The 72,089-nt window shown below is 38.5% G+C and overlaps 2 pseudogenes; both read left to right on the top strand.

Annotated features, from left to right (window-relative positions):
* Positions 1-33,787: 33,787 nt before the first annotated feature.
* LOC123842437 (small nucleolar RNA SNORA62/SNORA6 family) lies at positions 33,788-33,921 on the top strand (annotated as a pseudogene).
* Positions 33,922-47,363: 13,442 nt separating this feature from the next.
* LOC135362170 (glyceraldehyde-3-phosphate dehydrogenase-like) lies at positions 47,364-48,365 on the top strand (annotated as a pseudogene).
* Positions 48,366-72,089: the final 23,724 nt, after the last annotated feature.

The following is a 72,089-nucleotide window of genomic DNA, read 5'->3' as shown; positions in this document are numbered from 1 at the left end:
TTATTTATTTATTTGAGAGCATGCAAGCCCAAGAGTGGGGAGGGGCAGAGGGAGAGAATCTCCAAGCAGACTCCCGACTGAGTGCAGAGCCCTCCCTGGAGGTCAATCTGAAGACTCTTGAGATCATGACCTGAGCCCAAACCAAGAGTCGGACACTCAACCCACTGAGCCACCCAGGCACCTCTCCTTTATCACAATTGAATCTTCTATTTCTATTTTATTGAGAATACTTGTTATGAAAAGGTTTGGATTTTGTCAAAGCTTATCCTACAACAATTGACATGATCGTGTTTCTTCTGGATGTGGTCTAGGACACTGATTAGCTACGTTGAACAGCCTTTGCATTCCCGGTGTAAATCACACTTGGTCATGATGTATAGTCCTGTCAATATGCTGCTAGATTCTGTCTGCTAGAATTCTGTTGAGGATTTTTGCCTCGCTCTTCATAATGGATTTTGGCCTGCAACTGTCTTTTCTTCTAAGGTCTTTGTCAGTCTTTGGAATCGGGACAATGCTGGCATTCTAGGGTGACGTGGGAAGTGTTCCCTCCTCTTGTACTTTTTTCAGACTTTCAGAAGGATTGGTATCATGTCTTCTTTAAACGTGTGGGACAAATCACCAGGGAAAGCATCAGGTTCTGGACTTTTCATTCTTGGGAAGTTCTCATGACTGCTTCAGTCTATTTACTTATTATAGGTCTGCTCAGGGTTTCCATTTCTTCTGGAGTCACTTTGGTAGTTTGTGTGCTTCTCAGAATGATCTGCTTCATCTCAGGGAGCCAATTGGTTGGTATAAAGTGGTTCCATTTTTGTCTCTTTGTCAATTTTGGTAAACCTGCAAAAGAAAGAACTGTTGTTTTCACTGATTTTTCTCACGTGCTCTTCTCTTCCATTTATCTCTGCCCTAATCTTCATAGTTTCCTTTGCTCTACTAACTTTGATCTTCTCCTTCAACTGAACCAGAGGAACATTCTAACTCTTCCAGATGCCAGCCAGCCAGAGGGCCATTGTCTAGGTCTGGGTTGTTGGGTAGAGAAGCAATACAGACTGGAGTGGATCAGGCTACCTGGGCAATTTCTACCTCACCTGGCATTCCAGGTCACCCCCAGACCGTCATTTCAGGCTGAAGCTCTCCTCCTGCCAGGCATGATGCCCAGCAACAGACTGACCTGACTTCCCATGAACCACTCACGACCTTAGGGGCCTTCTGTGCTCTAGGCACAAGCAGACTAGCTGAGTTTTGCCAAGGAGCACTGCCCATGAGCAGAAAACCTGCATAGCTCAGGGAACTGTCTTCTGTGTGCTTCCTTCACACCTTCCCATGTGTGGATCACAGCCACCTGTGCCCATGGACACCCTAGAGCACCCATTCACCCAGGGTGTCGGATCAATGCAAAGTCAGCCCTTCAATTCTGCCACCACACCCACAACACAACACCCAAGACCAAAAGGAGCGCTCACTCCAAGTCCTGGGACCAGCTCAGATGCAGCCCCTACCTGCGCAGCAGGGACATCGCCTACCCGCTCTGCATGCTCCTCCAGCCCGATGGAGATGTGGACGACATTAGTGTGGGTTTTGTCCCAGGATCCCTGATGGCCAGGAAAAGGAGGTGACTGTCCCACCCTTTCTCCCTGACAGACATCCCTTCCTGGAGCCTGGGTCCCCACTCCACAGCCACAAGGGGCCAAGAAGACTCAGTCTCTAGAAGCTTCTGGGCTAGATGCTGACTGGGGTTTCCTTACACAGTCTGGTGTTTCTGCTGGCCTTGCCATTCCTCAAGTTCCGGAGCTGACCTCCCAGTCGTCGCTGGAGACCTCAGGCATCATCTCAGCCTCTGTCAGCACCTCCCCCTCCTCAGCCTCCATCACATCTGTGGCAGCCTCGGACTCACACGAGCGCCGTGCCTCGGGGTCTGCAACCACAGCTCCTCGCTGCCGCTCTCCATGCAGCAGGTGGGCGCTGCTGCCTCAACCCCATCAGCCTGGACGCGAAGATTGGCACCATGTCCAAGAGCATCCTTGGTGCTACCGCTTTACAGGTTAAATTCCATTACAACAAATGTCACATTACAGAAACCAAATATTTCCCAAATATTACTCACATCGCTCAAATACCACAACAAAATGATAAACATCAGCAGCCTTTGAGAGTTTGTTGCAAGGAGATCACAATTTTTTTTTGCCATTTTTACTGAAGAAATGTTTTTCTCCTTCCCATACTTTCATTTTGCCACTGTGAAGGTCTACAGAAGCAAAACTTTTATTCAGAGACCAAAATCAACATCTACCTGAAAAACTCTATTGTATCCATATCAGATTTACTTATAACGTCATTATCATATATGCTCAAATATCAGGCAAAGGTTGGCAATTAGGGCACTGACCCAAAATTACTAGATGTCAGAATTCATTACAGTATGAAAATTCCTTTCTTACTTGTTCCTCAAATTTTACGTTTTAGCATTATGCTTTGCCATCTTTCATATGCTGGAGGTAATTCTGTGTTTGGCATTTGCATCTGTGGCTTAAGAAAGCTATAGGAGTACAAATGTTTTGTGCACCATCATTAAGCAGACCACTCAGAAGAGGACAGCGAAGACGGCAGGTTTTAAAAGTTTTAAACATTGTGGGGCGTCTGGGTAGCTCAGTGGGTTAGGTCTTGATTTCAACTCTTGATTTCAGTTCTGGTCATGATCTCTGGGTTATGAGATCAAGCCCCGCGTTGGGCTCTGTGCTGGGCATTGAACATGCTTAAGATTCTCTCTCTCCCTCCCTCTCTCTTGCTCCCTCTCCAAAAAAAAAAAAATTAATAAGTAAATAAATAAAAGTTTTAAACATTATTTCCCCAAAGCTTATTTTCATTCCTCTTCCTTATAGATGTAACAAACATAATTTTCTAAGGAAACACAATAAAAGGAACACAGAGAGCTATGGATAGCTCTGTAGAGAGCAATTCTCTCCCTAATTTTCAAACAGAACATTCAAAATTATTTACATCTTTAAATGTTTGCTGCAGTAATAGAGTTAATTATGCTCTCTTCAAGGCCTGCAATTTACAATTAAAGCCAAATAAAGAAAGATCTTAACATTTCATTTTTAAGTCTTTTAGTTTTCAGAATAGAAGATTAATGTGCTTAAACATCTGCAAAATAGGACTTTGATTTAAAAATCTAACACTTGACATATAGGAAGATGATTTTTAAGATGAATCCCTAATCCCAAAAAGATATACAAATCATTTTTACCCAATCTGTCTTGCCCTAAGAATAGTTATTTTATTGATCTTAAATGTGCAGTGTTTTGGGGTTTTTTTGCCATTTAAGTATTTTCAAATGAAAGTTTATAATTTAAAACTTAAAGTTTTAAATGTACTTAAAGTACAAAATGACTTCCAACTTTAAAGAGAAATAAAGAAGACTAAAGGGGAAACTTTGTTATTTTTTAAAATTTATCATGCATATAGAACAAGGCCAGGAAATTCGAGCCAGGAACTTCAGCCTCTCCTACGGTTACATGAGGGGGCTTGGGAGGGTGTAATGGACATAATTATTTGCAATGATGCTACTGATGCTACCGTAACTTTGAAAATCATGCCTTCCCCATTCACCGCAACTTTTCCCATACATTCCAAATAGTTAAATCTTCCACACTTGTAACTGATTATTTCTAACTAACAAGTAAGAAAGTAGTTTATACTTGACTATAATTGTACTGCTTTTACGGTTCCAATTTGCTGCCCCCTGAGAGCAATGCTCCTGAAAGGTGGCTTCTTCCTCAATTAATTCAAATTCCATTGGGTCAAAACCAATTAAATTATAGTCGAATATCAGCTTCATTAAATATCCTTATTAATTTTCATAAAACTAGCCACTTATAACCCCCCAATAAGAATTCTTTCAGATTCCTGAGTCAATCCTTTCATTGTATTGTACAAAGAAACTGAGGCACAGAAAAAATGAAGGACTTATGCAAGGTTGCCTAGACATTGAATACCTAACTTTCTTTTTTTTAATCTTTAATTTTATGTCATTATGTTATGTTAATCACTATACATCATTAGTTTTTTTTTAAAGATTTTATTTATTTATTTATTTATTTATTTATTTATTTGAGAGAGAGAGACTGAGAGAGAGAGAGCATGAAAGGGGGGGGGTCGGAGGGAGAAGCAGACTCCCCGCCGAGCAGGGAGCCCGATACGGGACTCAATCCAGGGACTCCAGGATCATGACCTGAGCCGAAGGCAGTCACCCAACCAACTGAGCCACCCAGGCGCCCCATCATTAGTTTTTGATATGGTGATCCACGATTCATTGTTTTCAAATACCTAACTTTCTTACAAAATTATCTCCTTTCCACTTCCTATTAATTACTACCTAATACAATTATAAATTGTAATACTGGGCTTTAGGGGCCTAAAGCCGCAAGAAAATATTGAGAACAAAACAACAACAACAACGAAACAAATAAAACCATCCTAACTTGACTTCAGGTAAGAGAACATCCCTACAGTTTAGCAAAAACTAGGGAGGTGGTAGGTGGGGATGGTACTACCAATTTTGCTATTAAAATAATCTAAACTCTCAGCCGTCCATTCATTGAAACGCATACTGAGTGCCCCGCTTGTGCCAAGCCTTGTGATACGTGATCAAGACAACTGGTGGTCATGTCTCCGGTAACAGGGTAAAGCTATCCCTCGGAGCTCTTCAGCAGTTGACCTTCAGGCTGTATGCTAGGAGGTGGCTTCCTTTTTTCCTTCAATACTATTTGTGACGTTCAACTTAACTTGATTCTACTTAAGTAAAGATGTTTGGGTCTTTTTTTTGTGGGTGGGAGGTGAATACTAGTATAAATATTCGCCTGATGAATGTAATTATTCAATGTAGTCCTATGCCAAATTTTTATGCAGTGATAAGCAAATTTTTATGCAGATAGAATGTAAAAATGTAATCAACCTATAATTACCTCATGGAGGCAGGGAAGACATCTGCCATTTCATGAAGCAGAATCTTCTAAACTAATCACCTAGAGACATAAAAGTGAAAAGTACACACCTAGAACATTTGCACAGCAAATACTTAAGTTCAGTCATACTTATGTCTAAATTTGAAACTGATTTGCTGCTGAAAGAAAGGAAACAACAAATCAGATGATATAAGGCAAAACTGATTTTTTTTTCCCCCTTGAGGCAAGGACACACTAAGCTTCAACTGACTGGCTTCCAAGTAATCAACACTTGGTACTCCAAACTCAACTATTTTCTAGTCAAGCAAAAACAAAACACACAAATAACTCAAGGAAGGACAACTTTATAACTTAAGAGTTCATCTGCTTAAAAATAACTATCCCTTCATTCTTTCCCAGGTTGTGCTCACATATGATCACTCTCCTGTAAAAATTACCAGGTAAATTTTAACAAGGTTTTATAGATCATATTTTTAAGGATGCCTCTCCTCACCCACAACTAAAATAACAGAATATTCTGAACAGGTGCAACTTTGGAAGAATGTGATCAAAGAGGACACTATATTCCTTAGGCATTTTTACAGCTGAAACAAATGCTTTGGGGAGTGAAAAAGTGTTTAAACCATATACATGCACTCAATTCAACATTCAAAGGCATATGGAACACCTACTATATGTCAGGCACCGCAACTTACACAGGAGGGAGAATTTACAAAAATAATGATTAGTCCATATCTTTAAAGAGTCCCTAATCTAGTGAGAAAGATAGACGCAATCATAAGGTAATGTATTAATGTTATAACAGAGATTTGGACACGTGTTATAAGGATACCGAGTCCTAGAGAAATCAAAGGTCATTTGAATAGCAAAATGAGAGAATGACACTCAGGGAAAACAGTGCCCGTGAAGGTGGACTCATTGAGGTAAGTTTAGAGAAGCTGTTCAATATGGCTTTAATATGATGTGATGGGGGAAGGGGAAGATCACAGGGCAGATGATGAAACCAGTAAATTAGGCTGAGGCCAGAAAGTTGAGGGACTTCCATGTGAATCTAGAGCTTAGAATTTCTCCCCTACACAATTTAAGATGTTGGAGGTCTTCAGCATGAGTGTGGCATGACCAAGACCTAGGATTTGGCAAAATAATCTGGCAACAGCTTGAAAGAGAAACAGCTGAAGGATGGAAAAAACTTCACGGAGAGATCCCAATTACAGTTTATTTTTTGCCTTGGTGAAAGATGAAGTTATTGGCAGAAGGGGCAGACTCAAGAGTCATACTGAAAAGACCAAACAGATATTTGGTGATTTGAGTCATGTGCACATTTACACACTTGAAATGTCACGGGGGTAGATAATAGTCTCCCGAATGAAAAAGAAAACAAGTTCAGTCAAGGTCTAGGATTAACTTTGTATGACACCTCTGTTTATCTTAGAAGCTTATTGTTCTTCTGTGTCATGTCTAGAAACATCTTAACAAATACTGACTCAGTTCCTATTACTTAAGTAGCAGTTACGATATCAACAATATTCAACAGATTATGGTTTGCAAATATCTGGTTAAAAGAACTTAATAATTGCAGAAAAAATGGGGCCATAACTGATGAACAACAATACAGAAAATGCTCTTCACAGGCAACCTTTGAGACTTATTTGTATGAATTATGGAATAATCATCTCACGTCACAGAGACTGCATGTGTACAACCATGACATAATTTACTTGAAAAGATCACTGAGGAGCATTCATTAGTGATGACTGAAATTGAAACTTTCTCCTAATTTCAGCTGAGAGAATCCATAGTAAGGCAAAAGTAACCACAGAGTCACTTGCTGTAGGATTGAGAAATAGGTTTTTTAAATAATAGGGTTTTTTTTCCTTTTTCCTTTTCTTTTGGTGGGGGGCTGGCTTTGTTGTTTTGCATTGGGAAAAAATTTCTAGATCTCAAAATGGTAATTTAAGAACAAACAAACCCCTCTCTATCAAAGAGTTTTGGTATATATGTAAACATAACAGCGAAGTCTTCACAAAGCCCCTCTTGCTTAACATTACAGTTGCCTGAGTGAAAATGGAATGGTTTATAAATGATACCATAATTTACTCACTTTGTGTAATTTCCTCCCACTCATTGTTAGGAGGGGGAAAAAATCAAGAAAAATATTTTCTCCCCATCATTTATGCATAATTGTTTTCCTGTTTTGAAAGAGCAATGGCAACATCCAACAAAGGCTCCTGAAGGTTTTTTAAAACATCAATCCCTTTCACAGTGGGGAGGAGTGCTGTAGGATAAGCAAAGATCAATAAAGCTTAGATGTTTCCTCCTGCTCTGACTGCGCTCTCCCATTAGGGAATGCTTCCTGCACATGGCAAAGTATGACACGGGTCCATTTAGAGCAACAAGGAGAAGCACACCCTTTGTCAGAGGGGAGAGCAGATCAGCACTCACACTCTCCCATCTCCCAAATGGTTCCCTGTCTGCTTCTCTTCTGTCTTTCTCACACCTTCTCCACAGTTAACACAAACAAGCTTGGCTGACCGGGAACTGTGATAATTGCCCCTGAGCCAAGTTCAGCCAACAAGGTGAGTTGTGATAGCCTCCAGCCTGTGAGGAAAACAGTGGAAAATGAGCCAAGGCCTGCAAACCCAGCCCCAACTCCAGACCTCTGCCCAGAGAGGTTAAGACTGGCATAAGGAAACCTGAAAAGAGAGGTTTTCACCTTTAAGATTCCCATCTTTCAATCACTCTACAGAGTCCACCTTCTGTCTCTCTTTTTCCCCTTAAAAAAAAAAAAAATACTTCCATGTACACTTCCCAGTGTTTATGTTTATGTTGTTTATGTACCATGTTTCCTTCTTTTTAAAATCTTTGTCTTCACACTTCTTCAGGAATTAGCAGGGATTAAGAAAGAGACTTGCTTGGAAAATCTCTCTTTGTTTGGCCATACTGACAGTCCCAAGAGTCCGGGATGCTCAATAAGGCTGACAGGTAAATACTGGGAGATTGGACCTCTCTCTGTCCACTAGGGTGGCTAAATGGGAACAGTCAGTAGTTGTATTTTCCTGTCTCCTAACAAACCTGCCTTTCTTTAGAAGATAAAGATGATACCACGTTACAAAGAAATTGGTCTCTGCATTTAGTCATTCAGTTAACATTTGCTGAATATGTGCTCTGTGCTAAGTGTTGTGCTGGGCAGTGTGGACATGAAAGCAAAGCAGTATGATGATTCTATTTTGTGAATAAAAAAATCAAGACCTTATCAGTTCAAAGATTTTTGTGTAACTCCTGGATGTAAAGAGGTCATCTGAGGGACACTGTTTTTATATAAGCTGGCTGGAGTGGAAAATATTATAAAACCTATTGCTGAGCTCTTGCAAAGGCAAAGCAGATAGTGGTCAAATATATGGCAGAAAATAGAGATAAATGCTAAGAGGTCAGCAGCCATGGTTTTTGTCAGCATCTAATATTACCGCCATAATAGGCTCTCAAATTTAGATTTGGAATCTTGACTTGCCCCTTGAGTTCCGTTCTCACGTCTAATTGCCTGGTAATGCACATTCCTCTCTCCTCTTCCTACTCCTGCCACCTTACTATCAGTCCCCAAAACATGTTACCCCTCTAGTAATGCATTCTTCTACATTGTCACATGCTAATACATTCATATGAAGGTAGACATACACACATAAACCCACTTTTTTTTGTTCTACAAAAGAATAGGATATTAATACATATTTCTGTACATATTTCCTTCCTCATTCAATAATACCTCACAGAAAGTTCCTCTAAGTTAGCTCATATAATGCTGTTTTTGATGGCAATATAATATTTTACATTGTGATATACTATAATTTATTTACCCATTCCACTAACAGGAATTGTTTGTAACTTTCCAAATTATAATAGGGCTGAAATAAACATTCTTATACATACCAGTGCTTTTTTCCTTAGAGGCACATTTCCTGAAGCAGAATTAGTAGGGCTTAGAATATGTGTATTTTCAATTTAATAGAGATCGCCAGATTGCCTTCCTAGAAAGGCAATAACGACTCACATTTCCAACAGCAATGTATGCAAATAACTTCCCACAGCCCCATCCCAAGTAACAGGTGTTTTGGATCATTTTAATTTTTGCCAATCTTATGGATATAACATAATAGTTTGGTATTATTTTAATCTGCATTTCACTGACTGCTCATAAGTCTGCCCATCTTTTGAAATTCTTGACCATCTCAATTTGCTTTCCTAAAATTCATATCCTTTCCCTATTTTCCTACTTGATTATCTTATCAAGCTGTAAGAGCTCTTTGCACATTATACATACAAACCCTTTTATCTGACATCCCTATAGCAAATATTTTCCAAATTTGGAAGTATTAATTTTATGTTCTATTTGCAATATAAGTTTTAACTTTTATATTGCCAAAATTATTTTTTCTTCTTGTCTAACATCTAGATTTCCTGTTTAATTAAGGAGGTTCTCTAAGGGATGAATTCTACTTAAATATCAAAGTTCCTTCCTTTCCACATAAAATATGAGAAATCCTCCTTAAACTGTACTTTAAGAACTATACCCTTTGCTCTTTTTACATCTAGTTCTTTGGACTCTCTAGCATGCTGTAAAATCTGACTTTCTAATTACTAAAGTAAATAGACTTTTCACAGAAATGTGAAGATAAAAAACTTACTAGATGTCACCTTAAACTTTCTATCCATTACAGGGACTCGCTTCAACATCATTGTCAAAGAATAATCTAATCTCTGCTTGCTCATTTCCAGTGAGGAGACACTTATCACTTCTCTAGACCTTACCATTCCACTAACAGGAATTGTTGAACTTTCCAGAAGTTTCTATTCATTTCTTTCGGAGTGATATCTGTACTTTTCATATTTCTACTGAAATAACCTAACTAAGTAAATATAGAAGAGAATGGAAATTGGACTCAGTAATTTAATGGTGATGTTCTCAGTACCTGAAGATTATTCAATTTCTTCTTCCCTTCCTTCCAATGAGTAGCTACTTTATGCCAAATATTAGAAATACAAAGATAAAGGGGAGCCTGGGTGGCTCAGTTGGTTAAGTGCCCAACCCTGTATTTCAGCTCAGTTCTCAACGTCAGGGTCGTGAGTTCAAGCCCTGCGTTGGGTGTGGAGCCTATTAAAAAAAAAAAGGAAAGGAAAGAAAGAAAGACAAAGATAACAAAAATACAGCTTCTGACCTTAAAGTCATGGAAAAGTAATATGTAGTTAATGTATATATGCATATATCTGAATATATATATTGTATATGAAGGGAAAATACTGTACAATGAAAATGCCTCTCAAGACATGTTTTAAGGAATTCTAGCGCATATATTAGGTAGTAACTGGAATAATTGCAAATTATAGAAGTTAACCAAGCTGAAGATTGAAAAGGACATTTACAGTATTGAGAAAATTAAAATATAGCACGGTTTTCTTGAATTTGATTCAATCAATTAAGCTCTAATTAAACTGTATTACCTAGATGATATTATATTTTGGTCAGGCAATATAATGCATTTTATAAGAAAGCTAAGAAGCCTCAGGCAATAAATCACGTGTCTTGAAGAGTAATCTGGCCTAGATAAAAATTAATTTAAAAAAATGTTTCCAGCCTGCAAATTTGCTTGCTTATTAAGGGCCAGGTTTTCTTTGCTAATCAGTACTGAGCAAAAAATTGGAAAAATATAAATACAAACATTTACACATCTTGAAAATTTAAACAACTGAAGATTGGTTCAATGTCATAAAAAAAAATAGGGAAAATATTTCCCAATAAAAGGCAATCCTGATAAATACTAAGAAATTAATAAATCAATAAACAGATAAAATAAACAAAGTGCTAGGAAAATACACAAGCAGCTGATTATCAGTGCTTATTCGGTCAAGGCAGCGGTTTGCTCCTTCTGTGAAATTCCAAGGAACTTTGCAGATCCTTACCTGGGTTTGGAGAGTAATTTGCTTCCTGATTTACTCAATACTGACAGCCACATTAAACAGACATATGTAGGACTTCAGAGGCAATGAGCTATTGCAAGCATTTATCCATCGTTGCAACCATCCATCCATCCAACCATCCATCCATCCATCCATCCTTCCATCCAACTGGCACACCCAATTCCTAATTCTAACATCAAACTTAGAAACATGCAACCTCTTCTAGAACAAAAACACAAGAGAATTCTATTTATATTGACCAGAACTATTATTCTTGGCAAAGACAAATTCCAACAAATTTTATATTGAAGTAGTAATCAATTCAAGTATAATATCTACCTGAAAATTGTCTAAAGTCAAAATATTTGAAAATCATAAATAGCACTAATAACAGGCAAAAAAGTAGCAAGTTAAAACACAATTCCTTTATCAGACTATGAGCCTAAAATAGTATCAGATAAAGGTAAACACAAAGCTGAAAAAAAGATTTTAAAAGATTTTTAAGAGATTTAAATTTCAATTTTAGAATATTTAAAAGCTTCAAAGCCATTTATCTGGTCAATCTGGTCTATTAAAGACGACCCAGGAATACATTAGAGGATAGCACAAGTAGTTGCCAAGGCCAAGACCTCTGTGAATCACTGCAGGTCTGATGATGTCAGCTGTTTTGATTGACATAGTCATAATACAGCTCTGTTTTAATATGGCAGAGTTAGCTGAGCTCTCTGCTGTGTTTCCATATCTTCTACGATGATTATATATACTTTAAGTATTTGTTTACACCTCTGTCTCTGTTAGTCTGTAAGCTCCTAGAGGTAAGACTTTATATTCCTAATAACAAACACAAACTTTAGTCTTAAATGATAATTCAGTTTGTTTTATTAATGATATTGCATAAACAGGATCTTAATCAGTTTAGTTCCTACTATGTTTATCTTACCTTCATAGAATTATAACGTTACAAGTTCAAATATGATTATAAACCATCATTAAAAGAAAGGGACAGTATCCTCAAGAACTAAATCAAATCACAACGTCACATTCTTTGGAAATCTACAAGCTAAGTATCTTCTTGAATTCTAAAAAAGCTTGTGGAACTTTCTCTATCAAGTGTTACATTTATAGGAGAGCCTGGCAAATGGGTTTTAAAAATCTTTAGATACTCTATGACTTCCTTAAATCCATGTATTTAGTACTGTTTCTAATCAATTAGCAGTTATACTAGCTCCAAATGTTTTTGCATCTCTTGAAGTAAACGGAGCATCTGCCTGCAGACAATATAGTCTAAGAGGCATTTTATAAAAATTGAGTCCTATGAAAACCTAGAAAAAATCAAGTACAACAAAAGACTATAAAGAGTCTTTCTAACATACATGGGATTTTTTAAAATTGTTTTTGTTTTAATGTATGGTCTTATTTTGAGGATCTATTTAAGCTAGCATAGCAGATCTTGAATCAGGATTTCTTACAAATAACAAAACATGTAAACACAACCTAGCTCGTTTAAACCATTATTAACAAAACTCATTAATTTGTATTAAGTATATAAAAGTACTCACATCACCACTCACTAAAGAGCCTTCAGCCGAGCAATCGAAATTCAAAAGGGAAAAGACCCCTAACTAAAACAGAGTTGTTTGTGGACATGTTAACTGAGTTGTCAGTGAGTCAGGCATAAAATGTGAACAGTACTTAAGACTCCTTCGACTTGAAATACTCTAGTACTGGAAATGATCTAAGGTTTCTGCCAAGTTTCCTACTCTAGGGAAAGAGATACTTTGATACATCATTTAACATGTATGAACCATTACTAATTTAGAGATTGTGATTTTTTATAAGCATTTTCACCTTCGTCATAAATGATCAAACTTAACACCACCAATAATGAGACAAACTGACCATGATCTTCTGATGTATTCTTGTCAAAAATGTTTAATCCAAGACTAATCATGAAGAGACAATGAGATGAATCCAAATTGGAGAAACTTCTGCAAAACAACCAGCCTAGAACCTAAAGATGTGGATGCCAAGGAAGACCGAAAAAAGGCTGGGAAATGATTTCAATTTAAAGGAGACCAAATAGGACAACTAAATGCCATATGTGACCCTTGTTCAGGGGGTGGGTCAGCTATAAAGGATTTTACTGGGACATTTGGGAAAAATTAAATATAGACTCTGTATTACATATTACTCTATATTACATACATTACATATGTATTAAATTCTCTAGTGTATTATATTCTCTATAATAATTATATAATACTTATATAGAAGTCTTCGTTCTTGGGAAATACATGTCAAAGTTTTTTGGGGAAAAAAACGTAATGAAATATTTAAGGAAGAAGAGTCATGATGTCTGAACCTGTTCTCAAATGGTTGGGGGTGGGGACAAAAGGATTTATATACAGAGATAAAGCAAATGTGGCAAAATGTATTCAAATGATAAATTCAGAGTATATGAGTCTTGATTGTTCTTTAAAATTTGAAATTTTCAAATTGTGAAAACTTTTCACAATAGACAGGGGGAAAATCAAATGCAAATTTTACAACTGAAAAAGACAATAACTGAAATTAAGAACTTAATAGAAGGGGTTCACAAGCATGTTTGACAGAACAGGGGAACAAATTAGTGACCTGGAGGGTAAGTCAGAAAAAATTATCCAGACTAAAAATACAGAAAAAAGATAAGAAAGTATGGCAATGAGTGTATGAGCATGAGACATGGTGAAAAGGTCTCATAGATGTAACTGTAGTCCCAGAGGAGAAAGAGGCTGTAGCAGAAGTAATATATGAAGAAACAGCAGCCAAGAATTTCCCCAAATTGACCTTAGACACCAAACCATAGATTCAAAGCAATACGGACACTTAACAGGATAATCAACACAACAGAAACCATACTTAGCATATCATGGTACAAACTGTTAAAACGAGGAGGAGAAACTCTGAAAAGCAGCAGGGTGGTACCTTCAAAAGAGCAACTCCCACTTCTCAATGGAAAATATAAATCAGAAGAAAATCGAATAAAATATTTTAAGAGCTGGGAAAAAATAATGCCCTACCTAAATTCTATACCTAGTAAAAATACTCTTCAGAAAAAGAGGTGGAATAAAGACATTTCTGAACAAATACAAATCAAGGGAATTTATCATTAGCAGAATTGTACTAAAGGGAATAATAATGAGAGGAGTACTTCCAGCAAACAAAGAATAATCCCAGAGAGAAGGAATGATATATGATAATAATGCAGATCAATGGAAAGGGTGAAAATGTGGGTAAATCTCAATGATTATATAAAACAACAAAAATCATATCTTCAGTTTAAAATATACAGAGAATCTAAATTCACTACAAGAACAGCCTAAAGGCAAAATGGTAATAAATGGAGTTGAAGTGTTCCAAAGTCCTCACTTTGTCAGAAAGTGATAATCAGACTTAAAAAAAAAAAATGCAAGTTTTAACCTCTAGGAAATTACTAAAGGAATAGTAAAAAAAGATACAACTAACAAGTTAATAGGATAAAATGAAATGATAAAAAATAATTCAAAAGAAGGCAAGAAAGGAGACCGAATGGCACAGACCAGGTGGAATAAAAAATAACAAAAAGATTCAACCAAAATGTTATTATATTAAATGCAAATGGACTAAATATTCCATTAAAAGAAAGATTATTTTACTGGATCAAAACCAAAAGTATAAGCTACTAACAGAAGAGCACCTTAAATATAAGGATGCAGAGAAGCTGAAAACTACAGGATGAGAAACATACCATGCAACATCATCATAATGAATTGGATCTTTATGCTTCTACGCATTCAACCAAATATTTCATCTACTACAATAATAGTAAAACTTGTATATCACTTATTAAGGTCACCACACCCCAAAGTGGCCTCCAATGATTACTGCCGCCTCCTATTCACCTTGTGAAGCATGCCCCAAACCTACATTAAGTTGGGCTGGCCTGTGTGACCACTAGAATATTGTAACAGGGACGGTGTGTGGCTTCTAAAACTAAATCGTAACAGACATTGTGGCTTCTACCTTGCTCTCTCTGGCATCACTTGCTCTGGGGAAAGCCGGAGGAATATTCAACAGCCCAATGAAGAGAACCATGTGGTGTGAAGAACTGAGGCCTCCTGCCAACAACAGCTCAGGCACCAATGTGCTGGCCATGAGAGCAAGTGAGCCATCGTGAATGCATATCCTCCAACCCCAATAAAGTCTTCACATGACTGCAGCCCTGACCTATATCTTGATTGTCACCTCATGACTCTGAGCCAGCAAGCTACTCCTAAATTCTTCACATACAGAAACATTAGGAGATAAAAACGTTTATTGTTTTCTTATGCCACTTTATTTTGGGGTAATATATTATGCTGCAATAGATAACTTATACATTTACTATGTGACAGGAACTGGCACTTCAACTTTGATTAATTCATTTTATGTAGAATAATCCATAGAGGCAGAGACTGTTATCATCAGTTCACAGACGAGAACACCGAGGCACACAATAGTTCAGCAACCTGCTCAAGATCACAGTAGTGGAAATGGCATTTGAACCCAAGCAATCTTCCACCAGAGCTGTTTTTTTGTTTTTTGTTTTTTGTTTTGTTTTGTTTTTAATATTACACTCTACTTTTCACAAACCAGGTCCTGGTCCAGGTAGTGAACTTTTCACAAACCAGACATTGCTCTAGGTAGTGAACAGACACAAAGCCTACTGGGGGAAACAGACTAAAATAAATTAATGTAAATCATGATGTCAGGGAGATAAGTGCTACGAATTACAACAGAGCAAGTTAAGGAAATACGCATGATGGGAGAGAATGGGGTAACTGGGTAGATAAGGTAGCCAAGTAAGATCTGAAGAGATGACATCTGAGTTGGTATCTGAATGAACTGAGGGAAGCGTTCTGTGGATGATTATGTGGCTATCTGGGGGTGTATCAGGGGAGGGTAACTAAGAGGGGAGACCCTAAGGCTAGAGTGTTCTTGGTAATATTCATGGAAACTAATGCTGGAACTCAGAAAACATGGAAGAATGTGGTACAAGCTACGGTCAGCGAGGTAGCCAGGCCAGACCATGTAGGGATTTGTAAGCCATGGTAGGAACTGTGTTACTTTATCCAAAGTGCTGTGAGTGGTCATTGAAGAATTCTAAATGGGGAAGTGCAACAATTGGTTAATGTTTTCAAAAGAAAGAATTTTAAAATCTCTGTAAGAACTGACTTTTAAGAGGCAAGAGTGGACCCGGGGAAAACCATCAGGCCAGCAGAAGTCCAACTCTAGCGGAAAGGTAAGTCAGTTTGACTAGGGTAGGCAGAGGTGGTAAAAAGCTGTCAGATGTGAGATATTCTGAAGTCAGGACCTGCAGAATTTGCTGGTATTAGATATGGAATGTGCGAGAAAGAAAGAAGCTGAAGACAACTCCAAAAGTGTGGGCCTGAATAACTCAACAAATGGAGTTGCCATTTACAATAGAGGGAAACACGTGGAAAGTAACAGGTTGGGTAGAAAGATGGTAACCAGGAGTTCTGTTTTAGACGTGTGATAGTGAGATGCCCATGAAACAACCAGGCAGAGATGGCAAGTAGGTGGTTTAAGAAAGTTGAACCTAGAGACAGATATCTGAGAATCATGAAAGAAGCCCCAAAGGTATTAAATTTTTTACATTTTCTTTAAAGATTTCATTTACTTATTTGTTTGAGAGAGAGTGCGTGCATTTACACCTATGTGCTAGCAGGTGGAGGGGCAGTGGGAGAGGAAGAGGGTAAGAATCCCAGCGCAGAGCCAGACTCAGAGCTGGATCTCATGACCCTGAGATCATGACCTGAGCTGAAACCAAGAGTCAGCCGCTTAACCGACTGAGCCACCCAGGTGCCCTTGCACACTGTACTTCTATGTTTAATTTTTTAAGGAACTGCCTGCCATCACTGATTTCAATAGCTGCTGCACCATTTTACATTTCCACGAACAGTGCACAAAGGTTCCAATTTCCCCAATCCTCACCAATACTTGTTATTTTCTGTTTTGTTTTTTTTTAATAGTAGCCATCCGAATGGGTGTGAGGTGGCTACTGTAATAAGTTGAATAATATGTTCATATGTGAATGTGGGTGAACATGTGTTTATATATGCACCAAACATCCTATAAAGAAACACAAGAACAGCATAACAGTAACTGCCCCCTAGAAGGGGAACTGGGGAATGATGGGGGGGTAAGAGAAAGAGTTTTTTCTGTTCGTATTGTATGTCTGAATTACCAATTAAATAGTACACAAAATTCTAATTTTTCTAGATTTTTACTGGTTGTAATGAAATTCTTTTAATTTTCCCAGTGTGCCAACCACATTTCTTTTTCACTTGCTTCTTACGCCTTTCCCCCTTTTAATAAGTTATTTTATAAAAGTAAAACTATATACAGAACACTCCTTCCCAATAGTCAACAAAACACTGAATTTGCTAGACTCGATCCAATGGAAGGTTTAAATAATTTAGTAATGGTCTGTTAAAATGTTAGCCACAGATTAGCAAGAGAAATACAATGAAACGTCTGGTGTGGTGAACTGTCAGGGTAAAAAAATGAAGGTAGATCTTTTCAAGGAGAGAAGTCTGTTCTCTCATCAGCACTTAACCATTTCTGTGATTGTTTTCTCTTTACAAAGACTGAATTCTTTTGTTTGACAATAGGAGATGGTTTTAATAAATCAGGCCACAAGCACTCAATGTTATGTTCCTTTTAAAAATGGTGTTTACAAGGGACGCCTGGGTGGCTCAGTCGGTTAAACGTCTGCCTTCGGCTTGGGTTGTGATCCCAGGGTCCTGGGATGGAGTCCGCTTCGGGCTCCTTGCTCAGCGGGGAGCCTGCTTCTCCCTCCGCCTGCCGCTCCCCCTGCTTGTGCGCTCTCTCTGCCAAATAAATAAATAAAATCTATTAAAATAAATAAATAAAAATGGTGTTTACCAAAATGTGATACTAAAATGAAAAAAACTGGGGCACCTGGGTGGCTCAACTGGTTAAGAGTCTGACTCTTGATTTCAGCTCAGGTCATGAACTCAGTGTCCTGGGATTGATCCCTAAGTCTGTGCTCAGCAGGGAAACTGCTTGAGATTCTTTCCCTCTGCCCCTCACCTCTCTCTCTTGCTCTCATATAAATAAATCTTAAAAAATAAAATGAAAACATTGATGATTTTATAATTTGAAACAGAATATAATTTACATTTGGCAAGATCTAATGTAAATACACAGACAAGACAGAAGAGATGATGGAAAGAAAATCGAGTGACATATCGGCAGGTATTAGCTTTCAGTGGGATGGCTATAGATATTTTTCTTGTTAATTTCTACTTCTCTACACTTAAATTTAGTTAAATATATTCTTTTCATTAAAAACTGTAATGGTTATTCGTATTTGCACTATATCACTTACAGGAGCTTCTATTTTTGTTCAGTTAACCTAATAGAGTTACACAAGCCTTACGCTTATTAATGCAGTTCATTCCAGTTAAAATTTTTACATAAAGAGGTAAACTGCAGTAGAAACCCTGGATTTCTGTTAACAAATATTTACAACCCAGTAAAGCCTATCTGTTCTCTTCTTACCACCCAGCCCACTTTCTTCTATTTTTGAATTTCCGTTGTATTTTGTTAATATATAGATATCTTTTTACTTTCTTCATTTACACTTTTACTTTCATTCATTGCTTCGTTACTTCTCTCTCCCTTAGAATTCTTAGAGATCGAAGATTATCTCCATATTTCCTAGAGCACCCAGCACAATGTTACATATTTAATAGATAGTTAATATCTGTTAAATTATTGAAACCATAGAATTTTAGAGTTCAAAGAGAACCTGACAAGAAACCTTCCACTCCATTCCCATCTCAAGACTTTGGAGACTCCATGTTATTATCTTCACAAAAAAGTATGTAAATTATAAGAAAACATCAACAGCACACAGAGTTTAGGACTTCACATGATTTGCTGATAGTATTGATGCCTAAAACTATACTGAAAATTCACAGCTTGAATTCTCTCTGGCTTTGAACTGTACTCTAGGGCATTCATTTAGAATTTGCCATGGTTTTCACATATAAATATTTAAAATTCTTTTCAAAGTGATTTTCCTATTTTCAAAGTAATAAATGCCCTTTCAAAATCATTTGCTATTTCAGAATCTGAAAAGTGGGGAAATTTGAATATGAACTACATAATACATAATAGTATTGTATCACTGTTAAATTTCCTGAGGGGGATACATGCTAAAATATTTCTAAGTGAAATGTCTGCAACCAACTGTCAAATGATTCGGGGAGAAAAAAATCTGTACTTGTATCTACACACACACACACACACACACACGTTAGTTAATATTTTGCTACATTTATGCATATACTATCAGTGAATATGGGTGAAAGGATACACAAGGGTTTGTTGTACTCTTCTTGCAACTATGCTGAGGCTTGATATTTTTCAAAATAAAAAGGTGGGAGAAAAATATGTACGTTCAAATCCCACCCCACCCCCAACAATATTCATTTCAGGCCTTTAGATCTCTTAAATATCCTTCAAATAACAGGGCTTTGAGGCACTGGCACTTTTATTTAGTAGCAGACTTGAATTTATCTAAACATCACTAAGAAGAAATAGCTTCAGGAGTCAGTTACCTAAGTATAGATCTTATATGTAAATATCAGTACCAGCCTGCTTTTGTACCAAAATGGCATTCACATGTTAAAATATGAGGCACATTTAAATTTTCCAATAATCTTTTAAGAGGTAGGGAAAGTATAAGAAAAGTATACTAGACATTCTTATTTCTGATATTGACAAAGCAATTCAAAAAAAGCCTTCACGTTTATAAACATGCTGTCACTTCACAAATACGTTTTCTTTTCCATATGAATTATAAGCTTCAAGTCAGAGTAAGATCCCCAGGTACAATTAAAAAATGGGTTGAACAATCTGAACCAAACACAACACTCTCAGACATCTTAACAATTAGAAGATAATTTTCAAAAGACAACAAGAGAGCTTTCGTGTGTATGAAAAGGAAACTGAACCCTCAAAGGTTCAGCATCATAATCACAAATCACCATCACTATCACTGTCAATATTAAAGCCTTTCTCTCCTGTCTCCTGAGCATCACAATTAAATAGAGAGTTGGAATACTGTGACTTAGATAAAACCAGTTATACTGAAGTTTTAGTCACAGAGATTAATTTTATCTCTTCTCAAACTCTAAACTAAATTCCCTGGGATTGCAATCGTATTAAAAGGGATGAGGGGAGCAAAAAGGAATGAGAATTTGTCTAAATTATTTTTTTATTGCTAAAGCCAAGTTGTACTTTATATTCTCTTTAGAAATATATATACATGAGAAATGCTGTAAGCGGCAGAATGCACTCCCAAAGATGTCCCTGCCCTAGGCTGTACTCCTCCATCAACCTGGGAATATGCTACTTTACATATGACAAAAGGGATTTTGCAGATGTGATGAAGAGTATGAACCCTGAGATGCTGAGATTACCCTTGAAAATCCCAATGGGCCCTACTAATCACGAGTCCGTAAAAGGAATTTAACTTGCTAGCCTGAGAGAAATGAGACGGAAGGAGGAGGAGAATTTCTGAGCCTGAGGATGACTCAACCTGCTGTCGATGCCTTTGAAAATGAAAGACGGGGCCACAAGCCAAGGGATGCAGGGGGGTCTCTGGAAGCTGAGAACAGTTCTCAGTTGACACCCAGCAAGAAAACGGGGTCTCAGTCCCACAGGCAACTGAATTCTGACAACACCTGAATAAGCAAGGAAGCAGGTTTCCTGCTAGAGTCTCCAGAAAGGAAGGCAGCCCAAGACACTTTGATTTTGGTCCAGTGAGATCCGTGCTGGACTTCGGAACTTCCAAACTGAAAGATAATAAATGTTTGTGGCTTATAATAAAGATAATAAAAGATAATAAAAAAGCCACTAAATTTGTGGTGATTTGCTACAGGAACAGCTCAAAACTTAATATAAACAAAGAATTAAGTTTATTGTACAGGTGACTGATGGGATTCTAAGGAAAATACCAGATTTGATCTGGGAAAGAAAACACGAATGAGAGATTTGGGTTATATGTCAGACTGAGGAATCTGCCAATCACAGTAACAAAATGCATGCTACCAGCTCCAGTTTCCTGAATGTAAAGATCAAGATAGAAGCTTATTCTCCTTTTCAAAAATCTAAAGCTAAAAAATATTCTTCATTAGTTCAAAGCTGCAAGTTCTGTAAAATGATTTGAATTGATTTTAATTGCTAGCATAATTGAACTTAACTGTTGTGAAATTCATCCACTTGTTTCTTTCAATGTGTGGTGTTCATTATTCTGGAAAAATACCTCTACCTGAACAATTCAGATATATGGGAACAGATTCAGATGGTGAACTATGGAGGCAGACCTAACGAGGCTTATAAGCTTTGGGGGATAAAGTAAGTAGAGATCTTTTATAAAGTACCTCTAAATCCTTGTGTATTCTTTGCTGAAATGCACATTCTAGAAAGTAATACTCATTATTAACCAGAAAACTGCTGCAGGAAACTCAGAAAATTAAAAACAAAACAAAAACAAGCAAGCGATTAGAAAGACTACTGCCAGAAAAGGAAAGAAAAGAGACGTGTAGTATTACTTAAGTAATATGGGGGTAGTGATAATACCAAACCAGGTCTCAATTTGCTTTCAGATTCCCATTTTATTAAAAAGTAGCATATTGGGAATCAAGTCTCTTGTTCCTGGCTTCCTTGGCCTAGGTACTTCTGGCTATACTTCCCACTTCAAAGACACCATCTATGATTCTTAGGATGATAAAAGGTTTGCTACTGGTGGATTCAGAAGCAGTAAAGAGTGGGACATTCTGCTTCTGTGTGTGAGAGACAGAAACACACTGAGAAAGTTGAGGAGAGGAATAAAAGCTCATTTATGAAAGCAGTCTTTTCTAATCCCTATTCATCTCCCAGATCTTTTAAGGTTGGAATATCCAGTCTTGGACCTATTCTCTTTATCTACACTTCTTCTCTTGTTTTAAATGCCATTTGTAAACTAGAAGCTACCAAATTAATGTCTTTAGCCAAATCATTTATCCTGAACTCAAAGTTCACATATACAACTGCCTACTCCACATCTTCACTTGGATTAAACAGGTATCTTAAATTTAAAATACCTTGAGGCAAATCCCTGATCATCTCACTCAACATTGTCCAACTTTTTTGTCTTTGTTAATGACAGCACTATCTTTCCAGTTGCTTGGGTCAAAAATCTTGATCCCTTCTTCTAATTATTAAACTCCAAGGCATGTGTGGTGGGAACACCATGATCTTTGGGAGTCGAACAGACCTTGAGCTCAAATTCCAGCTCTTCTACTTCTGGATCACCTAACCTGAGCCATTAAAACTCTCTGCATCCCAGCCATGAGGACCCAAGGAGAAAACAGAAAAAGCACTTAAGCATAATGTCTAACACACAGTAGATGCTGAATAAATGAGAATTATTCACAGGGCAGAGACTGACAACCTTCCAACGCTCATTCTTCTTTTTCTTTTAAAAACATAACACCTGGGGCGCCTGGGTGGCTCAGTCGTTCAGCGTCTGCCTTCAGCTCAGATCTCAATCCTGGGGCCGTGGGATGGAGCCCCGCGTCAGGCTCCCTGCTCAGCAAGGAGCCTTCTTCTCCCTCTCCCTCTGCCACTCCCCCTGCTCTCTCAAATAAATAAATAAAATTAAAACAAAAACAAAAACTAAAACCCCCTACATTTCCAGGCTTCAGAAGCAGATAGATGTGTCCACATGACCACGTCCTAGCCAACGGGATAGGAGGCCGAAATGGGGTATTTAACTTCCAGGTCGCATATTTTTTAAAAGCTGCTTGCCGTCCACCTGTTTTTGCCCTCGTCACACAGACTAGAACGTGATTGTGGTGGTGGTGATTCGCATTCATCTCTGCTGGCAAGGGAAACACCTTGCTTAGGGGACAATGGGACAAGATGAAAGATCAAGGTCCCCAGATGGCAGCGTGGAGCAGAACTGCCAACCCAAGTGCCCACCAACAGAGACACATACAAGCAAAAGAAAAAACCAATTTTCCCCCTGCAAAATGATGATGCCTACAAGTAAATTCATCTTCACTACCTAGAATCCATCTGACTCCTTCGACATATTTTTCAAGCTAAATTTTCCAGAATACCCTTACAAGTGTATGAATCCTCAAAAGGTATGTCACTACTGAAAAGAATAATGTGAATGGGGGGAAAAACAGCATATATGGGAATTTGCGGCAGCCTGTTAAAAATGAAAAGGAATGTATCTTTTCCCTTGAATATTATACCCTGCTGCTTCATGACTATTCATTTGACAACATTTATTCCGTATAATAGCATACTGGATTTTCAATTAGATATGAAATAAAACTCTCAGTGGGAAATGTTAATAGAAAGCTGAGGAGAAATAAACTTACATCCTTGCCTTTTCACTTCCCTCCAAAAGTAAAGTATTACAGGTCTTGTCACTGAGAAGAAATTTTCCTTATTCATACAAGAAGGAAGGTGATTCCTGGGACCAGTATATAAGCAACCGTCTCGTTTTCTTGTTTTGCCAGAAGCCAAATGACAATTTTCACTTATACCTTACCAGTGACAACACTTTCTTTATACTTTTCTATGAGCCAGAAAAAAAATGTCACTAAAAACACAAATATAAGAGCTCACTGAGTGGACAGAAATAGACTTTGATTGCTGAACTTTAATAAATCTTAAAGTAATTGCAAACAGATTGCAAGTTCTCAGTAAATTTCCTTCATTCCAGGAAAGCAAAGAAATCTAAACACCAAAAGTCCTCCAAGTCTAAGTGTTCCCAAGATTCACTCACACAAATCCTTTCATACCTTCAAAGTAATGGAATAACCATGGGTAACCAAAATTATCTACTTTATACATCCTTAGCATAGTGGTTAAAAGTACAAACTGTGAAGCCAGATTGCCTGAATTCAAGTCATGGGTCAGCCAGTTAATATTTTTGTGTTTTAGGGCAAGTTACTTAATTTCTCTGCCTCAGTTTCCTGTAAATGGAGATTATTAATAAAACCTGCCTCACTGATTAGCCATAGATGCTGTTTCAGGGACTTCATGATTTCATTCTAGAAAGTGCTCTGGAAAAGTGCTAAGACTACTGTGTTTCTAGTGTTTCTTCCTTCTATGTGCAGGTGTGTGTGTTTATCTATGTATAATGTGTCAAAATATACTATGAAATAGACACACACCTAAAGACCTGCAAAGTCACTTTCTTTAATTATCTAAAGTTTCAGTTCTTCAAAAGTCTTCTGGTTACAATTTCTAGAGACAATTTATTTCACTCATTCAACAACTGGTTATTGGGCACCTACAACGGCAGGTGCCATGACGGTTGTGATAAAATGAAAAGATAAGGTCCTTGCCTACATAGGAGCTAATTGTCAGAGCAGCACCGTCCAGCAGAAATGTAATGTGAGCCCCAAATGTGTGCCAAATGTAGAATTCTAAATTGTATCATTTCAATAGCTTATATTTAAAATTATTAATGGCATTCCTTTTTTGGTACTGTCTTCAAAATTCAGAGCATATTTTATATTTACAAGCACACTTCAATTCAGATGCTGAACTTTTATTAGAAATACTGATCCTTACCCACGTCTTTCCATATTCATTCTACTAGCACACTACGAAGGCTATGAACTATGCTAACTATGCTGTCTAACTACTAGCCACAGGTGGCTATTCACATTTAATTTATAGTAAGTAAAGTTAAAAATTCAGTTCTTCAGTTGCAGTAGCCACATTTTAAGTGCTCACTTGCTACTTATGGTTAGCTACTCTATTAGACACTGCAGATCTAGGGAGAAGACAAATGTGCATCAACTATACTTAAATAGTTTCTACAGCAGAGGTATCCGCAGAGTATACCAGTAATATTTAAGAAGTAGCACCAAAGAAACACATTGAGAGAGGGGAAGTGTCAGCAGAAATGTAAAGAATAAGCAGGAACTTGCTAGAGAGGCAAGTTAGGAGACAATACTACAGGTAAAAGGTACCAAAAAAAAAAAAAAAAAAGAGAGGGAGAGAGAGAAAAGGCCCACAAGTTTCAAAGCGTTTATTAGCAAGACTTTAAATACATCAAGTTACCGAAGACATGAAAACTGGCCAGGTCTTGAGCAGGGACCAAATCTGAAGTATTTTACAGCCCATAATATAATGCTGCAGGATACTAAAGATTTGTTGAAGGAAGCCTTTTCTCCCTAAATTTGCAGTGAAATTTAAAAAGAAAGAACTGTGTGTTGAAATGAGAGGAAAAGGGGGAGAATCAAAGAAGCTAAATACATGTTAAAATACAAAATTTATGAGCATTAACATGTAAAATAATACTTTGGCAAACATAACACCCCAAATAAGTTTAACTAACCATCTTATCATTAACACCAAAGAATTTTTATATAGTCAACTTTAGAAAATTTTGAGATCTTGCTTCTTTGCAGAGTTTTAGAAACTAGGTTTGGAAATTAGTCTGAAGGGACTTTTGAGAAAGATGCTAAATAATTTCTACATCCAACACTCTCACTTAGTGAAAGCCAACCATGAAAATTTAAAAAGCCAAAAGACATCTGTATTGTTTAACTGCCACTGAGTTCCCAGAATATCACTTATAACTGTTCCAGAAAGTCTTATTGTCTAAGTAGGCTTACAATATTGAGCTATCACATATAACACAAAGGATTAAGATTTTAACACAAAATAAGTAAAATAAAGATTTAAAGTTATAAAGAAGATGTTTCGATTCCTGTAAATCATAAAATAATGAAGCTGGCACCACTACATACCACAAACAACCCAACATTTTCTAAAAATCATATGCCAAATCGAAGGCAGCTAAGAAAATCTGGGACATGATCAGAGCCAATTTCACTGGGTATAACCCTTACACACTCTGGAGAAATATTATTTTTTAAGGAAACAGAACAGTATCCAAAATAGTTTAAGTTCTGACTGCTTCAAACTGGCCCATTCAATAGATATTTAGTAAATTAGTTTCTACAGTAAAGGTTTTCAAGACTTTTCCTCAATTTTATTTATAACTGAAAACATAAAATACATTTCAGAACCTTTGTTCTTCATAATCCTAAGCAACATTCATACAAGAAAACAATAGCTAAATTCAAATTTTAGACTAGTCTAAACTAAATGCTATTTCAGTTCATCTTATCATTTAGACAGTAATTATTATAGTTCATACAAGCCCCAAATGATAAGGAAATCTTGCTACCAGTACATTTCACTTCAAGTATTAAATATAGCCCAGAAAAATGGTATTTGCTTAAGATTCATTTTTTTCCCTGTTGATTTACATCAAAAAAAAAAAAAAATCAGACAAGGCAAGCCAGTGCTTAGTATTTTGTCTCTAACACACAAAAAAGCAAGTAAAAATCCTACAGAGTTTTTTAACATCAAAAAAAGGAAAAGAGAGAGGGGAGGGAGAAACTGAGCAGGGACTATTCTGTTCTTTCCTAGAGAATATTAATATAGAACCGTATAATATGTTAAAAGGTACCAACATCTCCCTGGCTCACACACCCAGTTCTAGGTACTCTACCCACTCCTCTCAATCCCCTAACGTGGATTAAAGGAAACCTCCACCAACTACCTACCATTTCTCTGCTTCCTCTTCACAGCAAAACCTACTGAAAGTTGCCTCTACTTTTTATCTCTACTTCCTCACTTCAATCCATTATAAATGTGCTTTTTATCACACCACTTCAATGAAACAGCTCTTCTCAAGGTCATCAATGACCCCCCCCCCCCATTTCTTTTTAAGTCAACGGTTAAACTTCTCTGACCTCACTTTTTTTTTTAATTATGTCTCAGCATCCTTTGACCCAATTGATTACTTCCTCCTTAAAACACTCTTCTCTAAATATCACAGGGTCCTAACCTCACTGATTATACCTTCTCAGAAGCTTTTTTTCCTTCACCAAACTTCTAAAAAGTCTTGTATGCACATATCCTCCCAATGGCTGGTATGTGCTATGGTGAGCGCTGTGAATTGTGTAAGACTGTTGAATCACAGACCTGTACCTCTGAAACAAATAATACATTATATGTTTAAAAAGAAGGAAGAAGAAGAAGAAGAAGATAGCAGGAAGGGAAAAATGAAGGGAGGGAAATCAGAGGGGGAGACGAACCATGAGAGACTATGGACTCCGAGAAACAAACCGAGGGTTCTAGAGGGGAGAGGGGTGGGGAGATGGGTTAGCCTGGTGATGGGTATTGAGGGCAAGTTCTGCATGGAGCACTGGGTGTTATACGCAAACAATGAATCATGGAACACTATATCAAAAACTAATGATGTAATGTATGGTGATTAACATAACATTAAAAAAAAAAAAAACCTTGTATGCCATGGGTCTATTCCTGCCTCTTTCCTCTTTCCAATCTATACTCTCTTCCCAGGTGACCCCATATAGACTCAAGGTTTCAAATGCCAAAAATGTGTTGATGACTCTCAGACGAAATCCCTAGCCTGGATCTCCCTAGAGCTCGAGCCTCACAGAGACAACAACTACTCCACATTACCACTAGGACATCTAATATGCATTTCAAACTTAGCTCTTGGTAATACCATCAGGGCCTACTGGATCCAAGTTTCGTTGCTTAATTCTTTTTGAGCAGTTCTATTTGTAAGGATTCGTATTTCATGACTTTATTTTTTCCTAGCGGTCTTCCAAAGAACAAAGAGAAAATTTACTTTAATAAATAAATAAATAAATAAATAAATAAATAAATAAATAAATAAATAAATAATAAAATAAAAGTCATGTTTTCCTGGCAATTACCATATAGCTACGTTGGACCCTTTTATAAATCCAAAATATATTATGGGACCTCAGTGTTCTTCCTATATCTTAAAATCTTTTCTAATTCATCATCCTGGCAATTACTTCATCATTACTCATCAGTTATTTCCAACTATACTTAAAAATTTAAATAACAAGGAAGAATAATGGAATTGCCTAGAAGGAGGATGCACTACTGTACCATCCTTCAGTTTTCTTATTGCGTTACCCAAAAAGTATTGCCTCGTCTTTCAAAAAGAAGTCTGGAGAAACCATCCTTATATTCATTTTGGGTTTCAGTGGACATAGCTGAGAGTTCAGAATATTTCATTATCCACCCATAATGGCAAAGAGATCAATGGAGAAAAATGCTTTGCAATTATTAGATGTTGAATGTGAACAGGCAGGTCATAGTAAAATTTCAGATAATGAATCTGCAAACAGCAATAATCCTAGATGAATCTTCTCAAATCTAAGATGCGGTGAGTTTACAACATATTTTTAAGGACAAAAAGGAAATATAGGATTCATAGTCAATTCAATAAGGACTTTATCATGTACTATGTTACAAGAATCTGGACTATCTCATTTACCTAAAAGGATATGTGGTAGTATTCTTTCATCTTTTATGTTTGTACAGCAAAATTTACTTGATAAAGCTCATAGATGTATAAATGCTGCAGGCAGATATTTATATAAAGGTGTACAGAAGAGAAGGAAACTGGTTATATAGAAATGAAAAAATCATTGGATAGAGCATTCTCATTGTGAATTTATAAATTTAAAAAACAAAAATGCTTTTCAACTGATAATGGTTATCCTTTTTTTCAAACAAAATCATCAGCCATCAAAATTTTTCAAAGTATTGCTTTTGACAATGAAAATACAAGAACCAGAAGTAATGATAAGCCAAAGCCTACTAGAAATGTATTTAAAATCTGAAATTAGTACGTATTCAATGTATATGTTCCAGGTTTATCAATGGCAGTTGATGAGTTAATTATTTTTAAGGACTTCTCTCATTTTGAATATGTATATGCCTTCACAACCAGGAAACAAAGTAAAAATGAGTTTGACACCCAGTAAACTATTTTGTGGCTATCAACAAACTGATTCTAAAATTTATATGGACTCTTCGGTCTTGGTATTGGAAACAAGATGATGAAGGTGTAGTCATCATCTGGAAAGCGTCGCAAAAAGAGACACATGTGCTGCCACTGTGGCTCTAAATTCTACCACCTTCAGAAGTCAACCTGTGGCAAATGTGGCTATCCTGCCAAGCAGAAGAGAAAGTGTAACTGGAGTGCCAAGGCTAAAAAACAAAATACCTCTGGAACCTGTCAGATGAGGCACCTAAAAATTGTATTGCTCAGATTCAGGCATGGATTCCGTGAAGGAAAAACACCTCAACCCAAGAGGGTGACTACTGCAGCATGCAGTTCATTTTAAGGATTTCAATGATGGCTCACACAATAAATGTGCTGGTTTTAAATAAATAAAGTTTATATAAAGAGGCAAAAGGTTCAGAATAGCTGACAGGATATTGAAAGACAAGAACAAGCTAACCAACTTCAAGACTTTCAAAGTCACAGTAATTAAATCCGTGTGGAACTGGTGAAAGAATAAACAAACAGATCAATGGAACAGAATAGAGGGACCAGAAATATACCCACAAAAATATAATCAACTGATCCCTGACAAAAGGGCAAAGTCAACACAATGAAGAAAAGATAGTCTTCTTTAACAAATGGTGCTGGAATAAATGGACATCAACATGAAAAAAATTAATCTAGATCTTACACTCTTAAAAAAATGAATTGCAGACCTAAATAAAAATGCAAAATTATAAAACTTCTAGAAGATAACACAGGGGGGCGCCTGGGTGGCTCAGTTGGTTAAGCGACTGCCTTCGGCTCAGGTCATGATCCTGGAGTCCTGGGATCGAGTCCCACATCGGGCTCCCTGCTCGGCAGGGAGTCTGCTTCTCCCTCTGACCCTCCCACCTCTCATGTGCTCTCTCTCATTCTCTCTCTCAAATAAATAAATAAAATCTTTAAAAAAAAAAAAACAGAAGATAACATAGGGGGAAAAATCTAGATGGATCTTGGGTTTGGTGATCACTTTTTAGCTAAGATATCAAAAGCCCAACCCAGGAAAGGATTGATTAAACTGAAGCACTGACTTCATTAAAAATAAAAATTTCTGTTCTGTGAAAGACACTGTCAAAATGATGAGAAGACAAGCCACAGAGTGGGAGAAAATATTTACAAAAGACGTCTGTGATGACAGCCCGTTAACCAAACTACACAAAGAACTTTCAAAACTCAACAACAAAAAAACAACTCCATTACAAAATGAGCCACAGGCCTTAACAGATATCTCACCAAGGAAGATATACAGATGGCAAATAAGCATATGAAAAGATGCTGAACATCATATGTCACCAAAGAGACACAAATTAAAACTACAGATATCACTACCCACCTATTAGAATGGCCAAATTCCAGAACACTGCCAACACTAAATGCTGGTGAGGATGTGGATCAACAGGAATTCTTATTCACTGATGGTGGGAATGCAACATGGCATAGTGACTTTAGAAGAGAGTTTGGAGGTTTCTTACAAAATTAAACATATTCTTACCATACGATCCAGCAACCTTGCTCCTTGATATTTAACTAAAGGCATTAAAAACTTATACCCACACAAATTGGCCTAAGCCTGGAGGTTACCCACACAAGTGTTTAGAGCAGCTTTATTCGTAATTGCCCAAAGTTGGAAGCAACCAAGATATCCTTCAGCAGGTGAATCGACCAACTGTGGCACATCCAGATAATGGAATATTATTCAGCACTAAAAATAAATGAGCTTCCAAGCCATAAAAAAGATATGTAAGAACCTCAAATGCATATTTCTAAGTGAAAGAAGCTAATCTGAAAAGCCTATATAGTGTATGATTGTAATTATATGACATTCTGGTCAATGGGCTTTTATCATGCAAATTATTTCTTCCACTCCATGGCTTGTCTTCTCATCATTCTGGAAAAGGGAAAACTATAGGGACAGGAAAAAGATTAGTGGCTGCTAGGGATTATGGGGGAGGGAAGAATGAACAGGCACAGCACTGAGTATTTTACTATAATGGTAGATAAGGGTCATTGTACATTTGTCCAAACCCATAGTATATACAACACCAAAAGTGAACCCTAAGGGGAACTATGGTCTTTCAGTGATAATATGTCAATGCGCATTCATCGATTGTAACAAATACACCAATTTGGTGGGGAATGTTGATAATGGAGGAGGCTGTGCATGAGTGGGGGCAGGGGGCATATGGGTTAGCTCTGTACTTTCCACTCGGTTTTACTATGAACCTAAAATTGCTGGGAAAAAGAAGTATTTTTAAAGTTGAGTTTGATATGTTTAAATTCTTATTAACATTTCTAATAAAGCTATCTTCATTATTCCTGTATATGTACTTCTAAACATTATCTGTAAAATAACTTAAAAATATAAAATTGAAAGTAAAAAGGGTACAATGGATTCAGATGGTAAATGATGATGACTATTTTTGTTGGTGTACAGAGGGCTAATATGGCCCCAACAGAGAGGATGTCCGCAACCTACACTTCTACATCCAACTTCAAGACTTGCCCAATTCAGCAAATAGCACCACTATGCACTTAGTTACTGACACCAAAAAATTAGGGTCATCCTGGACTCCTTCCTTCATACCATTCCAGCCTCTCTGCCAATTTCCACTGGCTTCATTACTTGAATCTCCACTGTAACCATGGTGATCTAAGCAGCGTCCTACATGATCTTCCTGCTTCCATTCTCTGCTGTCCTCTTGTCTATCTTCCACACGGATTATAAACACCTCACTGTGAAAAACCCTACAAATGTTTTCTGTCACATTTTTAAAAATCCAAACTCCTTCCTGTGACTTACTAGTCTCCATGTGACCCTGGCTATTTCTCCAACCTTATCTCTTATTCCTCCTCCCCCTTGGCTCACTGTCCTTGAACATACCAGGTTTATTATCACCTTGTAGTTTTTTCTGCTGGGAATGTTCTTATACATGGCCTCTCATGGTTTCCTCATCTTTACCCCTTCAGTTCCCAATCCAAAAGTCACGTCTTCAATGCAGCCTTCTCTGACTCTAACTAAACAGCTCTCACCATACCCTATGACCTTCACAATCTACCAAAATCTGTTTTATCTTCTCCATAATTATCAGTATTACCTTACTGATAATTAAAATTATCTTACTGGGCGCCTGGGTGGCTCAGTCGGTTAAGCGACTGCCTTCAGCTCAGGTCATGATCCTGGAGTCCCGGGATCGAGTCCCGCATCGGGCTCCCTGCTCAGCAGGGGGTCTGCTTCTCCCTCTGACCCTCCCCCTTCTCATGCTCTAGCTCATTCTCTCTCTCAAATAAATAAATAAAATCTTTAAAAATAAATAAATAAATAAAATTATCTTATTTATATACATGTTTATTATTATCTATCTACCCACCCACACAATCTTGTTTTTAGATTGATTATTTATTTATTTATTTGTCTGTTTGTTTGTTTGACAGAGAGAGAGACACACTGAGAGAGGGAACACAAGCAGGGGGAGAGAGAGAGGGAGAAGCAGGCTTCCCGGTGAGCAGGGAGCCCGATACAGGGCTGGATCCCAGGACCCTGGAATCATGACCCAAGCTGAAGGCAGACCAAAAACTATCTCAGGTGGCTCAGCCAGTAGAGCATCTGACTCTTGGTTTCAGCTCAGGTCATGATCTCAGGGTTGTGAGATCAAGCCCCTTGTCAGGCTCCACGCTCAGTGGGAAGACTGCTGGAGATTCTCTCTCTCTCTCTCCCCTTTTGCCTCCCCCATGCTAAATAAATAAATAAATAAATAAATAAATAAATAAATAAATAAATAAATAAATAAATAAAACCTTAAAAAAAAAAAGAGTAGAAAATACCGTGTTCACCACTCCATTCCTACCACCAAGAACAGGGGCTAGCACTTAATAGGTACTCATTAAATACTGGCCATTTAAACAACAAACGGGAATCCGTGAAAGTTACCATCAACTCCTTGCTGAGGACAAGATGAGAAGTGTATAGGTCAGCACATTACCTCCGCACCACACTTACTCAATTTTCCTTACTGTATAAGGTACAGAAATGTTTGTATATCAATCCATTATTGTCATACAGTCCCAAACTCAAATGGACTGTCCATAGTATTAAAATGTTTAATCTGCGTGGGTCAAATAGGACATTGCAGATATGTAAGGAAAGAGAATAACATCTCTGCCCTCCTCCAAATTCCTTTCCCTGAAGAAAGTCTGTTTATAAACATCAAGCAATTGAAAAGCTGCCAAATTTTGATCTCTCTCAATATTCATATTGGTTTAGTTCCATTGAAAAGAAAAAATATGGCTCAGAACAATGTAGGGGTTGGTCGGGCTCTTTCTTCTCCCCTAACTCATGATTGCACGCTACCAAGCCAACCTGCAGCAAACACAACTTAGGAAGCACATGGGGGCTTGGAAAGCCTTTGGATGAATCAGCTCAAAAACATCTGTACTATCAGAAAAAACAACTTATAGCATGTGTTCTACTGACCTACTGACTGTGACTAAGTGACACTGTCATTGTTTTCATTCTCAGCATATTAGCTGTTACAAATATCTAGGTATTTCAAGAAAACAGTGTTAGTGTACTGAAAATATTCAAGACATCTCTTATGAACTTTTGATGGAAAAGCAACGTAAAAACAATGATCCTATGAAACATATTCCTAAAAAGTGATGGGTATATTAACCAAAACCCATCAATGATAGCAGCATTTTATGCTTCCCCAAATTAGTGAAACAAGAACTGATATAAACCCATAAAACTAGTTACATCCTAAAAGCAAGGGTAGGTGAAACTTAAAACATCTGTAACCCAACGATCAATACTACCTTGAAATTAAAGACTATAAAAAGAACTGCATTTTTAGCCACTGGGGCTGAAGAACTCACAAGTGTAGGTAGTATGCTGCAGGAGGGGCAAGTCTTTCACTAACACCACAGGATCTCTGGCCCAATGGGTGGAGTTTGATAGTAATTCTTGCTACTAGTAAAAAAAAAAGAACTGCATTCTAGATCATGAAAACAATTTACTGTATCTTTTGTATTACTCATCACTTTTCAGTAAAAGCATTCTTTCAAGTACATCCTTCTTTTTAAGATAGGGCCCAAAGGAATAAGAGCTGTGTCTTCTGCTGTTCTTTCTTTTTTTATGCCTTTAAAAATTTTTTTAATCCATCTGTATACAGGACAAAGTCCTTGCTATCTATAAAATGTAATGTATCAAATTCTACTTTCTCTCCTGACTTACATTCATAATTTGAAACTAAATTCTGGGGCATAACCCCCATTAAATTCCTCAATCAGTAGACAAAAGAAAAGTATGTCCAGATTCCTACTCAGATTACATCTTGGCCATTCTTAGTCATTTGAAAGGTTTCTTTCCCTCCCAGCCCAGCTGCTGAGATAAGCTCTGGTCCCTTGAATTGCCACCCTGCTCCTAGTATTAACCACTTCCTTGCCAAACAGAGCTATAGGGATTTTTAAAAAGGAATAAAAACTGAACGAAATAAAGGCACTAATCTCTCTTTATAGAGAGAAACTAAAAGGTAGTTTCTCAGCAGCCCCAAACCACAAGGGTTCAGGTTAAAAGGGTCACAGACTTTGAAAACAAAAAGGGATTTTAGGCATCAGTCTACCTACCTCCTTTTACAAACAAGGAAACAGAAAATACTACATATCAAATTAATTCCCTAATTGAACAATTCCTTAAAATTCCATATTTTAGGTGAAGAATATCTACCGAAAAATGTAAAGAACAGAAACTTTACAGTAACTTGCTTCAGAAGCATATCCCACTTTTCATCTATTCAGTGAGCTTCACTGTGAACTTGATTTGTACGTAGGGCAAGTAAAAGCATTTCATTCATTCCACAAACATGTGTGGAGTGCCTACTATATGAAAATAGCTGGTGTGGGAGGAGGTACAAAATTCCCAGCACTCAGTGAGCTTACACCCTAGACAGGGAAAAAAGAAAGACAATAAACAAAAGAAATCAGCAATAAGTGAAGCAAAGTACGTAAGCTGGGAATAAGTGCTACGGAGAAAAATAAAGCAGAGAAGTAGGTGGTAGTGTTGGGGGCTGGCAGTGACTTAAATACAGTAGTCAGGGAATAGCCACATAGATGTCTAGAGGAAAATATTACAGGGAAGGCAAGGTCAAAGCCTGGAATGCTCAAGGAAAGGCAAGGAAGGTAATACAGTTGGAATGCATGAGGTGGAGAAAAGCAGGAGATGAGGTCAGAGAGGTATCAGGAAGCCAGATCTTTAAGTTCCTATAAGGCCACTGTAAGAACTCCAGTAAGATGGACTTATTCTAAGTAAAAAGAATATCATACAAGGTATTGAGCAGGACAGTGACGTGACCAGACCTAGGCTTCAACATGATGACTCTAGCTACTGATATACCGAAGGCAGGTGTAGCATCTCAAGACCAGTTGAAAGTCTACAACAATTATCTAAACAAAAGATCCTGGAGGCTTGGACTAGAGTAGCAGCACTGGAATAACAAAAGGTCATTGAATTCTGGATATTTTCTGAAAGTACAGTCAATAGGATGTGCTGACAAACAGGATATGGTAGAAGAGAGAAACCTAGAAATATACAATATATCATGATACATGCAATACAGACATACATATATAAGTTGCATCCATTTCAAGTGTACAATTCAAAGAGTTTTGACAGATGTATGTATCTATGAAACTACTGCCACAATCAAGAAGCAGATTTCTTTGACCCCCAAAAGTTTCTCACACTCCTTTTCAGTCCCTTGGCAAGCACTGATCTGCTGTTCTCGGTCACTGTAAGTTAGCAGTTTTTAGAATTTTATATAAATGGAATCTTAACAGTTTAAGTCTTTAGAGTCTGGCATCTTCCACTCAATATAATAATTATGAGATTTATTTACACTGTTGCATGTCTCACTGGATCATTCCCTTGTATTCCTGAATAGTGGTATATCCCCTAGATAGTTACACCACTTTTTATAATCCATTCAACCACTGATGGACACGTGGGTTGTTTTCAGTTTGGGTCTGGGATATTGTGGTATAAGAAATACATATTTTTAGGGTGCCTGGGTGGCTTATTTGGTTAAGTATCTGACTCTTGATTTTGGCTGAGGTCATGATCTCAGGGTCATGAGGTCGAGCCCCACGTCACGCTTTGCACTCAGGAAGAGTTGGCTTGTCCCTCTCCCTCTGCTCCTCCCCCCACTTGTGATCTCTCTCTCAAATAACTAAATAAATAAAATCTTAAAAAAAAAGAAATACACATTTTCAAGACATGAAAGCAACTTTAAGCGTCCATCAGTGGATGAATGGATGAAGGGAATGTGGTATATTTACACAATAGAATATTATTCAGCCATTAAAAGAAGGAAATCTTGCCATTTGTTACAACATGGATGGACCTTGAGGGCATTATGCTAAGAAAAATAAATCAGAGAGGGGCGCCTGGGTGGCTCAGTCGTTAAGCGTCTGCCTTCGGCTCAGGTCATGATCCCAGGGTCCTGGGATCGAGCCTTGGATCAGGCTCCCTGCTCTGATTCCTCTCCCACTCCTCCTGCTTGTGTTCCCTCTCTCACTGTGTCTCTCTCTGTCAAATAAATAAACAAAATCTTTAAAAAATAATAAAAAAAGAAAAAAAAGAAAAAGAAATCAGAGAAAGACAAAAACCATATAATCTCACTCACATGTCAAATCTAAGCAAAGAAACAAACTGAACTCATAGACACAGAGAACAGGCTGGTGGTTGCCAGAGGCAAGGGGGGCAAGGAGGTGGGCAAAATGGATGAAGGGGGTCAAAAGGTACAAACTTCCAGTTATAAAATAAAGAAGTCATGAAGATGTAATGTGCAGCATGGTGACTATAGTTAATAATACTGTATTGCATATCTGAAAGTTGCTAAGAGTAAATCTTAAAGTTCTCATCACACACACATACAAATTCTGTAATTATGTACATTGATATCAGACTTATTGTGATCATTTTGCAATGTATACAGATTTCAAATCAATATGTTGTGTACATTATATGTCAATTGTACCTCAATTAAAATATACATATTTTGTTGGTCTTCCTCCAGTTCTTGGCACAAAGCTCCTAAATCCTTGGAATTTTTTAAGTGGTAAGGGTGACAGGAACATCTTCTGTTATTCATGATAAGACCCCTCTCAACCATATCTGAGTTCATGTTAATTAAATGACTGCCATGGTCTCCTTGATAGCTACAGAATGGGGGCTGGTTAGCAGGGGAACCAACTATATGACTAGAGGGTTGAAACTATCAGCCCTAACCCTGATGTCTGTCCTGGAGACAGAGTTCGACCACCAACAGCCAATGATTCAATCCATCATGCCTACATAACGGAGACTTCACAAAAACCCCAAGTGATGGGGTTTGGAGGATTTCGAGGTTGGTGAACATATCCGTGTATCAGCAGGGTAGTATATCCCAAACTCCATGCGGAAGGAAGCTCCTGTACTTGGGACTCCCAGATCTCTCATACCTCTTCATCTGGATGTTCATTTGTATCCTTTATAGTATCCTTTGTAATAAACCAGTAATTATATGTAAAGCCTTTCAAGGAGTTCTATAAGCCATGATATAACAAAAACTACAGAAGCTGAGAAGGGGGTTAAGAACCCCCAATTGTAGCCAGGTCAGGCTGAAGTGTGGGTAACCTGGGGACCCACTACATGTGATCGGTGCCTAAAGTAGGGGTCAGTCATGTGGGCCTGAACCCTTAACCAGTGTCAGAATTGAATTAAATTGTAGAATTCCCATCTGGTATCTGCAGAGAATTGGAGAAGTACTTGACGTGGAAAAACCACATTTGGTGTCAGAAGTGTTGTGAGCAAAGAACAGATCTTAGTAGTAAGGGTTAATGTGGCTAAAGCTGATATGAACATTTGTGGGCCAGTTTTTGAGTGAACATATGTTTTCATTTCTCTTGGGTAAACAGGAATGAAATAGCTGGACTGTACGATTAGGTGTATGTTTAACTTTTTAAAAGAAGTTGCTGAACAGTTTCCTAAAGTGGTTGTAACATTTTACATTTCTACCAGTGATTAATGAGAATTCTGTATCTTTATCAACAGTTGGTATTGTCAGGTTTTTTAACTTAGCCATTCTAATGGGTATATATAGGTAGTATCTCATTGGAGTCTTAATTTGCATTTGCCTGATAATTAATAATATAATAATAATAATACCGATCTTTTCATATGCTTATTGAACATTCATACATCTTTTGTTTTATGAAGCGAACTGCCTGATTTTTAAGGTTCTTTTTATTTACTTATTTATTAAAAAAAATTTTTTTTTTGCCACCCCACCAGCATTTTCTTTTTAAAAGCATGTACTAATTTCTTACATACAGTGAAAGGTCTTTCTGGGCTTATTCAGATAGGTTTGCTTATTCTTCAGTATTATATTGTTTAAATTGCTTTTTTATTAAAAAAATGGTATTTGGTAATACTATTTCCTCCTAATTACTGTTCACCAAAAATTGTCTTTGTTTTTATCCTTTATTTATTCTTCCAAATGAACTTCAATTTTCTGGTCAAATGTCAAAAGAAACACTTCGGGATTCTGGCACAGTGAATATTAACCAATTTTGGAAGCATGCATATTTTTATTCTGCCATCCCATTCAGGATCATAGTATGACTTTCCATTAAAATTTTATCTTTCAGTAAAATTTTATAATTTTCTTCATTGATTAGCCTTATTTTTTTTCATTAAAGTATTCTTTGATGCTATAGTGAATGGAGCACTAACCTTATCTTTTATCCAATGTCAACTTTCACATGAATTCATATCTATTCTGAGTTTTTCATTTTCTCTTTCATTTCTAGGTATAATCATCCCACCTGCAAATAATGGAAACTGTATCTATTTTTCCATAAATCCTGCTTCTAATTTCTGTTATGTTTCATTATGTTGTCTTGACCTTGGCAAAAACAAAACAAAAAGTGAACTAATGGTGGTATTATTGAGGCTTTGTTTTATTCTATTTCTACAGAAATGTCTCAGGCATTTCAATACATAGCATAATGTTGGCTACTGGTTTGATAGAAATTCTTTTTTAAAAATTTTAACTAAAGTAATCTTCATCCTATTAAAGAATAAATACTGAGTTTTATCAAATTCCTTTGGCATTGGTTGAGATAATCATATAGTTTTTCATATTTGACCCCATATACACACACATTTTTTATTCAATGGAGAAATTCTATCTGATTATGACATTATTCTTTTAATATCCTGTTGAATCTGATTTGGTAGAATTTCATATTGGCTTCCCATAACTGAACTAGGTCTATAATAACTACTTTTTGGTGCTTTGTCAAATTTGATATTGGCACAGAATGAACTGAATAGCTTTCCATATGTATACAGGTATACTGTGAAACAGTTTAATATAGAAAATGATTTCCTGAAAAGCTTGGAAGAACGTGTCCATAAACCCGTTTAGTTTTGTTTTGTTTTGTTTGGACAAAATGGGTAATTCTCATAATGAAAGAAATGGAAAAGTTATTTGACCATACAGGTATTTATTCATGCAGCAAGTATTTATTAAGTACCCATCTATGTACTAGGCACTAGAGTTCCAAATGTGCCAAACAGCTATCAACGCTACCCTCGAAGAGACTACAGTCTCGTTGGGGGAAAAGAGACACAGATAATCACAATCATTGTTAACACATTAAGTATATGATGAGAAGGCACAGGTAGATATATAGATAGATAGATAGGTATAGAACTATGAAAACATATGACATAAATACCCAAACCAAGTCTGTAAAGATTAAGGGAGAGTTTCCCCATGGACACGAAATTTTGAATTAAAACCTAAAGATACAAAGAAATTAACTGCTCAAAACAAGCGTTAACAGCATTCCAGGCAAAACAAGTAGGATGTACAAAAGTCCTGGAGTGAAAGAGGACAGTGTGTGTGAGACGAACAGAAAAATCGGTCTGGCTAGAGTGCAGGAAGCAAAGGAGTAAGGCCACAGGCCTGGAGAGGCAGGCAGAAGTCACACACGATTTGAAGAAAGAAGAAGGTAACTTACCTTGCGAACAATGGAAGCCAGCTAAGGGAATTTCACAGAGGAGTTGATTTTTATCGTTTACCACATTTACCACATCTTCTTTATCCATTCATCTGTCGATGGACATCTGGGCTCTTTCCATAGTTTGGCTAATTGTGGATATTACTGCTATAAACATTCGGGTGCAGGTGCCCCTTTGGATCACTATATTTGTATCCTTTGGGTAAATACCTAGTAGTGCAATTGCTGGGTTGTAGGGTAGCTCTATTTTTAACTTTTTGAGGAAGCTCCATACTGTTTTCCAGAGTGGAGGGAAAGAGAGAATCTTGAGCAGGCTCCACACCCAGCATGGAGCCCAACACAGGGCTCAGTCTCACAACCCTGAGATCATGACCTGAGCTGAAATCAAGGGTCAGACGTTTAACTGACTGAGCCACCCAGGCGCCTCCCCTGGTATTCCTTTTTAGATTTGTAAATTCATTTCCTTCTCTTTTTCTCTATTAGATTTGCTATGGGTTCCTGTATCCATTCTGGCCACTACTTTTATTTGCTTAATAATGAATAATCAAAGTAAAAATTCCTGCTATATTCTTTGGGGGTAGTGAGGAAAAAAACTCTTTTCGTGTACCTGAGTAAAACTTCCTCACTGAATTTTTCTCATCTTGCGTTTACTTTTGTCCTATTTTTTTTTTTGTTTCTCCCTCATCTTACATTAACCTCCTTACTTTTTGGTCTGTGCCATTTTGCTGAATTGGCACATCACCCTAGAGGTTGTATAATCCTACTTAAATCAACAGAGGAAAAAAATATATAACTACAGTGTTTGTGACTCTCCTTGTCACTATAAAATATTAAAGCAGTACTTCTAAGAGATTGTCCTGTATCAGAAGTCACTGCAAAAGGCTTTGGTATACTCTTAAAGATTAAAGAAAAAAGAGAATACCTTTATTGTTGAGGTAAAACTCACAGTACCGCATTTGCATCCTAATGTCTCTTAAGAGTATATAAAAAGAGATCAAATCATTAAAAAATAACATTTTTAGAGGACAATGAGATTTCAGTGCGTGTGTATGTGTATGCACAGAAGCTAATCCAGTATAATTAACACATCAACACTTGGCTAAATCTCATGTCCTAATGGAATAGTTACGAGAGATCTTTCGGAGAGGTCATCAATCCTCAAAACAGATTTCAAATTAAAATTTTGCAATAAGCCAGTCAATTGTCTCAAAACTCCAAAATGAACTAATGCCAAATGACTTCACTGCACTTTAATTCCCAGATAGAATCCCTTATGGCTACATACTTTGACTACCTAAAAATTGCACACCAGATCTCCGGGATTGACACATTATTGCAGTCAGTACTAACTATACTCAGTTTACCTCCTCTCTTATTCCTCCCTCTTCCTGAAAGGGGAAGTTGGGAGAAGTAAGCAAGGTCCTCTCTTTGCAGGAGAAAGAGAAGTCAACAGTTTACACTTCTGCTCAGGAAAGAAAGACACTGTGATCTCTCTCTCCTCTCTGTAAGCAAAGACCATCCTTCCAGGAGCAAAAAAATGACGATTTCAGTATGTCTGTAATTGGCTACTTTATGAAATGGAATACTTCAGAATCCCTGTTGTGAGCTAAGAAAGCAATCATGAAGAAACATTCATTATGCACCCATCCTCATTTCTGCTTAACCAGTCGGGGGACTGACAATGGGGGATGGGCAGAGAGGAAAAACTACTGTGTACAGACCCACTGCCCTGGCAGTTAAGATCACGTTTATTTCTACTACGTGTTTATTTTCTCTGTAGAAAATGAACCAAAATAGAGAAGAAAATGTTACAGAATTAAAACTACCCACAATCCCACTATACAGAGGAAACAATATTTAGGAGGATTTTCAAGTTAAACATTGTTCTTGTAGTGATCTTCATCATGACACTTTCAGGAAGACTGGTATCAAAAAGTGAGCCTTATGGAACATCATAAATGAAAGAGTGATATAACTGCATATATGGGAAATTTTTTTTAAGTCTATAATACTGGGACGCCTGGTGGCTCAGTCAGTTGAGTGTCTGCCTTCAGCTGGGTCATGATCCCAGGGTCCTGGGATGGAGTCCCATTCAGCTCCCTGCTCAGCGGGGAGCGCCTACTTCCCTCTCTCCCTCTGCCTGCCGCTCCCCCTGCTTGTGCTCTCTCTGTCAAACAAATAAATAAAATCTTAAAAAAAAAGTCTATAATACTGTATACAAATTTATTTTAAAGATTTAAAAATCTGCAGAGTTTTGGCTCTAGGAAAACATACGTTACAAAAAGTATTTCAAGAAGACAAAGACTATCTGAAGAGACTCAAAGCCAGAGACTGGAAAAAACAGTCACTTATCTATGTACCCTCAAAGTCATTTAGGATGAGTTCATTTTTAGAAGTTAAAGCCTAAAATAATACATAATCCTTATATAAAGTTAATCAGCTCATTCTATAGACTGACCTAATCCTGATAACAAAATTTAAGAAGAGCCTGCCTAAATACAAAGGCCAAACCAATTTCACTTATGCAGATACATTTTTCTTCTAAAAAACAATCAGCAAATTGAGTACAGATATTAACTGAACTGACTGAAAGAAATAATATATTTGCAGAGAATCTCCCCAGAATTTCCAACTTATTCTGGATGGAAATCCTTCCAACTGTTTAGAAATTATAACCCTAAAATGTTACAATGACGAAACATGTAGCTCCAACCCCCGAATCTTCTAGACAGGTTATCTTGTCTTTTCTTAACATTATACGACTTAAGGATGGAAGCCTACACACACACCCCAAATGCAATACAACACTTACAAAGAATTCATTACCGGCCCTAACATGAGCCTGAATGAGGGAAACTCAGGACTCACGCCTCCTCTGCCATGCCACTGTGATGTCACTCTCATCCTCAAGCACGATCAGCTCCTCCTTATCTATTTTATTTGGCCTAGGCACCTATGTTAGCACTGATCCTTTACCATCCAGTATGTCACATTACTGCCATCTGCCCCTGCAAATGTTCCTTTCTTTTAAGCAACTATTGTAACATTAAAAAAATGCATTTGGATTGGGGCGCCTGGCTGGCTCAGTCAGTAGAGCATGTGACTCTTGACCTTGGCGTTGTGAGTTTGAGCCCCATGTTGAGCACAGAGATTACTTAATGAAAAAAAGAAAACTTCTTAATGCATTTGGATAATACCATAAACCATTACTTTATTTTTTTGAAGATTTTATGTATTTATTTGAGAGAGAGAGACTGTGTGCAGGAGCAGGGGGGAAGGGCAGAGGGAGAGGGTGAAGCAGACTCCCTGCTGAGCAGGGAGCCTGACACGGGGCTCAATCCCAGGACCCTGAGATCATGACCTGAGCCAAAGGCAGTCGCTTAACCAACTGAGCCAACCAGACACCCTGTAAATCATTACTTTAAAAGAAACAAGGTTTATCTATATGAAGAAATATCACTATTATTCCGAGCAGACATGTCTTAGTAACCTAAGGGCTCTAAGATTAGTTTGCAGGACATCATACCTACTAACAAATAAGGAAAAGAATATAGATGTACTACCACACACAGATTATTTATCAATTAAAACAACTTTTCCTACCCATTATGTAAGAGAATACCGACAATTATGCTCTTACAACCTTAGGAACACTGGTGATTAGTACTATTAAAAGAGAGGCATGGATTGAGGTCTACTTAACTCCCAATCAGCAGCTTGGGTAAAGAAAGGATCTTTACTACAGTAATCATGTTACCCCATGCACAAGGCCTATTCTAATATTAAAACTTAATCCTTATTCTTACATATATCCTCAAAAAATATTTGAGAAAATGAGTCAAATTAGGTGTATATGCTCCCCCCCAAAAAAAACCCAAAAAAACCAAATCAACAAAAAGCCCAAGTATGACTTTTAGCACAGAGAACCATTCAAAGTACTCTAATTGCCTTCTCTCTCAGTAACTGCCTTTAAAGAAGCTTCTTGGCTCTATCTCGGCCCAATTGAAGAAAATGATTAAAAGCATTATTTGCTCATTCTTTACTAGTATTTGTCTACTTAAAATACAGTGAATACTACCAAAACTAGCACAAGACATTTCTTATTATAGCTTATTTTCCTTTCATTAAAGTTGCCTTACCCATTTATGTGAGCGTACCAAAATGCAACATTTGCATATTTTTAAAAGGAAAGACTTAAAATGCTATTTTCAATTACACTTCTAATCCTATTTGAATCAATGTGAATATATTGACAAAAGAATTGTTCTTTCACAATCAACATGAACAATGAAAGAAAAAGCAAGTGTTCTGTGAGCTTAAGCACTTATGCCTTAAGTGTATAAAAATAGTAGTTCTCACATGTATTTAGGTGATGGAGTACCAGAAACATTTATGAAACATTTACATGGGCAACTTTTTATTTTTTTTAATTTATCTTTTTTTTTTTTTTAAAGATTTTATTTATTTATTTGACAAAGAAAGACACAGCGAGAGAGGGAACACAAACAGGGAGTGGGAGAGGGAGAAGCAGACTCCCTGCCGAGCAGGGAGCCCGATACGGGACTCGATCCCGGGACTCCAGGATCACGACCTGAGCCGAAGGCAGTCGCTTAACCAACTGAGCCACCCAGGCGCCCATGGGCAACTTTTTAAAGAACATTTAATTTTATGTATCTGGAGCTGGTATAACTAATAGTTTTCAATTATTTAATAATTATAGAAGAAAATGTAAATTGAGTTAGTTTTCTGCAAACTGGAAAATAATTATTGCCTTCATTAATTTAATACTATGTTATAAGGAAACTCACTTATCTTAGATCATTTCTCCCCCACTAGAATGGCTATCATCAAAAAGACATATAATACCAAGTGTTGGTGAGGATATGGAAGAACTGGACTCCTCATACACTACACCGCTGGTGGGAATGCAAGATACTGCAGCCACTTTGGAAAACAGTCTAGCATGTTCTCAAATGGCTAAATACAGACTTACCACATTACTCAGCAGTTCTGCTGCTAGGATTATATCCAAGAGAAAGAGAACATATATTCACATAAAAACTTGTGTACAAATGTTCATAATGACATTATTTGTAATAGTCAAAAAGTGGAAACTCCCAATGTCCATCAACTGATGAATGGATGACCACAATGTGGTAAAGCCATACAATGGAGCAGGATTCCACTATAAAAAGGAATGAAGAACTAATACATGCTACGACATTGATAAACCTTGGAAACATGCTAAGTGAAAGAAACCCAGACACAAAAGGCCACATATTGTGTAAATCCATATGAAATGTCCAGAATAGGCAAATCAATAGGGACAGGGGCTGGCCAGAGACATGAAAGGAAGTGCCTGCTAATGGGCATTGGTTTCTTTGTGGGGTGGTAAAAAAAATCTCCTGGAATTATAGATAGGTGATGGCTATACAGCTCTGTGGATATACTAACAGCCACTGAATTGCACACTGTAAAAGGGTAAATTTTACTGTTTGTGAATTATACCTCGATTTTTAAAAGTCATGAATAAACACACAAAAAATACAGTTATTGACACTTATGGAGATATTAAATGAAGCCTATTTTAAATATTTTATCTATCATGAAAACTTACCCACCTATACATCTGTTAAGAAACTTTTTATGATGTAAACATTTCTATTAAAAAAATGTCACAACTGGCAGCCAATAACTTTTACCATGTTTCAATGTATCTGCCAAAAGTTTAGATTTAAAAAGACTTAAAAAGACGTGTTGCAAATTAAAACAAAACCAAGTATAGGATTACGCCAGTTATCTGCATTATCTCTAGGGGTGGTTCATGAATCATTGGTATATTTTGAATACCGTAAAAGATCCTGATTACAGACTTACTTACACAAAGTAAATAACATAAATTTTTGACTCAATCAAATTTCTACCAAGAAGTCAATGACTGTTAATTTTTATTCTGTACCACAATAAATGTCCAAAACCTAATGTGTAAGCTTTTGTTATGTCTCAATTCTGTTAATTCCCTTCTGGAAAAAAGAATTCTACAGGAACTCAGAACAACTGTAGGTAATAACTTGAAATCTGATTAATTCAAATTAATATTACTGGAGGACTATATGAATTATTACTACATGAAAACAATAATGTGTGAATTATTAATATACTAAAATAACCTTACTATAGCTACTACAGAGAGTAATTCATTTTAATTCTAGCAAAGTATTTTCTGAATTGCCAAGCTAAGAACCTGCCTAGGTCTACCTCATTAAGTCAACAACCATTCTCTAAACAGTTATGTCCACAATATTGCAAGGAATACAAAGATATTAGCCCCCAGACTCAAGGAGTCTACAGTATAATACAAGATGAAAGTGAGCAGGTAATATAAACTGGGGACAGACTACAAATGTTGAGAATCTTATAGTTTAACCTATAGGTAGTAAGGAAAGCATTAAATGATCTGAATCATCTACTCCTATGTTAGACAAGGAGAGAAGAGGTACAGGAAGACCAAACGGGAGACTCACACAATAGTCTGGATGATGAGGATGAAGAATCTAAATTAAAGTAAGGGCAAGGGAAGGACAGATGAGGAAAGGCTCTCAAGTCTTATTTACGAGGTAGAATCAACAGGACTTGGGAGCTGCACAGAGAGAAGGCAATATCACCTAGAAATTAAGGCTTGCATATGCTTTGAAAACACTCCTGGGTGAGAGGTTTGGCTTCGACTCATTTCAGCTGTGTATGCTGGGCAATGACTTCATCTCTACGGGTTTCCGTTTCCTCTGTAAAATGGAGGTAATAATAGTGCCGACATATCATAGGGTTGTCATGAGGCTGAATTAGAAAAGAATGCATGTAAAGCACTTAGCACTGAGCCTGCTACATAGGATGACAAGGTTAACAGTAATCCCACTGACCAGGATAGGAAATGCAGGAAGACCTGTAAATAGGGATAAGCGTGGAGATTAGCTAAGCATACTACATTTCTGCTTCCGGCCCAATCTGTAAGTCTAGAGAATGGTGAATACTACAACAGGATTTGTGAAAGTAAATTAAAATATAACTAAAGATTTCTAGCTATGAAAGGCCTTGAACACCTTGCTATTGGATTTGGACTGAATAAAAAATCTACTGTCTCCTAAATACAAAGTTTAGAGATCATATAATATATGATGCCATTTATTTTCCAGGTGAGAAAACCAAGACCCACAAAATGAAGAAACATCCCAAAAGTCACACCAGTCATTGATATACATAGTATGAGCACATTAATAAATTAAATGCTGGCTCTCTCCTCCACATTCAACACACAGTTGCATCTTCTGGTGCAGTGCCAGCCGAGTCCCCAAGACATGACAGTGGAGTTTGGAGCAAATGGATTTGGCCATTTTGAGTGCCTGGTCACCAGGGCTGCTTTTAACTCTGGCAAAGTGGATACTGTCACCATCAGTGAGCCCTTCATTGACCTCAACTACATGGTCTACATGTTCCAGGATGATTCCACCCATGGCAAATTCAACGGCACAGCAAGGCTGAGAAAGGGAAATTTGGTTTTTCTTCGATGGAAAACCCATCTCCATCTTCCAGGAGTGATGTCCGGCCAACAACAAATGGGGTGATGCTGGTACTGAGTATATTGCAGAGTCCACTGGGGTCTTCACCACCATGGAGAAGGCTGGGGCTCACTTGAAGGGTGGGGCCAAGAGGGTCATCGTCTCTGCCCCTCCTACTGATGCCACCATGTTTGTGATGGGCATGAACCATGAGAAGTATGGCAACTCCCTCAAGATTGTCAGTAATGCCTCCTGCACCACCAACTGCTTGACCCCTCTGGCCAAGGTCATCCTTGACAACTTTGCATCATGGAGGGACTCAAGACTTATGACTCCATGCCATCACTGCCACCCAGAAGACAGTGGACAGTCCCTCTGGGAAGCTGTGGCATGATGATCAAGAGGCTGCCCAGAACATCATCCCTGCTTCTACTGGTGCCACCAAGGCTGTAGGAAAGGTCATCCCTGAGCTGAAGAGAAAGCTCACCGGTATGGCCTTCTGTGTCCCCACCTGCAATGTGTCAGGCATGGATCTGCCTAGAGAAAGCTGCCAAATACAATGACATTAAGAAGGTGGTGAAAGAGGCGCTGGAGGGCCCCGTCAAGGGCGTCCTGGACTACACTGAGGACCAGGTTGTCTCTTGCAATTTTAACAGTGACACCCACTCTTCCACTTTCAGTGCCAGGGCCGGCATTGCCCTCAATGACCACTTTTTCAAGCTCATTCCCTGGTATGAAAATGAATTTGGCTACAGCAACCAAGTAGTGGACATTATGGTCCACATGGCCTCCAAGGAGTAAGAGCCCCCCCTGGAACACCAGCCCCAGCAAGAGCAAGAGGAAGAGAGAGGCTGTCAGATGCTGGGGAGTTCTTGCCCCAACTCACCCCCTAACTGAGAATCCCCTGACCTCCACAGTTTCCAGTTTCTATCCCAGATTCCTAAAGAAGGGGAGGGGCTTGGGGAGTCCTACCTTGTCATGTACCATCAATAAAGTATACTGGGGGCGCCTGGGTGGCTCAGTTGGTTAAGCGACTGCCTTCGGCTCAGGTCGTGATCCTGGAGTCCCGGGATCGAGTCCCGCATCGGGCTCCCTGCTCGGCGGGGAGTCTGCTTCTCCCTCTGACCCTCCCCCTTTTCATGTGCTCTCTCATTCTCTCTCTCTCTCAAATAAATAAATAAAATCTTTAAAAATAAAAAAATAAATAAAGTATACTGTACCCAGCCAAAAAATAAAAAAATAAATGCTATTCATACTCTTCATTTGCTTAACAGAACTGAGTCCTTATATAAAACTTCCTTCTATCCCCATCCTTGTGATACGGAAAATTTGAAATTACTGGGATAAAAATTAAAAGGATTTAATGTAATGTAGTGGTGATAGTTATAAACAGGTTTTCAACAAATATTATTAAAACTCTTCTTTAGGGGCAACAGTCGGTTAAGTGTCTGACTCTTGGTTCGGGTCAGGTCATGATCTCAGGGTTGTGAGATCGAGCCCCATGTCAGGCTCAGGAGTCTGCTTGAGATTCTCTCTCCCTCTCCCTTTGCCCCTCCCACTCCTGTGCACACACACTCTCTCTCTCTAAAATAAATAAATAAATCTTTAACAAATAAAACTCTTCTTTAAAAAATAAGTAACTACAGAATTTTAGGAAAACTCAAATTATTTTAATGATGATATAATTTTTATTTATCTTTTTTGAAATTAAAAGAGTACAACTGACATGACAAATTTTAAATATGAAAATTTCTCTTTAATGATAATTTAAAAATTGTTTTTAATCAAGTAAATATATTGTTACTGAAATTTAACATTTATTTTGTTCATTTTGAGAAATAAATTATAGAGACAGTAACAATTATAAGAAGCTTTTTTTTATATATGTTTTTCTAAGATTTATTTATTTGAGAGAGAGAGGGAGAGCGTGCAAGAGTGAGCACGAGCAGGGGGAGGGGCAGAGGGAGAAGGAGACTCCCCAATGAGCAAGGGAGCCTGACACAGGGCTCGATCCCAGGACACTGGGATCATGACCTGAGCTGAAGGCACACACTTAACTGACTGAGCCACCCAGGCACCCCAGAAGCTTTCTTTCTATAGTTCTCTGTAAGACCCCAGTTCACAAAGACACTGTATGAATTAATGGAGTATCTCAAAGACCCTGTAGTAAATCTCTAAATGCCAATAATGACCACTACTTTCCCCCTCTTTCCTTTTTCTTTTTACAATTCACTCCTTTGACTGCATGCAACCTTCTCTGTCCATTTCCAATCTCAGCTTCATATGGTACTACCAGAATGATGTTTAACCAAAACAAAGTTTCTCTCTCAGTACTCAACAAGGCAAACGTTACCACATCCTGTGCATAAAACATTTCAACTCCAATCAAAAGCAAAGCTATATAGGCAAAAACAAGACCAACCAATGAGCAAAAGTTTTTTGTAGATATCATAACCAGAACAATATTATAAATTATGTGGGCTGCCAAGGCCCTCAGAATCCTAGCTTTTAGTTTAAAAATAAGTTATATATTGGGGCTCCTGGGTGGCTCAGTCAGTTAAGCATCTAATCTCGGTTTTGGCTCAGGTCATGATCTCAGGGTCATGAGATCAAGCCCTGCATTGAGCTCTGCACTCAGTGAAAAGTCTGCTTAAGACTCTCTCTCCCTCTCCCCACCCCCACTCTCTCTCTCTCTAAAATAAATAAATAAGTCTTTTAAAAAAATAAGTTCTATATAAAGAAACTTTAATGCTTTAATGAAAGAATCTCCTTCCGGACCCATAGTATTAGAAGAACTATCTTCATTTAGTTCTTGAATCAAAGAAAAATATGTTTTCAAGTTATTGCACACCATTAATATAAGAATATGAATACCAAAGCTTATTAATTTTTGTGCAGCCTAATTTCACCACACCCACACATTAATAAATGTTTGATTATACTTTTTGTTTTCCCTTCAGACAAATTATATCAGCCTTGATTTCTATAAAGTTTTAAGGTATTTCATTTTACTTCTAAGAAAAATTCCATGTTGTGGTTTGCAACATCTCTAATTACTGAGGAAGAAAATTGCTGAGCCAAAAGAAACTAATTACAAAGAGCTGATGTAGTATATAGAAATAATCTATGAGTATAAATTTTCAATTTTTGGTCCTGTAAGAGAAAATGGAACAAGATTATTTTAAGTACTAAAGAGTGAACTTTTAGCTTAAGTAGGCCATCCTACAGACTACCATCTATTCAGTCTAAGGAGGAGGACTTTTAGGATGAGAAAACCCTGCCCTTTCTTACCCAAAGACCATGACAGGAAGGGTCAGTGGCGCTTTCCTTTGTATTTAAATGGTTATACATCTAAATTGGGCCAAGAAGCATTTTGATAGAAAATTTTAAAATAACTGATAGATTTGACCTGAAAAAATTCAAACAAGAACTGAACAAGAACAAAACAAACAAAAAAACTGTTTCATAACAGACATACAGAAGTGCCAATATAAAATTATTTAGATTTATATGCACCCAAGTGAAATTTACTTTACTGATATAACATTTTTCACTAATTCAAAGTGCCAAGACACATGATGCTAATTTGAGAATGAAGACTCTACGGGTTAACCAATTTTTTTTTTTTTTGGAAGTGACCTTGGTATGACTTACCCACAACAAAATCAACTGTTCAGTAACACAGATGGTAGACTAGACACTGCCAATGTTTTAAGCTTAGAAAATGCTTTTAATTTTTTTTTTTATTTCCCCATGCTGTGCTTACTGCTTTACATATGTCTCTGACTGCCAAAGAATTGTTAACTAATTGGCATGAGATTCATTTTGTTAGTACACAGCTGGGTACTTTAGTCATACAACATCTGCTTCTCAACATATCTTCTGCCTTTTGTTCATTCTACCTCAAAACGGTTTCTAAAAGTTTTCACAGTAAAGCATATATGCCTCTCAATATTTGGAAGCTGAACTTGATCACCATCATTATGTTTATTATTATTTTACAAAATTATCAGTGGCTTCTGAATAACTAAAAACCATTCAGTGAATCTAAGTTGTAGAAAATCTGGCATTAACATCAATTTGTAAAACATGGTTGAGCCAAAGCGTGAAACTCAATCCGAGTCATGCAATAATCGGACACTATTCTTTACATATATATCTCTAAGCTGAGTGATGCTCTAATGGAAAAATAACTGAACTCCAAAATACGAATACTAAAAAGAAAAAACTGTATGAAGTATACACAGGAAAGAATCTAGCACATTCTGCATCCAAGACTCACGATTTTCTGTGCCCTTTGCTTTTTCTTATACAGGGACTAATTAACCAGTCTACGAGTTATCCATTTCCTTAGCTTCTCCTGCTCTTTCACTTTGGACAAGTGTTACTACAGCCTTCTACCAACATGCAGAAAGGTGAAGCTCAAACATAGGCCATTCAACTCATGTTACACACTGTTCCAAGTGTTTGCTTTCAAACTGGTTGGAAATCACAGACTATTTCTGAATAGGAATAACAGATAATGGCAGTTAGATCTCATGTCAGTCTCCATACTGTAAATGAGCTATAGAACTAATGATAGTATATAACCCAAACGTCCTTCATACCACTGCTTCTATAGCAAATTCCACTCTAGGACCCAAATGAGGATTTGAGGAACATAACCCCTCATCACTGGCAAAGCGGCAAGAGCTCCACGGTTCAGTTTCCCTTTTCTCCCCAATCAGCCCAAAACCAAGAGAGTGAGCAGGTGGAAGGAGGTCTGAAAAATTCCAACACCAGGAAGCTGGGCGGCAGGAGGCAGAACTAAAGAAGATCCTGCTGTTTTGAGTCTGATGAGGGTGGCAGGGCAAGTCCCAATGAGATACCAGAGGAGCAGGAGTGGCTTTAAGAGTACCATTGACTTGGTCCTTCACAGAAAACAGCAGGAGCCATCAAAACGTCAGAGGGACTCCAATGACATTATAAGGTTTTGCTGCTGTCTGTCTAGAGGTAATTGTCTACCTGACTTTTGTTGTTTGGTGTGTTGGCGGGTGTAAAGGGGGGGGGTGAGGTGGGGGAGGGCAGTCAGGAGCTGCGGCAGTTTTTTGTAAGCATCCTTAAGCCAGTGAGATAAGAAAATGAAAAGCCATTTTGCAAGATGTAGCACCTAAATAATTCGACAATAAGGATATAACGGATCGACTCTGGGCCCTCACCAGGAGGCACGAGAACCATGCACCATGCTTGCTTGCTCCTGCTTCAGCCCGGGGGAGCGGTGGACACACCTTGTGACTGTTTCCAGGGCCAGGTCAGATCACCCAGCAGCTGCAGGACCGCTGCTGCGGAAGGTGCGTCTCTAATCTTAGGGAGGGAGCAGCGTGCCCCTCCCTCAGGAAGGTAAGAGCTGAAGACCGATTATGGGTCTGATCGCCCCCCCCCCCCCGGCCCTCAACACCATCCCGTCTCTCTCCCAGCTGGAGCAAGGGCTGAAGACCGATTATGGGTCTGATCGCCCCCCCCCCGCCCCTCGACACCATCCCGTCTCTCTCGCAGCTGGAGCAAGGGCTGAAGACCGATTATGGGTCTGGTCGCCCCCCCCCCCCCCGGCCCTCGACACCATCCCGTCTCGCTCCCAGCTGGAGCAAGGGCTGAAGACCTATTATGGGTCTGATCGCCCCCCCCCGCCCCTCGACACCATCCCGTCTCTCTCGCAGCTGGAGCAAGGGCTGAAGACCGATTATGGGTCTGGTCGCCCCCCCCCCCCCCCCGCCCCTCGACACCATCCCATCTCTCTCCCAGCTGGAGCAAGGGCTGAAGACCGATTATGGGTCTGGTCGCCCCCCCCACCCCTCGACACCCTCCCGTCTCTCTCGCAGCTGGAGCAAGGGCTGAAGACCGATTATGGGTCTGATCCCCCCCCCCCCCGCCCCTCGACACCATCCCATCTCTCTCCCAGCTGGAGCAAGGGCTGAAGACCGATTATGGGTCTGGTCGCCTCCCCCCCGCCCCGGCCCTCGACACCATCCCGTCTCTCTCGCAGCTGGAGCAAGGGCTGAAGACCGATTATGGGTCTGATCGCCCCCCCCTACCCCGGCCCTCGACACCATCCCGTCTCTCTCCCAGCTGGAGCAAGGGCTGAAGACCAATTATGGGCCTGATCGCCCCCCCGGCCCTCGACACCATCCCGTCTCTCTCCCAGCTGGAGCAAGGGCTGAAGCCTGATTATGGGTCTGGTCGCCACCCCCGCCCCTCGACACCATCCCATCTCTCTCCCAGCTGGAGCAAGGGCTGAAGACCGATTATGGGTCTGGTCGCCCCCCCCACCCCTCGACACCCTCCCGTCTCTCTCGCAGCTGGAGCAAGGGCTGAAGACCGATTATGGGTCTGATCCCCCCCCCCCCGCCCCTCGACACCATCCCATCTCTCTCCCAGCTGGAGCAAGGGCTGAAGACCGATTATGGGTCTGGTCGCCTCCCCCCCGCCCCGGCCCTCGACACCATCCCGTCTCTCTCGCAGCTGGAGCAAGGGCTGAAGCCTGATTATGGGTCTGGTCGCCACCCCCGCCCCTCGACACCATCCCGTCTCTCTCCCAGCTGGAGCAAGGGCTGAAGCCTGATTATGGGTCTGGTCGCCACCCCCCGCCCCTCGACACCATCCCATCTCTCTCCCAGCTGGAGCAAGGGCTGAAGACCGATTATGGGTCTGGTCGCCCCCCCCGCCCCTCGACACCCTCCCGTCTCTCTCGCAGCTGGAGCAAGGGCTGAAGACCGATTATGGGTCTGATCCCCCCCCCCCCCCGCCCCTCGACACCATCCCGTCTCTCTCCCAGCTGGAGCAAGGGCTGAAGACCGATTATGGGTCTGGTCGCCCCCCCCCCCCGCCCTCGACACCATCCGTCTCTCTCGCAGCTGGAGCAAGGGCTGAAGACCGATTATGGGTCTGTTCGCCCCCCCCCCCCCCCCCCCGGCCCTCGACACCCTCCCGTCTCTCTCGCAGCTGGAGCAAGGGCTGAAGACCGATTATGGGTCTGGTCGCCCCCCCCGCCCCTCGACACCCTCCCGTCTCTCTCGCAGCTGGAGCAAGGGCTGAAGACCGATTATGGGTCTGATCCCCCCCCCCCCCCCGCCCCTCGACACCATCCCGTCTCTCTCCCAGCTGGAGCAAGGGCTGAAGACCGATTATGGGTCTGGTCGCCCCCCCCCCCGCCCTCGACACCATCCGTCTCTCTCGCAGCTGGAGCAAGGGCTGAAGACCGATTATGGGTCTGTTCGCCCCCCCCCCCCCCCCCCCGGCCCTCGACACCCTCCCGTCTCTCTCGCAGCTGGAGCAAGGGCTGAAGACCGATTATGGGTCTGATCGCCGCCCCCCCCCCCCCCCGGCCCTCGACACCATCCCGTCTCTCTCCCAGCTGGAGCAAGGGCTGAAGACCGATTATGGGTCTGGTCGCCTCCCCCCCCCCCCCGGCCCTCGACACCATCCCGTCTCTCTCCCAGCTGGAGCAAGGGCTGAAGACCGATTATGGGTCTGGTCGCCTCCCCCCCCCCCCCCGGCCCTCGACACCATCCCGTCTCTCTCCCAGCTGGAGCAAGGGCTGAAGACCGATTATGGGTCTGATCCCCCCCCCCCCGGCCCTCGACACCATCCCGTCTCTCTCCCAGCTGGAGCAAGGGCTGAAGACCGATTATGGGTCTGATCGCCGCCCCCCCCCCCCCCCCGCCCCTCGACACCATCCGTCTCTCTCCCAGCTGGTGCAAGGGCTGAAGACCGATTATGGGCCTGATCAACCCCCCAGCCCACGACACCATCCCATCTCTCTCCCAGCTGGAGCAAGGGCTGAAGACCGATTATGGGCCTGATCGCCCCCCCGGCCCTCGACACCATCCCGTCTCTCTCCCAGCTGGAGCAAGGGCGGGACTGTGGTTAGGAGAACAGTGAGCCATCCTGTAGTCCACCCTCCTGCCTCCTCCAGCTTTTGATACGACAGATGCCCTGCGACCAGGAGAAGAAGGAACTTCGGTCCCTGAAGACTATGTCCAGACTTATTACTGTGTGAAGCTGTTTAAAATCTCTTCGCTTGAACCTTCGTTGGTCTTTCTTTTGCTTACAGCTGTAGACAGTGCTATCCGACACAAAACCCTCTTCCCTCAGGATTTTATCTAATTCTCCCAGCAATCCCCTGAAATAGGTAATGTTATCAGCCACGTTTTTAAAAAGGGGCCACGGAGATTTCTAGAGATCGTGGAACTCGCCGAGAGTTGGTTAAATGGCACGTCAGAACCCAAACCCAGAGACGCCTGCTGTCCAGGCACATGTTCTTTCCGCGGCCTTGTCCTACTGCCCATCGTCACTCACTCACACCATCCGCGAGGTAAAAGGAAAGCCCCAGAGACTGCAATCAAACCACGCCTGATCCACATCCTGGCTCGACCACTGCCTGGACATCACTGGGCAAATCAACCTCAGGTTCCTGAACTGTAACATGGAGACAATAACATGGCCTTGCAAATTGCTGTGGTAACAGAATACATTCAACTGTTCCCAAAAGAACGAAGCAGTTCCTGGGCACATGAGACATTCAAACTTCAGCTTCCTCTGCCCTCTCCATTCCATCATTTAAGTGCTCTGTGCAAAGCATGGAGAGAGAAGAGAGTCCATCTTACAAAGCTCTCAGCCAAGTGAGTTGCAAACAGTCCTGTAGAGTCACCTTAGAGGCTTACAAATGATGCTGGGGAAGCCCAGAAGAGAAAGAGGTGTCATGGAGTAACTGGAGGAAAGGACCTCTGAACGTGGTTAAAGGAGCTTGCCGGGTGATGGGAAAGGACAGGGCAAGAGCAAGGAATGCTCTGGGGCACCTGGGTGGCTCAGTCGTTGGGCGTCAGCCTTGGCTCAGGTCATGATCCCAGGGTCCTGGGATCGAGCCCCGCGTCGGGCTCCCTGTGCAGTGGGGAGCCTGCTTCTCCCTCAGCCTGCCGCACCCCCTGCTTGGGCTCCCTCTCTCTCTTCTCTCTCCGTCAAATAAATAAATAAAAAATCTTAAAAAAATTGTTTAAAAAAAGGATGACTGCCAGTGAGAGTCAAGGGGGTATACTGAAGAAAGACTTAACAACAAAAAACGTGGTGTACAGCTAGAACAAATGAGACAAGCCTCTGAGTTTCTGAACTATTAAAACTATCCTGCTCCAAACACAAGTAGAAAAAAAATTAATTCCATATGTTTTTGGATTGAAAGAGAAACTGAATATATGTAGCTTAATGTATCATTAATATATACAAAGGCAGTACACAGGTATTTCTGCCAGTGGCAGACATAATTTAATAAATAAGTGAATGAAAATCAAGTAATCCCTAAGTTCTACCTTCTTTCCCTTTCTACTATCTGCGGAGGGGGGATCTAAAAAATACAAATTAATTACAAGATAATGAGATGGGCAAGAAAAAGAACGAAGGGAAGAAAGCAAGAGTCTAGAAAAATCAGGCTATTTAATTACTTATGGAGGAAGGAAGTAGTAATCCACTTAAAAGAAAACTAATGATGTAATGTATGGTGATTAACACAATAAAAAAAATTTTTAAAAAGGGAACATGTGCTTGCTCTAATTCCAACTCTCCTATTCTTATTAAACATTAATAGAGAAGGACAAGTTGAATTCCAAGCTTGTAAAGCTTAAAAAAGGAATTTTAAAATTTAAACAATACTAATATTAAGCAATAGTTACATAAAGTTATGTAAAAAAATAGTTATGTAAAAAGTAGGCCAAGAATGAGGGTAAGGAGAAAAAAAAAATCAAAGGAATTAGATTTCTATGATTGTTACTTTTAATTACCTTATTTTATTTTATTTTTTTATTCGAATTCTTTATTAATATCATGTTCAAATCACTCTATAGATGCACATATGCATCTTCATAAAACATGAAATGTCTTGGGGGAAAAAGGAAGACCTATGCACTTTCTGCATATTATATAGACACACACACAGGACACTTCACTGTGGGAGTAGAGACTAAGTAAAACATAGTATCTGATTTGGGGCGCCTGGGTGGCTCAGATGGTTAAGCGTCTGCCTTCGGCTCAGGTCATGATCCCAGGGTCCTGGGATCGAGTCCCGCATCGGGCTCTCTGCTCCTTGGGAGCCTGCTTCTCCCTCTGCCTCTCTCCCTGTCTCTCATGAATAAATAAATAAAAATCTTTATTAAAAAAAAAAACATAGTATCTAATTCATCTACTCAAAGTAAATACCAGACTAATAAGCAATAGTGCCTTTCCAAGGAGCAGTTTGGAGTTTAGAAATCCTCAGTACAAAATGAAAATCGGCCTTCAAAGGGACTGCTTCTTAAATAAAACTTTTCAGAAACTAAATTCAGAATTTTAGGAGTGACCCTGCTTTAATATAACAATATAATTTATACAGCTACAATTCCATCCCCAAAGTGTTTCAACAATTCCATCCCCACAGTGTTTAAAAAAAAAAAAAAAAGGATGTTTATTTATTAAAAGATTACCGGGAGGGGAAAAAGCACCATTTCACATTCCCTTGAAGTAGTAACATTACCCAGATCAAAAGTTAACCCCCCCCCCAAATAGGCTAGCTTTTAATTTTGAATACTTTAAACCTCCTTGCTGACCTATGGATTAATTCATTAATCACATGTCAATAAGAACAGAATAAAAATCACTTAGGCTTTAAATATATGAGCTGCTATATAGCCTCTTTACCTTTCTTATAAACCAACTGGCCATGAGAGAAATGGTCTGCTTTTATCTCATTCATGTTTTCTTGTCTTAATATGGTCCTCTACACATAATAAAATATAATATGGGAGGTAATTATACAATTTCACTTATATAAAAGTATATGTCTTACATAACACACTGAATTATAAAAAGGTTAATGAGAAAAATTGTTTTTCAAATTTTTTCTGATCAAACTATAATTTCTCTAAATCTGCAATCAAAATAGTTTATATTATTCTATAAGAAATCTAATTATTCATCATTTTGAACTGCCCAGATATTAAATAATTCATCTGACTTCAGCTGTCATAAAATGCACATTTATATGCATGCTTTTCAACAATCGTTATTTCCAAACATTTAATTCAATCCCTATACTCACTGCAACAAATAAGACACTTAAAGATTGATAACCATATGCTATTAGCATTTCCAAAAATTTGTCATTTATGAATGATCTATAGCCTTATGCTTTCAATTCAATTTATATTGTGAATATTTATACTGTAGCCTTCTGTAATATTTCAAACCTTAGAGATCTAAATATAAAATAAAGACCTCCCTCCGCTCATTGACTATGTTTAATTCCTCTCTGTAACACAGCACCTTGCACAGTGACTGATGTATTATAAGCATTCAAAAAAACGCTTATTCAATGGATGAATGACTGAACCAAGAATGAAAGAATAAATAACTAAATGATATGACTATCTAATAACATGTTACAGAGAATCATATCCTTAATTCTTTTCAGGTAATAAATCACTTCCCTAAATTGTCCTTAATTTCTGCAGGCATCAATTTATAAAATTCAAATGCACATTTTCAAAATGCTGCAAGCAGGTTGGCAACTGCGAAAATAGAGACACCTCCAAATTTATACATTAATATTGTATTAATATATTAATGTATTAATGAATGTATTAATACATTCATTCAGAATGAAAAGAAGTTATAATTATTATACTGAAGGTCAAGAATTTATTTAGCTATTTAAAAGCCAGGCACGAATAATCATTTTGGGTGAAACTCGATGAAACAGAAAGCCAAAGAGGCTATTACCAGGAACAAATGCTAATTAAGTGCCCATTATGTACAGGGCACTATAATAAACACTAAAATAGAATTTTCCTTGAGGAGAAAGAATATGGAACCTCAAACCCGTGTTCTAAAATGCGTAAGACACACTGTGTCCTTGGAGACGGACTACCAAGAATTTAAAAAATGAATGACCAAGAAGAGAGTGAACTACTAATCAAAATAGTATATGAATTTCAATATAATAATTTAGTATGCTTGGTTTTCCAAAATACACATATTGCATAACACTAAAGATGCAGCTGTAAAAATCAAAAGTGACATAGTAAATGCCTTAAAGATAAAACTTCACAAGACTAAAACACAGAAGACTTATGGGTGAAAAATGGTGTGGAGCCATAATGACAAAACAAAACCTAATATACTAATCTTGCTGGAACAAACAAACAAAAACCAGTATTATTAAGAATACTATTGGGCGCCTGGGTGGCTCAGATGGTTAAGCGTCTGCCTTCGGCTCAGGTCATGATCCCAGGGTCCTGGGATCGAGTCCCGCATCGGGCTCCCGGCTCAGCGGGGAGCCTGCTTCTCCCTCTGACCCTCTCCCCTCTCATGCTGTTTCTCTCTTGATCGCTCTCTAAAAAATAAATAAAATCTTAAAAAAATAAAAAAGAATACTACTTATGTAGTTCTACTTATGAATGCAAGAACTTTCCTCGTCTGTTTTGTTTACTTCTACCACTCAGCACAGTGCCTGACAAATATTTGTTGTTGTCCAGAAATGGAAATATGTCAATGTGGCAGGACCCTTGTCTTCAAACACCTTACTAAGGAGATACTGAACTACTAATCACAATTCAGCATTAACCAGTGCTAAAACAGAGTATGTCAGAGAACACAGAGAAACAGAGTACAGGGCATACTGTCCAGGAAATGCCTCCAAGAAGTGAGCGAACTTGAAGGAAAATGGAATTAACTAAGAATATGAGAGAAGAAATTCATACTATCTTTTCATTCGGTAAACATTCATAAAGCATGACTCAAGTACAGGAAAATGAAAAATCAGAGAACTAGTTAGGGACATACAACTAGGACAGATTGGCTATTTGGGAGGTATAATGAAACATGAGAATTTATTGCCATCAATAGAATGTATACTCTATAAAGGCAAAGAGCTTTTTGTCTGTTTTTCTACTGTTCGTGGGAGGCAGTAGAAATGGCCGTAACTTGTCTCCTCCTTTTATTCGCACCTCTTGAAATGTGATTTCATAGCTCCTCCCATTAAAAAAAATAAAGCCTTTTATTCAGTCTTGAATTTCAGCCAACTTGTGACTTGCTTTTGCCAACAGAATATAGCAGAAACAACACTGTACCAGCTCCGAATGTAAGCTGCAAAAATCTTACACGCTTCTACTCTCTCCCAGAACCCTGCTGCTGCCAGAAAAAGCCTAGTCTAGCCTACTGGATGATGAGAGACACATACCCAGTCAATTCCTTTTACCTTAGACCAGAGACCATCAAACTTTCTGTAAAGGGACAGACAGTAAAAACTCTAGGCTTTAAGGGCCATATATATATGATCTCTGCCACATAGTCTTCTTTTGTCTTTTATTTTACAACTCTTCAAAAATATAAACAACATTCTTAGCTTAGGGGCCATAAATGGATTTCCAACCCCTGCCTCAGATGATGGCCAACCAACCAACTCCCGGAAGTCGAACTATCTAGCAGACTGTAACTGACAGCCCAGCCAAGACCAAGAGAACCTCACTTTCATGAGCCCAGTGCAAATCATCAACCCAAAAATCATGAACTAAGTAACTGGTTGTTTTTTTGCCACTATGTTTTGAGTGGTGAGTTAATCATTAAAAGCTTACAGGTACACTACTCTAGCTTTCATTCCTAGAACAGTACCTGTCACTTAGTAGACACTCACTAAATACCCAGTGAATAAAATAATGAATCGGAAGAATTACAGGAGTCCCAACATGACATTTTATGCCAAGATTTGCAAACTCAAAGGTCCACAGGAGCCAGACAAGTAAATTAAGTTAAGTAATCAGTATAGAGAATAAATTTGAAAACAGTGGCAGAGAATCTATAGCTGGAGGCCAGGAAAACACCTGGGAGGTAGTCTAGGCAAGAACAAAGGCAGTGGGAGTGGGAAGAAAAAACGAGGAACAAAGAATCTGAGGTAGAAGCAAAAGATTTTAGGCAGAGATTGTCCAACTGGATAAGAATTCAAGATCTAACTATATGTTGTCTGTAAGTCACATACTTTAGATTCAAAGAAATATTCTTTTGCATAAATGGTGCTGGGGCAGTTGGATACCCACTTGCAAAAAGATGAATTTTAATCTCTTCCTCACACTATACACAAAAATTACCTCAAACAGACTACAGATCTAAATGTAAGAACGAAATTATAAAACTTTTGGAGGAAAATATAGGAGTAAATCCTTGAGATCCTGAATTAGGCAATGCTTTCTTTTCTTTTCTTTTTTTTTTTTAATTTATTTATTTGAGAGAGAAAGAGAGCGCGAGAGCAGGAACACAAGCAGGGGGAGTGGGAAAGGGAGAAGCAGGCTTCCTGCCGAGCAGGGAGCCAGATGAGGGGCTCGATCCCAAAACCCTGGGATCATGACCTGAGCCAAAGGCAGATGCTTAACGACTGAGCCACCCAGGCGCCCTAGGCAATGCTTTCTTAAATACAACACCAAAGCACAAGATAAAAGACAAAACTGATCAACTGACCTTAATCAAAATTACAATCTTTTGTGTTTCAAAAGACACCATTCAACAGAGTAAAAAAGGCAAACTAGGCAAATCCCTAGATAGAAAAAAGGTTGCCAGGGGCTGAAGGGAGTGAGGAAGGGGGAGTGGCTGCTAATGGATATTGGCTTTCTTCTGAAGGTAATGAAAATATTCTGAAATTACCTACTGGTGATGATTGTATAACCTTGTGAATATACTAAAAACTACTGAATTGTGCACTTTAAAGGAGTCAATATTATGGTATGTGAATTATATCTCAAGTTTTTAAAAAAATTTAGTTAAAAAATAACCCATAGACAAGGAGAAAATATTTTTAAGTCTAATAAAGAGACTTGTGTCCAGAATATATAGAGAACTTGTATGGCTCAATAATAAAAAGACAACTAATTCAATTTTTAAATGGGCAAAGGCGGGGTGCCTGGGTGGCTCAGTTGGTTGAGCATCTCTAACACTTGATTTCGGCTCAGGTCATGATCTCGGGGTCCTGAGATCAAGCCCCCCACCCCCCACCTCAGGCTCCATGCTCAGTGGGAAGTCTGCTTGAGATTCTCTCTCCTCTACTTCCCTCCCCCACTCCACCTCGCTTACGCAGGTTCTCTCTCTCCTCCTCTAAAAATAAATAATAAATAATGGACAAAGGAAGACCTACAAATAGCTAATAAGCACATGAAAAGATGCTCAACATTGTTAATCATTAGGGAAATACAAATTAAAACCAAATGAAATACCATTTCTCCCCCACTAGGATGGCTATAATCAAAAAGACAGTATCAAGTATCAGTGAGACTGTAGAGAAATCAGAACCTTCATAAGTTGCTGGTGGAAATACAAAATGGTGTAGCCACTCTGGAAATCAGTCTGGCATTTTCTTCAAAAAGTTAAACACAGATTTACTGTACGACCCAGCAATTCCACTCTTAGGTATCTACCGAGAGAAATGAAAACCTATATTCATACAAAGACCCATATACAAATGTTCACAGAAGTATTACTCATAATAGCCAAAACCTAGAAACATCCCAAATGCCCATCAACTATTGACTGAATTGGAAAAATCTGACATATGCATACAATGAAGTGCTACTCGACAATAAAAAGGAACAAAGTAACAGATACAAAATACACCATGAATGAACCTTCAAAAACGATATGCTCAGTGAAGGAAGTCAGACAGAAAAAAACATATTGTATGATTCTATTCACATGAATATTCAAAAAAAAAGAGGCAAATATAGAGATAAAAAGTAGATTAATGGCTGCCTAGGATTGGGAATGAAAATGAGCAACTCTAAGTGGTTATGAGGCTTCTTTTCAAGGCGATGGAAAGGTTATAAAATTAGATGTGGTGATGGTTGTACCATTCTATAAATATACTAAGGTTTACTGGATTGTACCATTAAAACAGAGAAATTTTATGATATGTAAATCATACCTCCATAAAGCTGTTTAAAAAAAAAAGAATCAGCAGAATTTGGTAACTGATTAGTGGTCATGAAAAACTGGGAGAAATCTTTAAAAAAAAAGAAAAAGAAAGAAACCTAGATGTTTGGCTTTAACAACTGATACAGATAGGAGTACCCTTTATTGAAAAGGCAGAGTGGAAAGGAGAGGGAACAGGTTTATTGTGGGGGGGGGGATGATGAATCTGGTTTTGGGCATACTAAATATTATGGACTGATATAAAGACATCCAGCTGAAGATGACCAAAAAGCAGTATGAAAAACAGATTTAAGATTCATTCACTCGGGGGGCGCCTGCGTGGCTCAGTCGGTTAAGCGACTGCCTTCGGCTCAGGTCATGATCCTAGAGTCCCAGGATCAAGTCCCGCATCGGGCTCCCTGCTCGGCGGGGAGTCTGCTTCTCCCTCTGGCCCTCCCCCCTCTCATGCTCTCTCTATCTCATTCTCTCTGTCTCAAATAAATAAATAAAATCTAAAAGAAAAAAAAAAAGATTCATTCACTCGGGGCGCCTGGGTGGCTCAGTCGTTAAGCGTCTGCCTTCGGCTCAGGTCATGATCCCAGGGTCCTGGGATCGAGCCCCGCATCGGGCTCCCTGCTCTGCGGGAAGCCTGCTTCTCCCTCTCCCTCCCCCCCCGCTTGTGTTCCCTCTCTCGCTGTGTCTCTTTCTGTCAAATAAATAAATAAAAATCTTAAAAAAAAAAAAAAAGATTCATTCACTCAACAAACGTGTATTGAATGACCACAATGTACAAGGAACCACATTTGGCCCTGGAAATACAGTAGTTGACCAGCAAGATCCAGTCCCTGCTTTCATGGAGCTCATAGTCAGTGGGGATAAAAATTAAAAAGGAGACTTCTTTGATATATTACTATGCAACTGAGAAGAATCAAAGAAGAAGTGATAGTTTAGACATGATGTGACTTAAATCATCAAAGGATGAAGAGTACAGAAAGGACAAAGAGGGCCAAAGATGTGAACAGAGATTTAATGACTAGTGACTGTACATACAGGAAGTTGAGCCATGAAGATGACAAACAACCAACCAGAGAGAGAAGAGGGAATACCTATGACTGAAGGAACAGAGAGTTCGAGAAAGAGGAAGTAGTTAAAAGTACAAAGTATCAGCAAGATGAAGAAGGCAAAAAAAGCATTTAAATCATCTGATTTAGCTCTTCATTCATGCAACAAGTATTTTTTGAGGAGCTATTATATGCCAGGGACTTTGGCTTTTATTCTGGGTGAAAGGCAGGAGCCATTACAGAGTTCTGAGGAGAGGAAAGACATGATTGATTGAACATTTTTAAAGGTCACTCAGAGAAGATTAAGAACACAAGGGCAGAGCTGAGAGACCAGTTAGGTGGCTCCGCACTAAACCAAGTAAGAGATGATGGTGACAACAGTGGAGAAAGGGAGTAAAGGTCAGATTCTGAATAAATTGTAAAGTTAGAGCCAACAGGACTTCCTGATGTATTTCACGTGAGGTTTGAGAGTAACAAGTCAGTGAGACAAGCCTGTAGGGCTTTGGCCCAGACAACAGGAATCGCATTAAATGAAAACAGGATTGCTGCAGATGGAGACATTTGGAGGAGGCAGAGGTCAGGAGTTTGTTTACAGACACATTCCATTTGCAATGCCTCTTAGAGATAGGAGTGAAGACGTCTGATGATCACTTGGATAGATGAATGTAGAGTTCAGGAGAGAGGTATGGACATTAAGAAGCTAGGGAGAGAGGAACCAGCAAAGCAGAGTGAGAAGAAGCACTAAGTATAAAGGAAGAAAACCAGGAGAAGCAATATCATATCCCCCAAACCAAGAAAAGAAAACACGATCATGGAAGAAAGAGTGTTCTACTATATATACCTGAGGTTCTCAAACGGGGGGGGGGGGGGTGACTGTCCCCTCAAGGGACATTTGGCAATACCTGGAAGCGTTTTTGATAGTCTGACTGGAGAAGGTAGAGTATGCTACCAGCATCTAGTAGGGAGAGGCCAGGCATAATGCTGAATATTCTATAATGCACAGGACAATTCTCCTCCTACCCCCTGCTGAAATTCACACCTCTTTGGAGATGGTGACTCAACTTTTATGTGATTCAATTTCTAAGTAATTAGAATTATTTTTTTTGGCATAATAAGAAGTGAAAGCTCTTCTGTTAAAGTGGGATAGTTATCCTCAATCATGTACATAAAGATATAAACACAAAAGACCACAAAGGAATATATTATAAATCACAGTTCCCTAAATAGTTTATTATCGCCTACATATTTGTATTTTCCAAATTTTCTTATAAGTATGTGTTACTTTGAGAATTAGGGAAATTTTATACTTTTTTTTTTTGAAGTATAATGGTCACTAAATATGAATGCATGGGAATTAAAGCTGTATGGCCTCTTATGTAACAGGATTCTGAATTCTGCTGAAAGAGAATACATTAGGAGGAAATCACTTCTGCAAAGTAAATCCTGAAGTTTTATGTTATTTTCTAATAGCTGTGGATTTAGAGAGCACAAATCAAATGTTAATCCTTTCAAATGTTATGACCTGTACCAGCAAATTCAGTGTTCTATTAAATGATTTAGGAGGACAGCTCTAAATGAAGATAAACAAAAAATACCCTAGAAATAAAAAACCAGCCAGAGAAGCAGATCTGATCACAGGTGCTTCTCTAATAAAATTTACAGATACAGGAGTACCTGGAGGTAGACCCACAATCCTCAAAATGCCAACGTCAGCCCCATGTCCTATCCTCTGCAGGCTCTTCGTTGAAGGAGAAATACAAATGGCCATTAATAACAGGAAGCAATGCTTATCCTCACTAAAAATCAAGGGCTGCAAATTAAAACCATAAATATACCATTTTATGGCCACTAGGATCAGAAGAAATTCCAATCGTGGAGGAAAATGTGGATCAACAAAACTCTTATACATTATTAGTGTGGTAGGAATTTGTTATATTTAGGATTGCACTCCTTTCCTGTTCTAAGTATTACAAGTATCTTTTGCCAATCTCTGACTTGCCTTTTCAGTTATTTTATGGTACCTCCTGACAAACAGAAGTTCCTAATTTTAAGGTAGCCAAATTTATTGATTTTTTGTTCCTTTATGATAAACAAAATCCTTCCTTAAAAAAAAATCCTTCCCTATCCTGAGGTCACAAAAACATGCCTCTATATTGAAAAATTCAGGATTTTGTCCTGCTCATTTAAGTAAAAGCAGTATAGCATAGAGGTTAAGGTCACAGACAAATATGGCTCTGCCACCGCGACCCTGGGCAAATTACCTGGTTTCTCTGTGCTTGCCTCAGTTTCTTCACATTAAAAAAATGGTGGTAATAATAGCACCTACAATTAAAGATAAATGTAATGATCAAAGGACTAAATGTGTGTTAAGTGCTAGAACAAGATCAAGTATATAATAAGCACAACAGAAGTGTTAGCAGTTTTTATTAAGGCTTTAATCTGACTGAATTTGATTTTGTATAGGGCGTGAAGGAGAGATTCCATTCCGTTTTTTCCCCATATAAACAGCTAATTATTCCAGCAATATATGGTGAATAGTCTATCCTCTTCCCACTCATGGGCAGCACCACTCTGACATTCTAAGTTTCCATAAAGATCTACTTCTGTGCCTCCCTTCTGCTGCTTTGATCTATTTATCTCTGTGCTTCTACCATACTGCCAAACTACAAGTCCTTGACAGTGATTACTACACTGGACAGTATAGACCTAGCCCCCACCCCTAACTTGTTCTTCAAGTTTCCAGGATAACTTGTCCTTTGCAAATTTTGAAATAAGATTTCACACTGCATTTTATTTTTTTTAAAGATTTTATTTATTTGAGAGAGAGAGAGAACACGAGCAGGCTGAAGGGCAGAAGGAGAAGCAGACTCCCTGCTGAGCAAGGAGCCCGATGCAGGGCCTGATCCTGGGATTCTGGGATCATGACCTGAGCTGAAGGCAGACACTTAACTGACTGAGCCACCCAGGCACCCCTACATTGCTTGTTTGAAAGCTACTGGAACTTTGAATGAAACGGCATAAACTTACAAATTTGTCAGAAACTGACTGAACTCTTTTATCCGGTCTCCCTATCCATAGACATGATCTTTCTCTCCATTTACTTGTGACTTTTTGTTTTCTTTCAATAAAATCTTACTATAGTCCCTATAAAGGTCTTATACATTTCTGTTTAACTTATATCTACATATCTGTTTGTGGAATAAATGTCCTCTTATTAAAATATATTTTTAAAAAAAAGATTTCTGATTTAAATGCCATTCATTTTTAGTCATTACTTTATATCCAGCAATTAAACTAATAATTCCTCTGCAGACTCCTTGGAATTTTCTATGTAGACAATGCTATCTTCTATAAATAATGACTATTTTGTTTCCCCCTTTCTAATTCTTAAATTCTTTTTTTCTTTAAGATTTATTTATTTATCTGAGACAGAGAGACAGCACATGAGTGCGGGGAGGGGCAGAGGGAGAGAATCTTCAAGCACACTCCTGGTTGAGTGGGGAGCCCATTGCAGGGCTTGATCTCATGACCCATCAAATCATGACCTGCACTGAAACCAAGAGTCAGACACTCAACCGACTGAGCCACCCAGGTGCCCCTCTAATTCTTAAATGAAAGAATTCTTTCAATTTTTTGTCTTGTCTCATTAAGTTGACTAGAATTTCCAGCTAAAAATATATTTTCAATAACTCATAACTAATTTATATATTTATAACTTAAAATTTATAATTTCCAATATAATGTAGAAATAGTGATGGTGACCATCTTTGTTGTCTTTAATTTAAAGAAAAAGAATGTTTCTACTACTTTATTATTGAGTATCTTGCTGTAGGTTTTTAGTTGATTTCAAAGGTTAAGAAAGTTCTTCTATTCCAAGTTTGCTAGGAATTTTTACCATGAATGGAGACTGGTGAATTTTATCAATTTTTTTTTTTAATCTATTGAGATGTACAATACCTTTGCATTCCTAGCTGGTCATGAAAATATGACCATGCTGGGTTTTATCTTTCTTATATACCATTGCTTAATTAGCTAATATTTTGTTTGGGAATTCTGAACCCACATTAATAAATGAAATGAACTAGTAATTTTCCTCTCTCATGTTCTCCTTATTTGGTTTTAATATTCAAGAAATACTAATCTCACAGACTAGATTTTCATTTTATTTTAACTTTCTCAGTTTGTATACTACTGGAATTATCATTCCTTTAAAGTTTGAAACACTGACTGAGCCTATTTTCTTTTAGGAAGATCTCAGATTGTTGACTTAATTACTTCACTCAAACTTTTGTTTTTTAATTTCTTCTTCAACCAATTTTGATAAGCTACATTCTTTTAGAAACTTGTCTATTTCATTTAAATTTTCAAATTTTGCAGCATAAGAATGTTCACAGAATTCTCTTTAATACCTATAGTGTAATATCCCATTTTTCATTCCTAATATTGTTTTATTAAGTGCCTTCTTTTTAAAAGAACTTTTGAATTTGCTAGACTTTATCTTATTAACTTCTGCTCTTTATTATTTCCTTCTTTCTACTTTGTTTAAATTTATTCTATTTTCTTTCTTTTTCTTAACTTCTTACATCACATGATTAGTACATTAGTTTTCAGCCTTTCTTCGTATATTCCTTTAAGGCTGTAAATTGTCCTGTGAACACTGTTTAAACTGCATTCTGCAAGCTTGGATTTATAGTAATTTCATTATTCAGTACTAAGTATTTTTTTAAAATTCCCATTATGATTTCTTCTTTGATCAAGAAGTTAGAAAGATTTTTTCCCCTCAGAAGTGTATATGATGGTGTGGAAAGGAGGATACTGATTTCTAACTTTGTTCTACTTCAGTCAGAAAATGTAGTCTGTATGATAGGGAAATTTGTTGAGACTTTCATGGCCTTAAGCAGGAGGTGGCAAACTAAGACCTATAGGCCAAATCCAGCCAGTCACCTGTATTTATAGATAAAAGTTTATTGGAATATAGCCACACCGATGTGTTTACACATTCTCTATGGCTGCTTTCACTCTGTAACAGCAGAGCTGAATATTGCAAATAAGTTGCAAATAGTTAGGGGGAAAATCCCCATATGACCCACAAAGCAGAAAATACTTAGGATTTGGCCATTTATCAAAAGTTTGCAAAGCCCTGGCCTAAAGCATGGTCAATTTTCATGAATGTTCAATAGGTGCTTGAAAGAAAGGGGTTACATTTTCCAATTGTTGGGATTAGGGGTCTATATACATTAACCAAATCAAATTTGTTAAGAATGTTCTATCTTCTATAACTTCACCTTTTTTGTCTGCTAAATCTAGACTAAGATGTGTGTAAAAAATTTCAACTATGATGAAGGATTTGTCAAAATTTTCTTAGAGTTCAGTCTACTTTTTTTTTTTTTTCTTTTGGGAGTTAAGCTATTAGGTTCATATAAATTTAGAAACAGCTTCCTACCAAAAATCAACGCTTCATCATGATATAGAGCCCTCTCAGATGCTAATAATATTTTGCCATAAAATATATTTGGTCTGATAATATCATTACTGTACAAGAAATATTTTGGTTAGTATTTGCTATTTTTTTCCCACTGTTTTCAATCTTTTTCTGTCCTCATCCTTTAGGTATTCTCTTATAAATGGCATATAGCTAGATTGTTCCCTCTTTTAGTTTGATTTAATACTTAATTTGATTACTGATATTTAGATTTTATTTCTGCCATTTTATCCTGTGCTTTTTATTTTGCCCACATTTTTTCTCTTTCCTCCCTTCTGTTAAATTGACTAGTTTTTTCCTAATTTCATATTTTTTCTTTCCCCATTTAGAAGATATCCTGTTTCCATTCTTTTGAATGTTAAGCTTTAACTTTTAACTTCCATATTTGTAATACGAAATTTAGCTTCTTCCCAAAGAACACAAGGGCCTGAAGATGTTCTAGATCTAGTTATCTCCTTCCCCCTTACACCAAATTATAGTACAGTACTTTATGACTACCCTGATATTATTGAGATCTTTTGAACACCATACATTAGATGTTTCTGTTTTGCATCATTAGTGTATGTTTAGATTTATCCCCATGTCTACCATCTTACTTCATTATGCTCCTTCTTACATCTCAAACCTCGTTTCTAAAATCAGAAGTAAATCATTCAAAGATACTTGGAGGAATGGGGGTTTTAGCTAAGCAGGTAAACTTCCTATTTTTGTTTATCTGAAAATATCTTCATTTTGCCTTCACGTTTCAAAGAACTGTTTCATCCCTAGAAAACAAGCAAGTGTATTTCTTGGGCTTCCAAAATGTGAAGATTACAATCTTTTTTCTAAAATCTTTTTCACTTCAAATAGTCAAATATTGTCTCTTCTCCCATTTTCCCCTCTATCATCTTCTGAAATTTACTCCTCTCTTACCTTTTTTGTCACAATTTCTACCCCTTGGCCTCTGTACTATCTTCTTTGTACTAGCTTCAGACCTACATTTTAGTAATTTTTCTCCTCTGCTGTGTCTAATCTCTTATTTAACCTTACCATTATTTTTTTTTTATTATTATTTGGCATTCCTATAATTTCTAATTGGTTCATTTTCAAAACTGCCTGGTCAATAACAGTCACCTCCTCCTTACTCATGCTATCAATTTCTTTTATTCCTTTAACATTAAGATGCTTCATTCATAAACTGTATTTATAGTCCAAGAACTGGAGTCTACTGAGTTTGGTTCTTCCGTATGCTGTTCCTACTGACTTTCACTCATGGTGGCTTATTGTGACAGTAATTTCTGATTGTGTGCTCCTATTTTATGTAACTCTGTGGCAATTCTTTGCAGCCTGATTGAAGATGCTTACTTCCAAGCAGAATTAGAGTATGGTTCTGCCAAGCACATACAGCATTTATTAAAGACCAGGTCCCATCTTATCATTCTAGACTTAGGCTTTTTCAGATGGTGCAAACAGTATAAACCCTAAATGTGCACATGAGGGCAAGGGAGTGGCCACCACTTCTCAGGGGAGACTTCTGCTTTTAACCTCTATTCAGAGACCAGACCATAGAGAACCTTTTCTTTGCCTACTTCTGGAGGGTAAGAACGTTTCCCCTTTCCGCTTGCTTGCCCTTACCCTAGTCTCCAATCTGACTCCCCAAACTGCGGAAGCCCTGATCTTAGTCCCCAGCGCCTCTGTGCTCTGAAGTTACAGGTCACCTACATCCATATTTGTTCCCAGGGTATCCAAAGGCTTCAAAGCCATCTCACTTCCCTGATATTCTGCTTGTTCCTTTTTGCAGACTCATCCATTCATTTGAAATAACTTTCTGTTGTTGTGTGATTTTTTTTTCTTAATCAAGCACGTTTTAAATGTTTTAGAACTGAAAGGTTCAGGTAGTTATATGGTCATAAAAAGAAATCCAATGAATACTTTCTTAACTGCTCAACCTAAAATCCAATGAGTATTTTCTTGACTGCTCCACCTAATGCCATAGCCATATCAAGTTCTTAAACATTTTCTAGCTTAAAAAAACTGTGTACATTTGGGGCTTGA

Source organism: Mirounga angustirostris, unplaced genomic scaffold, assembly GCF_029215605.1.
Source record: "Mirounga angustirostris isolate CCGP_5_RB_7025 unplaced genomic scaffold, mMirAng1.0.hap1 SCAF_12, whole genome shotgun sequence".
Taxonomy (NCBI): Eukaryota; Metazoa; Chordata; class Mammalia; order Carnivora; family Phocidae; genus Mirounga; species Mirounga angustirostris.
Note: the sequence above shows the minus strand (reverse complement) of the source record. Positions and strands in the feature narration are given on the sequence as shown.